General features: G+C 38.8%; 3 protein-coding genes, 1 long non-coding RNA gene and 1 pseudogene across 4 annotated transcripts in view; 4 read left to right on the top strand and 1 right to left on the bottom strand.

Moving 5' to 3' along the window:
- The first annotated feature begins 11,503 nt into the window (after positions 1–11,503).
- LOC131317273 (ethylene-responsive transcription factor ERF011-like) lies at positions 11,504–12,772 on the top strand. The gene is made up of 4 exons (XM_058346832.1): positions 11,504–11,662; positions 11,706–11,875; positions 12,442–12,499; positions 12,665–12,772. Exons 1-4 carry the CDS (start codon positions 11,504–11,506, stop codon positions 12,770–12,772), a joined length of 495 nt encoding a protein of 164 aa, XP_058202815.1.
- An 18,487-nt stretch (positions 12,773–31,259) lies between these two features.
- Positions 31,260–39,124, top strand: LOC131312109 (uncharacterized). Its single transcript, XM_058339856.1, has 8 exons — positions 31,260–31,438; positions 32,834–35,036; positions 35,124–35,420; positions 35,514–35,601; positions 35,696–37,099; positions 37,278–37,503; positions 38,918–39,010; positions 39,094–39,124. The coding sequence occupies exons 2-5, from the start codon at positions 32,836–32,838 to the stop codon at positions 36,437–36,439; spliced, it is 3,330 nt and encodes a 1,109-aa protein (XP_058195839.1). The 5' UTR covers positions 31,260–31,438; positions 32,834–32,835; the 3' UTR covers positions 36,440–37,099; positions 37,278–37,503; positions 38,918–39,010; positions 39,094–39,124.
- Positions 39,125–48,312: 9,188 nt separating this feature from the next.
- On the top strand, positions 48,313–62,015 carry LOC131317272 ((E,E)-geranyllinalool synthase-like; annotated as a pseudogene).
- LOC131312114 (uncharacterized) lies at positions 54,962–58,080 on the top strand. Its single transcript, XR_009195710.1, has 2 exons — positions 54,962–55,255; positions 57,807–58,080. It is a non-coding gene; the product is annotated as an uncharacterized LOC131312114 (long non-coding RNA).
- Positions 62,016–71,202: 9,187 nt separating the features above from the next.
- LOC131317269 (uncharacterized) overlaps positions 71,203–72,089 on the bottom strand; it is a 1,355-nt gene continuing 468 nt past the window's right edge. The window contains exons 1-3 of the mRNA XM_058346831.1: positions 71,783–72,089; positions 71,586–71,697; positions 71,203–71,502 (exon numbers count right to left, since the gene is read on the bottom strand). The exon at positions 71,783–72,089 is cut by the window's right edge and continues 468 nt beyond it. Of these exons, the coding sequence (XP_058202814.1) occupies positions 71,203–71,502; positions 71,586–71,697; positions 71,783–71,958 (588 nt within the window). The 5' untranslated portion in view covers positions 71,959–72,089. The remainder of the gene's footprint in view (positions 71,503–71,585; positions 71,698–71,782) is intronic.

Below are 72,089 nucleotides of genomic sequence, written 5' to 3'. Positions count from 1 at the left end.
CACCTCAATCAAACCTCAAAGCTCGAATTCGTTTCAAACTCAACCAAAGGTATAGCATACCTACTGTCTTTCTGTTCTGATCCCTGAGGGGGGCTGGCAGGGCCAAGGCTGGTAATCAATACTAGTCCTGGTCCTAAAGCTTGCAAGGTTTCAAAAACTGTCGTGGTAGGAACCAGCGCGCGATGGTCCCACTCTCACGCGTCACACTCTGTTGTTGCACGCGATGGACCGCGTGGGGATTGGTTTCCTACTATTTTATACTTTATTATGTTATAGATCACTGTTAAGTATGTTAAAAATCAGTTTACTGCTTTCCTTTGTTAGAAATTGCTAGTATGTAGTTCAATTTGCATGTCTGCGGTTTTGGAATACCCCTGGGATCATTCTGGACCTGTCCCAGAACCCAAAAATGTGTAAACCAAACACTGGTCCGCGCCAGGGCGCACCATCGCGCGCCAGACTAGCTCCATCGCGCGACAGTGCGCCAGGGCGCACCATCGCGGGCCAGACTGGCTCCATCGCGCGACACAGCACCTGGGCGCATCCTCAGGCACCAGACTGGCTCCGTCGCGCGATAGTATGTCTCTAACCAGTGAGTGGCCTTGCACGGGTAGCTTAGTTTTAGGTCATTATTTTGTCCCCACACTGTTTATGGGGTATTTTATTAATTTGTAGGGCTTTACAACCTTTAAACTGTATATTATATTGCTTATAACTGCGTGGTTTATCCTGGTTGTACACTGGTCCTTCCAGAGCCCAAAGGGTTTGAGAATAAGAGCTGTGGGTTTGAGCTCACCGGCATGCGCGTGTCTTGGGGTTGTGCGCGCAGGAGTAAACAGCATGCAATGACTCGTTCAGTGCATGCTGGTTTCTTCCTACGCACGTCATTCCAAAACAGGGGCCTCCCAGTTTGTTTAAACTCCCACAGCAGTCTGTTCTCATCCTATACTAACTGCTCATCCATGCTATCATTCACATCCTGCAAACATGTTACAGCTTTAATCCCTTAACCTGTTCCCCCGCCCTTAATGGCTAAAGAATTGATTAATCAAACAGAATCGCAAACAAATATTTTCGCAAATGCCTAAGTAGAGACTGATCTCCGGATTGGGCGAGAGGGGTGCCATAAAACCCTTCCCCTCTCGTAACCTGGCTCCCGAACCCAGATATGGTTATGACGGACTGGTTCCTTAACTTTTTCAAATCAAACAATGCTACAAGTGCTTCGAAATACGGTTCCTTGGGTGTCGGACCTTCAAAACCCGAGTGGCGACTCGGTATTTTGCGAGCGCTTGCTTCCCCGCTCGCGCTCCCTCGATCCGGGCCCTTGCATTTTGGAATCAGGAAATTCCAAGGGCACGCTGCCCACAGCCATATTGGAAACAGAAAGCCTTAAACCTTTTTTGAAATTGGGACTCATTATCCGTAATCAACGAATAAGGGACCCCAAATTGAGTAATAATGCTTTTCCACATGAACCTTTCTATCATAGGCTCAGTGATTTTCGCCAATGGCTCTGCCTCAATCCACTTAGTGAAAGAATCTGTTGCTAGCAACAGAAATTTCATATTCCCAGTTGCCTTGTGGAGTGGACCCACGATGTCCATCCCCATTGAGTGAATCACCAAGGACTTGTCAACAGCACCAGATCCTTGGCTGGTGTTCGGATCATTAGTGAGAATTTCTGACACTTTTCACAGATCTTCACATACACCTTTGCATCTTCTTGCATGTGTGGCCACCAATATCCTTGGGTGATTGCTCGGTGGGCAATAGACCTGCCCCCATCATGACTTCCACATGTTCCCTCATGGATCTCATGGAGAAACTTTTGCACCATTTCGGGGTGCATACAAAGTAAGTACGGACCCGTGAAGGAATTCTTATACAACTTCCCTTTAGGAGATAGCAAAAAACATGTAGACTTTGTTTTTATCTTGTGAGCCTCTTTTTTGTTTGTGGGGAGTGTCCTATCTCGTAAAACTCCATAATTGGATCCATCCAACTTAGTCCTTGGTTCACGTCCAAGACCAATTCCACACTTCTTTTAATATTTGGCTTAGTAAGATAATCCACTGCCACTCTTCTCTTGAACTCTGTTGGTACAGCTGCACCCAACCAAGCCAGTGAATTTGCATGGGCATTCTGCCCAAAACTTATCTGCTCAATGTACACTTTCTCAAAAGTGTCAAGCAGATCTTTGGCAGCTTCCACGTAGGCTGCCATCTTTTCCTTCTAGGCTTCATATTCCTCGGACAACTGGTTTACCACAAGCTGTGAGTCACAGTGCACCCTTATCTTTTTCACTTTTAGGGTCTTTGCACTTCTTAAGCTGGCTAAGAGTGTCTCGTACTCCGCCACATTGTTTGATGCACTGAAACCTAGCCGAACAGACAATTCCATAATTACTCCTTCGGGGGGAAAAGTACAATCCCAATCCCTGATCCAGTATTGCATGCGGAACCATCAACGAATAGTTTTCATTCAAAAAGATCTTGTTCGGCAGGTGCCTTACCCTTCCTGGTTGATGGCTCAACTGGTTGCTCCTTTCTTGTACGTAGGAGGCTGTGGAGCCACTGCAGGAGAAAACTCTGCTACAAAGTCTGCCAATACCTGCCCCTTTATTGCAGTGCGCGGCTGGTAGTCAATATCGTACTGACTCAACTCTACCGACTAGGTTGATATACGTCCCAAGAAATCTGCCTTTCGTAGTAAAGATTTCAACGGAAACTCAGTGTAAACCACAATTCTATGACTCTGAAAATAATGGGGCAACTTCCTACCTGCTGTCCTCAATGCCAGGACCAATTTTTCTAGAGGCAGATATCTGGTTTATGCATCCAACAACGTCTTGCTCATGTAGTAGACATGGATTTGCTCTGATCCTTTGTCTCTCAGTAATACTGCACTAATAGCATATTCAGAGACTGTTAAGTACAAAATTAAGGACTCAATCGGTTCAAGAGTAGACAAGAGCGGGGCCGCTGCCAAGTACTTCTTCAGGTCTTGGAACGCTTGTTCGCATTCTGCTCCCCATTCGTATCCTTATCTCTTTTTCAGCAACTAAAAGAAGAGCCTACACTTATCGCTGGATCGACTGATAAATCTGTTGAGGGCTGCTGCCGTTCCAATCAATCTTTGGACCTCCTTCGTGGTCCTAGGACTTTGAAGCCTCTGCAAAGCTATTATTTGGTCGAGATTTGCCTCTATCCCTCTTATGGTCACAAGGTGACCCAAGAATTTTCCTGAGCTTACTCCAAACGCACACTTCGAGGTGTTGAGTTTTAGCCTGTACTCTCTCAAAATTTCAAAGGCTTCCTTTAAGTCAGCTATGTAGTCTTGGTTCTCCTTGCTTTTGACCACGTTGTTATCTATGTACACCTCCATAGTTTTGCCGAGCAACTTCTTTAGCATAATCGTTGCCAACCTTTGGTATGTTGCACCGGCATTCCTCAAACTAAAAGGCATGACATTGTAATAGTGCAGCTCTCTTGGTGTGATAAAGGAAGTCTTCTCTTGATTGGGCCCATACATGGCAAATTGATGATACCCCCGATATGCGTCGAGGAAACTCATTTGCCCATACCAAGTTGTTGCATCCACCACTTGATCTATCCTTGGGAGGGGGAAACTGTTCAAACAAAGGGTTGAACTTGAAATATATAAACTACTATGTATGTGTGAAACAGTGTAGGATCTTCATTTGAATACTGTTTGCTCAAGGTAGAGCCGCCAGTAGGCTCATGGCCCCTCTCAGATGATTCGAACCATTCATTTCATTTTGTAGGTTCTTCTCCTATGTGTTAGAGAGTCCATGGAAAAAATCCGTTTCATCCGATAATCATGATTATGTGCTTTTATTATAACACTCTTCGAAAAATGGATGGTCAAATTTTAAAATCTTATTTGTCGTCCATCTTTCGAAGACAACTGTGCTATAATCTTGGGGGTCAAAACTATTGGAGTGATTTGTTTTTCCCCAAATGATATGAACACGAGATCTACAAAATGAACAAACTATATCGTTGGAGTGGGGCCCACAAGTGCAGACGACCCATGAGTCGGACGGCCCACGAGTCTGGGCAAGCACTCTCCGATCCACATAGTGGACTAGAGACAAGCTTGGTTGGAGTCGAAAAATGGAATTTGTTACCAGATATTAGTGGAGAGGCCTATGTGGAAAATTCTCTTTTTAATTTCGTCAACGACGGTTTAGAAGAAGAAGAAGAAAATTATCCTTTTCCTTGAAAGCTCATTTGGATTTATAAGAAGAAGAGACAATAACGTTTCCAATTCGTTCATTTGGATTTACATCACATCATATCAATTCTTTAGAAGAAGAAGAATTATCCTTTTCCTTGAAAGCTCCTCTTCAAACCTGTCTTCTCTGTTTACTACTGAATTAAAGTTTCTTCTCTTGTTTATTATTTACGAGGGTCTCTAAGAAAACGTAAAAGTGGAGTACTATTGATGAGCAAAACTTAATTGGTCTTCAGCACAAAAACTCTAAGCAATAAATAATGTAATTCAAGTCAAAAAGCAGCAGTAATCCATAACGAAATTGTTAGATGGCTCAAATATACAATTTCGAGCTTATTTTCTAACAGCTTAAACTTTCAGGACAATTGTTAACTTAATATAAATAAAGCAGTAGATTTATTAAATTGATTCTATTATGTAATCGTTGACTGTGTAAATAGTATCTTGTAATTATTAAATCGATTTTATTTCGTACTAAATTTTTTGTCTTTCAAATCTTTATATTGTCAAGGTATGGGATTGTACCAATTTTTTCCTTGGTTTCCCTATTTTGAATCGTTACGTGCAGACAATGATACCACATATTGAGGGGTGTAGACACTCTATTTTGGACTTTCCAGATTAGTTTACTTACGGTATTTGATTCCCCAATGATGATTAAGGTCAAGAACATCCCGATATTGTTAGTGTGTTTGAGCTTTGAGCGTTCCGAACCTCATTCAAACCCTTTCGAACTCCTTTTTCAAACCCTTCAAGCTAGAACCAAATGGCCTCAGCAAAACCCTATATGCATACGCTAGTACTACATTGGCGTGTGCTGGTCTGCTGCCACGTGTTAGTCATCGGTCAACTTTGACCGTTGACTAGGCTTGGACTGGCGTACGCCGATCAACTATTGGCGTATGCCGGTCAGCTAGTCAAATCACCTTTATTCAACCATGTGCACAAGACTTTTTGGGCCCTTCAAAATCCTGTACATTCGTCTGGTGGGTGGATACGTGCATGGGATGTTCCCTCCTTCCCCCACATACCTCCCATCACCTCTCATCTTCATTAAATGCATGGGAGACTCTCCCTCCAAAGCCAACCAGTCCTTCAACTAGTTACAACCCTTCCCTCTCCTCTATATATACCCCCCCATGTGCAAAGGGGTTACCAAAACTTGAAGCATTCAAGTCATCTCTCTCTCCATTAGTTCTTTGTTCTTCCTTTCCTCTCCTTGAGAAAGAAACAACAAGAAGCTCTCCCATACATTACAATATACATCTATCCACCCACATTCCCCTTTCAAAGCCAAGTTCAAGCTCAAACTCTCCAACAAACTCAAAAACATAAGGTATACCACTCGGGAATATTTCTCTGTTATGATCCCTGAGGGGGGCTGGCAGGCCCAAGGCTGGTCATCAATACCAGTCCTGGCTCTAAAGCTGGCAAGGTTTCAAAAATCGTTTCTGACCAGAGCCAGCGTGCGCCGGTCATAAGCACGCGTACTCCGGTCCGTGGCAATTCGGAACTGGCGTACTCCAGTTCGGAACCCTTCAGAATTTGCATACTCCAATTGTGAATTGGGGTCAGGATCTTTGTTTTATACTTTATTTCTTATCTATTCATCACTGTGAGCATGCCTAATAACCAGTTTACTGCTTTTCATAGTTAAAGTTGCTATAGTTAAAGTTGCTAGTTTTACTTTCTTAATATTATTTCTTTTGCTTTGGAATGCCTCTGGGATCCTTCTGGTCATATTCCAGAATCCAGAAGATGTAAAGCCAAGCACTAGACAAAAGATGTCACTGGCGTACGATACCCTGGTACTAGCATACGACAGTATTGTCCGGCCCAGTGGCTTGCCCTTGTATGGCAGCTAGGTCTTGGCATCTGTTCATTTTCTCGCATTGTTTATAGGGTGTTATCTCTGCTGCCTGTAACTGTATCTATTTTGCTATATTATCTGTGTGGTTTGTCCTGGGTGTGCACTGATCCTTTCCAGAGCCTAGAGGGTTGAAAACAAGAGCTGTGGGTTTAGGCTTACTGGTGTACGCCAGTCAGTGAGTGGCGTGCGCAGGTAATCTCCGCATGTAGTGGTTCAACCAGTGCATGCAGGTTTCTTTCTGCACACGGCGCCCCTAATTAGTGCTCTCCAGTCTGTCTGATTTACTCACAGAAGTGCTTGTTCTCAATCTATACTAATCGTTTCGATAGAGCATACGTACCATCTTGTCACATATTACAACTTGTTATAGTTTTAATCCCCCTTAATTGTTCCCTTGCCCTAATTGGCTAAAAATGATTAATGAGATAAATGCAAATATTTTATAAAATGCCCGAGTAGAGACCGATCTCTGGATTGGGCGAGAGGGGTGCCATAGAACCCTTCCGCTCTCATAACCTGGCTCCCGAACCTCAGATATCGAAGGTGACGACAAACCAGTCTACAAAGTCTTTTCAATCAAAACGTAGCAAACGTTTTAAGTTCGGTTCCTTGGGTGTTTCACCTCTAAAACCCGAGTGGCAACTCTGAATTGTAGCGTTTTGCCGTGCGCTTTTCCAAAAGGGCGCACCCGAATTTCTAGGGGAGTGTGCCGACAAGGGGTTTTGAGTTCAAAGTATGTGTAAATTTTTGAAGTGCGTCTGAACTTTTAGTTTCAAAGTGTAAATTGTAGTATTGCTTTTGTATTAGTGGTGTATCAACCTCACCTAATTATATGTTTTTGTTTGTCTTTATTCTTTCGGGATAAGTCTTGGGTTTTGCTTTTGGGGTTCCTAGACTTTCTGTTGAACAAAAGCTATAATATGCGTCTTTGTCAAAAGAGATCAATCGCACTGCAATATTTAAAATTGAGAAAAACTTCTTTACGGAGCAATCAGTAAATAAAATTTACGGCGCTCAATCGAGCGCGTCCAAAAGTAATGTTAGGATTTTAAAAAAATTATTCGGTAGAATAGTTTTTTAAAATTCGGACCATTGATTGCCAATACGAATAACTAAAATTGCGCGAAACCGTGAATAACTTATTTTTTTCTTTAAAATTTACTGCTGGTGTTTGTCAAAAGAGATCAATCGCATTGTGATTGACTTTGAAGGATTCAACGCCCAGATAGTCCACAATGTCAAAACTTTCTTACTCTTCTGGCCTTTTCTGTAAAAAAAAAAAAAAAAGTACCAAAGTTTCTTCTTCTGGCCAAACAATTTTTTTTTTTGTTTTGTTTTGGTCAATTGGGTCAAACATTCTTAGAGAGTGTCTGGGCGCCCACTTTTATACTTTTCACATTCTCATTTAGGTGTTCTGCCTGTTTGGACGCAAAGTTGAAAATCCATTCTAGCAAAATGTGCTTTTCATTTTTCACTTTCTACCACTTGAAATGAAGAATTCATTTCATTGAAAGTCGACGTCAACTTAATTATAAATAGCCCCCGTGCACTAATATTCCCAAAGTACAATAAAAATCGTTCTAAAGAAGGAAATTAGAAGAGGGAGAAAAGGCATGCAACGATCATCAACAGCCATGAGCTTGCGGGGACAGATTATCCAGCGCGGGAAAATGACCCATTCCAACTGCCATGTGTTTATCAATCATAGGCGGATCGATACGAATAAAAACATTGCAGAGCTTTTATATGATCACTTTTCTAGGGTAAATTGGAGACCATTCTTGGACAACAAGTCAATGAAGCCGGGGGACAAGTTATTCGAGAAAATAGATGCGGCCATACGTGATTGTAAGGTATGAATCGCTGTGTATGTCTTTCAAACTTTCCTGACCGAATACCACATTCAGCTGTTAGGAAAAAAATTCAAGTACGAAGTATGACAAGATTTAAGCTTTTGATTTAACATATCAGATGACGGTTCAAAATTCCAATGAAAGGGAGACATCTTCCTCGAAGTCGGCATCATCCAAACACATTCTCCAAATCATCAAGAGCGTCAATTCTTTCTGCTAATTTGCCCTCCTGTATTTCCACAAGAGTTTTAAGCATAAAGTTCCTCGCCCCTCTATATTGAATGCCCAATCTGCCACCAAGATTCATCATCTCTCGAGCATCCTTGAAAAGAAAGGAGTTTCAGTTCTTGATATCACTGAAAGATAAAAGAGGAAGAAGGGATCATCTTTTTTCTACGACTTACTTCGCCGGCCTTGACCCCAAGCTCGGCAAGAAGTTTCTTCTTCTTAATTTTTGTCTTTGATCTTCTCAACCTCCCTTCCATCTTATTAATAGCCTTAAAAGTTGATCTTTCCCCAAAAGAACTACCACCAGTCCCAATGATGAAAGATTGGGAGCTATCCTCAACAATTCCCAAAGAAGTCACTTTGTTGTCCTTATGATAATCATTAATTACCGGACTGATTATATTCCCTAAATTCACGGGATCCCCATTGGCCAGCATAGCTTGAGAGTGAACCTCCAACTCCCCTTCTACCATCAAGCTTCTTTTCTTTCCCCGTATATATCCAGATTGACAATTGATTGATTATCCGCCTTTTCCTCTCCCAACGAATCATAGACCTTTGTGCTTTCCTTGACCTCATCACCATCCTTCCCACTAGAATGGGTAGAGAGAGACACCTCCAATTCACCTGTTCGAGATCCTTCATTCTTAGGCAAAAGAATCAAAGAAAAAGGTTCTTCGCATTCCTCCTCCCAAACTTCGATTCTGTGGTTTCTCCCGTTAACCGAAACATTAATCCACTCATCGATCTAGTATATGAAATTCTTGGGCAGTGTTACTGGATGGTTTATTTACTTGTTACTAAAGCTACTATAGTCTCTTGAAGTTACTGGATGGTTTGTCCGGCTGTTATCTTTAAGATCTCGAAATTAGTCGAGGTGTGCTCAAGTAGATCCGAACATCCAGTCATAGAAAAAACAAAAATGCTACACACACAACTGTTGTGTCGATTGCGCAATTAATTCTGGCCGTCTAGATGTGCAATTAATTGTTACCGGTCAAAATTGAAAAACAGATCTCAACCAAAATGGATGGCCGAGATTGTGTAGAGCCCTGAATAAGTTATTTCTCTCTTCTAGGAAACCATCACTTAAAGGTGGGGATAACATAAGATTCCCAGAATCGGAATATAGGAAACCATCACTTACCTTAGACTAAGACTAAGGGGTGTTTTCAATAGTGAAAAATTTGCAGATTTTTTTTTGTGATTGAAAAGTTGTTAGGTGTTTCCGGTAGTGAATAAGTTGTTGAGAAATGTCAAGTTGTTTCCAACCGTAACAAATAAGTTTTTACTGGGCATGTGAGTGAAAAAATTGAGTTGGTAAAAACTTTTTTCTTAATGGAAACGAAATAGTAAAATGCGTTAAGTTTTTAGTGTTTTTTGTTAGCGGAAATGGGGCCTAAATTGTTGACAGGTGAATGGAGGTAACAACGATTAGATGCTTGTTTCATTTATTTGTTCCTTTTTCCTTTATTAATTGGCCCCTTTCAGCGTCTATATCCACATAATTTTTCCTTTTTTTCCGATATAAAGGTATATAGGGATCGCCATGTTATCGCCGAATTATTGCGACTCCTATTTTTGCCTGCACGTGCGAGTTGTACATGATGATCATAGAGTGCAGGAAGAAGGTTATTCCTATTTTTGTTGACGTGAAACCCTCAGAGCTTGGGGTTTTGGATAATGGAAGCTGTCTAGCAAAAGAACTATTTAGGTTTAGAGAGGCTATTGAGGAGGCCAAGAACACTGTTGTTTGACATTTGACTCATCAAATGGGTGAGCATCGTAATTCTCCATTTTATCTTTCTTTATTATTATATATATTTTCAGGACTTATATATATATATATAGACACACACACATACATAGTATACACTTTGTATTTTGTGTTATCATTTTAAAAATCCCGTAGTGATCAACTAGGTAAAAAACTTTAATATTACTAGCATATCCGGAGTATAATATAAAAGGCACAAAAAAAAAAAGAGGAAATTCCTGGCCGGTCCCAAATTTTACATGGGGTTTCATGCAAACCCTTTTTTAAAGTGTTATCCCATCTAGACCCTTTTTAAAGATGTTTTCACTATTTTGCCTCTATCACTTTTCATATCCCAGAATTCACACATCAAGAATTCACACCCCAAGAATTCATACCTCCCAAAATTCACACCCCCAAGAATTCATACCTCCCAGAATTCATACCTCAAGAATTCACACCTCCCAAAATTCACACCTCCAAGAATTCACACCCTAAGAATTGACACCGTCCAAAATTCACACCCCTTTGTAAAATTCACACCTTTGCGGAATTCACACCCCTAAAATTCACATCATTTTTTGCAGAATTCACCCCCCATTTGCACTATTCATACCCCTAGAATTCACATCTCTTTCAAGAATTCACACTCATTTTCCTGAATTCACCTCTAAATGCAGAATTCGCAACTCATTTGCACAATTCACACCCAGCTAATAACACAATTCACACCCCATCTGCAATGGAATTTCCCGAAGATTTTTATTATGACCATTCTAATAGATTGGTGTGAAGTCTTGGTGTGAATTATAGGTGAAGTTTTGGTGTGAATTTTGAATGAAGTCTTGTTGTGAATTCTTGATGTAAATTCTGGATGAAGTCTTGATGTGAATTCCGGGTGTGAATTCTTGGTGTGAATTCCGGGTGAAGCCTTGGTGTGAATTCACACCCCTTTTTCAGATTTCTGCAAAAAATTTTGAAGGTGTGAATTATGTATTTTGGGACATGTGAATTTTGCATTTTGGGATAGAATTCACATTTACAAATAAAGAATTCACACCCGTTATAAAGATAAATAGTAGTACCATGTTAAACAAAATAACACAACAGTGAAGAAAACGCCTCTCTCTCTCTCGACCCCAATTAAGCTTGAATTTCACAAATTGCAAACTGTTTTGACTCAACTATGGCTATGGTGGTGGATCAAACCATCGTGGAACATGAATTATAGCACCACTACCACCACCACCACAACGACAAAGGACGAACACGGCTACAACTGGAACGATTGTTCCCCATGGTCGACTAGGACACAATTTCCACAGAAATCAGAGGGGCGAGGACCACGATCGCCACATAAATCTTCCTTCTGTCACAGTTCTTCGGATATGTTCGTGTGTTTCGAACGTCTCTCCCTATCTTTGGCGGCGGGCCCATTGACTTGAGTTGTTGACGGATAAGCTACAGCCGAGTCCGGTGTGCGAACGGCGGGTCCGGGAACCGTGATGGCCGTTACAAAGGGGTGAGGATGAGGAAATGGGGAAATGGGTAGCAGAGGTGTGGCAGCCGAAAAGCTGCGACAGGATCTGGCTGGGGTCGTACCGGACGGCGGAGGAGGCCACCCGGGCCTACGACTCCACCGCCTTCTGCCTTCGCGGGCCGTCGGCGATGCTCAATTTCTCGGATTGTCCGCCGGTTTTTTCTGGACGCAGCCGAACTGTCGTGGTCGCAGATCCAGGTGGCGGCGTCGAGGCACACGCAAAGGGTGGCGGAAGAGGAAGGGGAGTCGGGTGGTGGTGGTGCGATGGGGGCGAGTTTTCCGACGGTGGCGGAGGTTTTTTATGTTGGAGAGTTTAGTGGTGGTTATTTTGGTGATGGCGAGTTGATGAAGACAAGAGATGAAGAAGGGTTTGTAGGAAGGACAAATGAGAGGAGAAGCGAGGATATTGGGGTATTTTGGGTACCTCATTTAAAACAGGATATATATGGGTAGGATTTGATATTGGGTGGGGTTGGACAGGAATAGGAAGACAAAACGGGGCCGGTCAGAGGTCTAGTTTAGTTGTCCGGACAGTTAACGCGTATCTCGACTTATCACGTACATTAATAAAATTATGTTTGAATCATTATGACATGATCGAGCTTCTTGATGAACTTGCAAATAAACTATTGCAAATAAAATATTGCAATCATAAAAGTGAGTCCAAGATGGATTCGTATTGCCAAATTAAAATGGAGTACGAGTCAATTTTTGATGAACTTGCAAATAAACTATTGCAAATAAAATATTGCAATCATAAAAGTGAGTCCAAGATGGATTCGTATTGCCAAATTAAAATGGAGTACGAGTCAATTTTTTTTTCTAAAACTAGAGAGGAGCTAAACCCATTATCCAAAGACAATCGATAAATATAAGCCCATTACTTAAAAGGACTGATTGAGTACTGATGTTTGGTTAATGTGTGTGTGCGCAGGGATTGGTCGAATCTGGCAAAGAAAGCTTCGGACGGCGTTATGAAAAACTTGCTGGAGGTTGAAGGAGAGACACTAGGTTAGAAGCAGTACCCGAAATATTATTGATGGATAGTTTAATTGCATGAACCTTGGGCCCATGTGCATTGTGCGATTTCAAACATGTTTTTAGTTAAATAAATATGTGCTTATAACTCTCCGTACACGTACTTTCTCTAAAAATAGGACTTTTGCTATCGAGTTTTTGGATATGGAGTTTTCTTATTTAGATGTGGGTATAAGATGGTTTTGGATATTTGGGAAAAGTTTCCCAATAAGGAATTAGTGACCTAGATCTACATGCGGGCATCCTATGGTTACGCGGATGCATTACATGACAAAGAAGGGTTTATTGGTGCCCAAGGTCTTGTTCCAGAACGGATTTTAAGTACTTATTTTTAAAAAAGGCAATTTCAAGTTAAAAATAATAGGTTTAATGAAATCTAAAAAATTCAGTGAATTGACCCTCAGTTTGACCTTCTATTTGCGTTACAACATTTAAACTGTAACAACTCGTAATTTTTAACAATAATAATAATATTTAAAAAGTATTATTCTTAATAATAAAATTCTCTATATTAATAAATATATACAATTATAATTAATTTATCCTAATCCTTATTTTTATTTTATTTCTTTCTTTACAAATTGCATGCATGCATAAATACGAATTCCTTCCATCTCTCCCTCTCCTACTCAGTCACTACTCCCTCTCTGACCTAAATTTGTCCCTATCTCGTTCCTACTCAAAGCCCAAGAGGTAGAGTTTTTATTAAATTCAATGTCATCACCCTCTTCAAAATTCGTCCATAAATACCCCATCACTCCGACCCTAGGGCATACCACAATATTCCCCACGCCCAACTAGTCCAGAAGAGAGAGAAAAATCGGAGAAAACCGAACTACAATCCATGGAGTTTTAGAGAGAGAAAGAAAGAGAGAGAAAATTGGGTTTTGTACCAAGACCCGACCGAAATCCAATTCGATCGTTCCAAACTCTTCCCACGACTCCTAGCATCACCAAACATCGTCCAATTCGATCCCACGGTCTCCCGATCAAGGAACCCAAAGTTTTCTTCCCTAAAATTCAAGATTCGTTTTTAAATCAATTTGATCCGATTCAAGGTATTATAATCCATTCCAAACACTCCTCTACGTTTATTAAGTGTTTTTATGCGTAACCCGATAGCCCTTATGGTCCCATGCATCGAAAACCGAGCCAAAACAAAAAAAAAGCGTTTTATGCCTTCAACCTTGCGGCCACAAGGTTCGGGCCGCAGGAACCATAGCCAAGGTTGCGGTGGACTGCTCCACCGCAAGGTTGACCGGTCCAACCTTGCGGGTTGGACAGTTTTGGTTCGAAACGACTTTTCGACATCCCGAACAACGTTTTTGACACCCGGATTATTTTTTCTAGACTTTTCACGTCTCAAAGATCATAACTTGTTAAGATCATATTTTTTTATTTAATTATCTATTTATTAAATTATTTATTAGTTATTTATCAAAGTTTATAAATGAAAAATCTTTGCGACCTTCCAAACAACGTTTTAACACCCAAATTATTTTTTTCTAGACTCCTTGCATCTCAAATATGATATCTTGTTAATTTAATATTTTTTTATTTAATTTGCTATTTATTGTTATTTTATTAGTCTTTCCAATCAAAATTACCATACGATCTTATAAACCATATTATTAATGCCCGAGTGATTTTATTTAGACTCCTTACCTTCCAAAGATGAAACTTTGTTAATCTCAATGTATTTTAATTTATAAATTATTTATTATCTATTTACTTCACTTTCGGCCACTTTATTTAATGTCTTTATTTAAAATAATTCCGCGACCCTCCGAACCTAACTTTTGACACTCAATTGGTTGCATAGGACCTCTAGGACCTTAATTAAGGTCATGTTAATTATTCTAATATTTTTACCTAATTAATGCATTTAATTAGTTTTTAATTAGTCTAATTACTTAGAAATAATTAATAAGAGCTTAGAAAAATATTTTTTAATTCTTTTAAAAAGTTCTTACTTATTTATCATCTTGGCCATACGAGATTAAAGGCAATGGCCCATTCCTAAAAAGTTGAGTGATTGCATTGCTTACTAATTATTTTAATTATTATTCTTTTTAATTGTATATTGTACCGATACTTGATTTGAATGCTAGATTGGACCCTAGAGACATGGGGTGGTATGCGAATAGAATTCATCTAGTCGATGTTAGGTAATGGATGAATTGGAAAGTTTTGTTTTTAGATTGCCTACAAGCGTGATTTTGAGATGTGATGAGATTTGTGATGTGATTGAAACTGGCGGGAGTCCAGTGATAAATTGATAGACTGGCGGGAGTCCAGTGGTGATTGTGAAGTAATTTGTGAAGTGGTATATAAGATAGGCGAACCCTAGTTGTGATTCAGGCATGATAAGCTTTCCTCTTGTTGTAGTTATCGGGGTGCACACTCGGTATATAACTTAGGTGTACCTGCGACAGCAAAGGGAAGTGACCTCATGGGACCGAGCATGGCTAGCGGTTGTGGGAGGAAAGATCTCGCGGAAAGATTTTAGATTTCACATTAGAATAATGGATAGTAATAAATTGGTATTTGTAAATCCTTATTCTGCTTTTCGCATTATTATTATCATGTTGCTTGCTATCTTTAAAGTAAGGGGGGTAGTTTGGTTGGATTATACTACGGGGTGAACTCTATCACTCAAGTACGGATTGCTTGGTTTCCGTGCCAGATTTTGCAGAAAATCAGGAAGAGACACAGAATCCCGAAGGTGAGCAGTTTTATGTAGAGGAGAATCCAGAGGTGGGAGTCGAGCCAGAATATGCTTGGGATCCGTATCAAACCTAGAAGACGGCTCGATTATTTTGTTTAGTTCATTACTACAAAGACTAATTTCAGTATTTCTACAATGGTTTGTAATAGATGAATCTTTAGGATGAATTATCCGTTTTGGATTTTGAATTTAATTTAAATAATTTTCAAAAATTAATATTTAATGCCTTCGATTTTATTCCCGAAAATCGGGGCGTTACAACTTGGTATCAGAGCCTAGGTTCAAACCTTTGGCCTTGGGTAGTTTGGGTAGATCACATCAGATTGAGTATTTCGCTACAAATTTAAAATGACACTGTTTGAAATATACCGAAACTGAATGATAAATATATTTTTCTTGCTTTTATAGATGAACCCCACGTTTGCAGACCAACTAGCCGATGAATGGAGCAGATTGCAGGACTTCTTGGAAAACACCGTAGGATCCGACTTCTCTTTCCGAGACCCTTACGTACCTACTAAGTTCCCAATTTTGTATGCTCAGTATCAGCAGCTGATGGCGAATCTGCCAAACCAGAGAGAAGTATACACGGCTCAGCATCCAAGCCCATGGAGAAGGGCTAACCTCGAGAAGGAAATCCGTGACATTCTAGAAAGCATACCAGGCTTTGATATCAGGAGCGAACCCTATTACTCACATTATAGGGATATGGATAACCAGCCCCCGATTCCTACCCCAGACCGAAACCATAACCCTCTCAATACTCAGGAAGAAGATGAGATGGCCCAGCTAGCTGCGGAAGTGGAAAACCTAAGGGCATTCATGACAGCCACCCCAGATTTTCCGATGGGAGATGACTACCTGGTAGAAATGCTTCCTACCCTCTATCGGATGAGACAGGCTCACCAAAGAATTTCAGCCCTCGCTGACGCTGTCACCCGCTCCACCGTTGAAGACCTCGAGATACGAGGCATACTAGCCTACATCCTCGGAGTAGAAGTGGGACCGCGAGGGAATCGCGAAGAACCCCCTGAGGAAGAGGGAGATCCCGAAGAACCCCCTGAGGAAGAAGGAGATCCCGAGGAACCCCCTAAGGAGGAAGAAGACCTAAAAGAGCCTCCATTTCCAGGATCAGACCATGACTACCGTTTGGGGACCTGGCAGCCAAAGCAGGAGGAACCAATAGTACCAGAGGAAGAACAGGTATAGAACCAGGATGATGGGATGGGCAATGCTGAGCCAGAACCGGAAGAAGACGCAGATAATAGCAGTGACAGTGACGATGGATTTTTGGCAGAACCAGAGATGGATGATTATGGCTGGCTCTTACCCATAGATGCACCAAGAGATATGGATGCCGAGCTGCAGTGGTGGCTGACAAGCCAACGGCTCGAAATGCAGGAACTTCTACCTTCTCTAGCTCCCGTACCAATGGAAGAATCAGACAGTGAATGTGAAGTCATAGATGCTGACCCTCCACCTCGTCCTAAGATGGCTCGACCCACAGGAATTCCATGGGTAGGACACCATTCTGACTATGGTCCAAACACTTGGGTCTGTATACAGCTGGAACCGCTATACCCTTGCCCATTTAAGATCAGGGCGCAATCAGCTTACCTAGGGCCAGTAAAGATCCAAGCCCCATGCTATAATGGATACTATCTTATCGCTTTACCTCAAGGATTTCAGGAACACTACACCGACCGCATCCATTATTCACGAGTCGCAAGGTCCCGCCCCGAGCAAGAACATCGTATCATTATAGAGAATGTCAATTTCACCGATCACATCACCTATGCAGAGATACCCATCCGCCTAGAACCTTATAACTACCCAAACCCCAACCAGCAGGAACCACTATGGCGAGTAACATGGCGTTGCTACTGGCTCACAGAGGACACCATCGAAAGGTAGAGTCTTCTAGAAGAGCATTTTCCAATACTTTTCAATTGATCGATTTCTTTAGCACCTACTAGTTATTCATGCGCAACACATTTTTTTATTTTTGTTTTATTTTATGTTTTATTTCTTTCTAGGAAAACAATTATGGTAGTGGGAATTATCTTGACTTTTAGTAGCTACACATCCAGTATGTTTTGACATCAATGATGTGTTTGATTCGTTTTGTTAATAAAAGAAAAGTCTTTTATGATGTTCTGCTTCCATGCATATAATAATATATACAAATATATATGTTCTCATAATAAACCCCCCCCCCCCTTACTAAATTATAACATAACGATATCTAGATGGAGGAAGCAAGAGACAACCAGAATAACGAACAAAACAATGGAAAAAATGGAGCCCCTCAACTCAACGGCCAAATTGGGACTACCGAGCTATTCCAACTGATGCAAGCATTTATTGCTGCTACGACTGCAAATAGCCAGACTCAGCGTGGAGCCCCGCATGCACCTCAAAGGCCAATGACCAAGAGTCAAGCACTGAATGAATTCTGCAAGCGTCGCCCGCCTTACTTTCAAGGAGAACCTAACCCCACAGCTGTGGAAGCTTGGCTAGAAGAAATCAAGAAAATTCTTGAAACCCTAGACATTCAAGAAGCCAGCAATCAAATTGCTCTAACTACCTACCAGATGCAAGGTGAAGCTCAGCATTGGTGGAACCTGATGAAGAAAACCCATGATGTGGCAACAATGACTTCGGAAAGGTTCAAGAAAATTTTTCTTGACAAGTAATTTCCAACACCTGTCAAACAAGCACTGGCCTTGGAATTCATGAACCTCGAGCTGGGCACAATGACCGTGACCCAGTACGCAGCACGATTTGAAGAACTGTCTCACTATGGCAGAATAATCATACCTACTGATGACGACAAGGCGAGAAAATTTGAGTGGGGACTCAATGAGACACACCGAGCAGTGATGGCACAAACACTTCCCACCTACTCACAAGTGGTGCAATGCGCACTTAAGATGGAGAGAGAAAACGTGGATATCAAGACAAGGCGTGAGCGAAAGAAGGCAATACCTGCAGTTGAAGGACCTATCCGCACCAACCCTAACAACAGGGTACCCCAACCTCTTAACCCTACCACCAAAACTACCCTCGCCCGCAACCGTTACAACCCAACCTAGCTTGGAGAAACCCCAACCTAGGGTTCAATCGAAACCCTAACCCTAATTCGAACCAAATCCAACCACCGAATCGAGGCCTAAACTCTAATCTTGGACCAAACCGCAACCCCCTTCCCCAGAATCAAAACCTAGACAACCGCTGTTATTACTGCCTAGAGGAGGGACATACCAAGGGGAATTATCCTAGGTTGAATGGCGCTGGGAACTATGGAGGACCGCCGCAAAATCAAGTCAGGACTGCTGTACTTGGAAATCAGAACCAGAATCAAGCTAGGCTGGTTTGGAATGGTAAGCAACCCGGAGGACAGAACTAGCGTCGTGGTGGGTGGAACCAACCACCAACTTGCCCTTTTCAGAACAGATGATCAAACGGGCCGATCCAGCCCAATGCTGGAAGGGTGTTTGCACTGCAAAGAACAGAAGAGGAGATGGACCCTGCAATAATCCAAGGTACTCTCACTCTTTATACTACATGCGTTCAAGCACTACTTGATTTTGGAGCTTCGCACTCATTCATATCTACCGCATGTGTATCTACACTTGGATTAGAAACTGAACCTCTAAAGATAACTATGCATGTGATCTCACCATTAGGGGGTAAGATTTCGGTAGTGCTATTTGTAAAGGGTGCGAACTAGAAGTATTGAACTTGCGGTTAACATGCGACTTACGAGTAATTGAAGTGACGGACTTTGACATCATACTCGGAATGGACTGGTTGATTGCGCACCGAGCTATCATAGACTGCCATCGAAAGATGGTGACAACCTATTCATCAGATGGAACGAGTTTCAAGTTTAAGGGGGATAGACAAGACCCTTCTGCACCCCACGCGTACAAAACGAAGTGGCATAGGAAGCTTGCTGGATGGTTAGCAAGTCTCACATTGGATGAAATAGACCGAATGGAGTTGGGCCTCCCTCACGTCGTCTGCGAGTACGAGGACGTATTTTCTGAGGAATTACCAGGATTACCGCCGCCAAGGGAATTGGATTTCACCATCGAGCTACAACCCGGCACGACCCCAATCTCAATGGCCCCGTATCGAATGGCTCCAGCATAACTACGAAAGTTGAAAACATAACTATAGGAACTCTTAGAGAAGGGTTTTATCCGCCCTAGTACCTCACCATGGGGAGCTCCAGCGCTATTCGTCAAAAAGAAAGAAGGAACGCTCCGACTTTGTATCGACTACCGCCAACTCAACAAAGTCACCATCAAGAACCGATATCCTCTACCGAGAATAGACGACTTGTTCGACCAACTGAGAGGGTCGACTTGTTTCTCAAAGATTGATCTGAGATCTGGATATCACCAATTACGAATTCGAGATTGTGACATACTCAAGATGGCGTTCCACACACGTTACGGACACTACAAGTTCATAGTCATGCCGTTCGGTCTAACCAATGCTTCTACTGTTTTCATGTGCCTGATGAACCAAATTTTCACACCATACTTGGACAAATTTGTGGTAGTGTTCATCGATGACATCCTTGTATACTCTCCAACGGAGAAAGAACACGAAGACCACTTGAGAATTGTCCTTCAAGTACTTCGAGACAACCATTTGTATGCGAAGGCCAGTAAGTGCGAATTTTGGATGAAAGAAATCAAATTCCTGGGACACGTGGTGTCAGAGAAAGGAATCTTAGTTGACGACAGCAAGGTAGAAGCAGTCATGGACTGGAAAAGACCTTCTACGGTATTCGAGATTAGAAGTTTCTTGGGATTAGTCGGCTACTACAAAAGATTCATTCAGGATTTCTCCATCTTGGGAAAACCATTGACGCAATTGACCCAAAAAGGGGTTAAGTTTGAATGGAATGAAGCATGTGAGAGATCCTTCTAAGAACTAAAGAAGAGGCTGACTAGCGCTCCTATATTGATCATACCTGAACGAGACGCAGGGTACACCGTGTACTGCAACGCATCCAGAGATGGATTGGGAGCTATACTCATGCAAAATGGAAAAGTAGTTGCTTACGGATCCCGACAGTTGAGGCCGCATGAAAGGAACTATCCAACTCACGATTTGGAACTGGCAATAGTTGTATTCGCCCTAAAGTCTTGGCGACACTATCTATACGGAGAGCAGTTCGAGGTATTTACCGACCACAAAAGTTTGAAATACTTGTTTACCTAGAAAGAGCTTAACATGAGACAAAGGAGATGGGTGGAATACTTGGAAGATTTCAACTTCACAATGTCCTATCATCCTAGAAAGGCAAACGTAGTCGCTGATGCGCTGAGTCGCAAGAACCGAGGACAAGTGGCTAGTTTAGCTATAAGAGAGTGGAAAATGATGGAGGACCTTAACAGCTTCAAACTGCAACCAACCGAAGAAGGCACTGACGCGTGTCTCTTCGCCGACCATAGTCGCAACTCCAGCCTTACACCGAGAAAGTCTTTTAGCCCAAACCTTTGAACAAGAATGCGACTTCATCCGACATCAACTCTCAATTGGAAAAGCAGCAGCAGGGTGAAGATCCACGCTGATAAGAGCCTTCGCTTCCAGGGAAGAATTTTTGTACCAGACATCGGTACCCTCCGAGAAGCAGTACTTAAGGAATTCCACCATTCCAATTTCGCCGACCACCCAGGGAGCACCAAGATGTACCAAGACCTTCGTCGATAGTACTGGTGGGTTGGAATCAAGAAGGATGTGGCCAAATACATTTCAACATGCCTTACCTGCCAACAAGTAAAAGCGGAACACCAGAAGCCCGGTGGAACCCTGCAACCCTTGCCTATACCCAAATGGAAATGGGAACATATCGCCATGGATTTTGTGACAGGACTACCTAGGTCTCCGCAATCAAACACCGCCATTCGGGTGATAGTCGACCATTTAACCAAATCCGCCTACTTTTTACCCATGAAGATGACGGACTCAATGGACTCTCTTAGCAGACTCTACATCCGAGAAATCGTGCGATTACACGGTATACCTGTATCCATTGTAAGTGATTGAGATTCACGATTCACGTCAACCTTTTGGAATAGCCTACAGAAAGCATTGGGAACCGACCTTCGTCTCAGCACCGCATTCCACCCACAGATGGACGGACAATCTGAAAGAACCATCCAAATCTTAGAAGACATGCTCCGTGCCTTTGCTTTGGAATTTAAGGGAAGTTGGGAATGACACCTACTCCTAGTCGAGTTCGCCTATAACAACAACTATCAATCTAGCATAGACATGGCACCATATGAAGCTCTGTATGGGCGACCTTGTCGATCGCCAGTTTGTTGGGCTGAATTGGAAGAAGCAAGCTTACTATGACCAGAGCTAGTCCAGGAGACAACAGAAAAGATCAAAACCATTCGCCAATAGCTCCTGGCGGCGCAGAACCGATAGAAGAGTTACGCCGACAAAAGGACCAGACCATTGACTTTTCAGGTTGGAGAACATGTGTTCTTAAAGATTAGACCACGAAAAGGAGTTATCCGATTTGGAAAGAAAGGAAAGCTGTCACCACGCTACATTGGACCTTTTGAGATCCTTGAGAAAATTGGAGAAGTGGCGTACCGCCTGGCACTACCACCACAACTGGACCGAGTTCACAACGTGTTTCACGTGTCAATGCTCCGAAAGTACATAACACATCCTTCCCACATCATCAATTAGGAAAACATCGAACTCAACGAGAACGTCACTCTCGAGGAACAGCCATTGGAGATCCAAGACTATAGTGAGAAGTGCATTCGAGGCAAAAACTATTCAACTCGTCCGAATCCTTTAGCGACATCGAGGAATTGAGGAATCAACCTGGGAACGAGCGCATGCGGATACTATGCGCGCCAACCATCCAAATCTGTTTCCTTCTAAAGGTATACTCTAATTTCGAGGACGAAATTTTATTAAGGGGGATAGGTTGTAACAACTCGTAATTTTTAACAATAATAATAATATTTAAAAAGCATTATTCTTAATAATAAAATTCTCTATATTAATAAATATATACAATTATAATTAATTTATCCAAATTACCTTATTTTTATTTTATTTTTTTCTTTAAAAATTGCATGCATGCATAAATACGAATTCTTTCCATCTCTCCCTCTCCTACTCAATCACTACTCCCTCCCTGACCTAAATTCATCCTTATCTCGTTCCTACTCAAAGCCCAAGAGGTAGAGTTTTTATTAAATTCAATTTCATCACCCTCTTCAAAATTCGTCCATAAATACCCCATCACTCCGATCCTAGGGCATACCACAATATTCCCCACACCCCATCAGTCCAGAAGAGAGAGAAAAAAATCGGAGAAAATCGAACTCCAATCCATGGAGTTTTAGAGAGAGAAAGAAAGAGAGAGAAAAGTAGGTTTTGTACCAAGACCCGACCGAAATCCAATTCGATTGTTCCAAACTCTTCCCACGACTACTAGCATTACTAAACATCGTCCAATTCGATCCCACGGTCTCCCGATCAAGGAACCCAAAGTTTTCTCCTCCAAAACTCAAGATTCGTTTTTAAATCAATTCGATCAGATTCAAGGTATTATAATCCATTCCAAACACTCATCTACGTTTATTAAGTGTTTTTATGCGTAACCAGCCCTTATGGTCCCATGCATCGAAAATCGAGCCAAAACAATAAAAAAACGTTTTCTGCCTTCAACTTTGTTGCCGCAAGGTTCGGGCCGCAAGAACCAGAGCCAAGGTTGCGGTGGACTGCTCCACCGCAAGGTTGACTGGTCCAACCTCGCAGTTTGGACAGTTTTGGTTTGAAACGACATTTTGACATCCCGAACAACGTTTTTGACACCCGGACTATTTTTTCTAGACTTTTCACATCTCAAAAATCATAACTTGTTAAGATCATATTTTTTTTATTTAATTATCTATTTATTAAATTATTTATTAGTTATCTATCAAAGTTTACAAACGAAAAATCTTTGCGACCTTCCAAACAACGTTTTAACACCCAAATTATTTTTTCCTAGACTCCTTGCATCTCAAAGATGATATCTTGTTAATTTATTATTATTTTATTTAATTTTCTATTTATTGTTATTTTATTAGTATTTCCAATAAAAATTACCGTACGATCTTATAAACCATATTATTAATACCCGAGTAATTTTATTTAGACTCCTTACCTTCCAAAGATGAAATTTTCTTAATCTCAATATATTTTAATTTATAAATTATTTATTATCTATTTACCTCACTTTCGGCCACTTTATTTAACGTCTTTATTTAAAATAATTCTGCGACCCTCCAAACCTAACTTTTGACACTCAATTGGTTGCATAGGACCTCTAGGACCCTGATTAAGGTCATGTTAATTATTCTAATATTTTTACCTAATTAATGTATTTAATTAATTTTTAATTAATCTAATTACTTAGAAATAATTAATAGGAGCTTAGAAAAATATTTTTTAATTCTTTTAAAAAGTTCTTACTTATTTATCATCTTGGCCATACGAGATTAAGGGCAACGGCCCATTCATAAAAGGTTGTGTGATTGCATTGTTTACTAATTATTTTAATTATTATTCATTTTAATTGTATATTGCACCGATGCTTGATTTGAATGCTAGATTGGACCCTAGAGACATGAGGTGGTATGCGAATAGAATTCATCTAGTCGATGTTAGGTAATGGATGAATTGGAAAGTTTTGTTTTTAGATTGCCTGCAGGCGTTGATTTTGAGATGTGATGAGATTTGTGATGTGATTGAAACTGGCGGGAGTTCAGTGATGAATTGATAGACTAGCGGGAGTCTAGTGATGATTGTGAAGGAATTTGTGAAGTGGTATGTAAGATAGGCGAACCCTAGCTGTGATTCAGGCATGACAAGCTTTCCCCTTGTTGTAGTTATTGGGGTGCACACTCGGTATATAACTTAGGTGTACCTACGACAGCAAAGGGAAGTGACCTCATGGGACCGAGCATGGCTAGCGGTTGGGGGAGGAAAGATCTCGCAGAGAGATCTTAGATTTCACATTAGAATAATGGATAGTAATAAATTGGTATTTGTAAATCCTTATTTTGCTTTTCGCATTATTATTATCATGTTGCTTGCTATCTTTAAAGTAAGGAGGGTAGTTGGGTTGGATTATACTACGGGGTGAACTCTATCACTCAGGTACGGATTGCCTGGCTTCCGTGCCAGATTTTGCAGAAAATCAGGAAGAGACACAGAATCCCAAAGGTGAGCAGTTTTATGCAGAGGAGAATCCAGAGGTGAGAGTCGAGCCAGAATATGCTTGGGATCCGTATCAAACCTAGAAGACGGCTCAATTATTTTGTTTAGTTCATTACTACAAAGACTAATTTCAGTATTTCTACAATGGTTTGTAATAGATGAATCTTTAGGATGAATTATCCGTTTTAGATTTTGAATTTAATTTAAATAATTTTCAAAAATTAATATTTAATGCCTTCAATTTTATTCCCGAAAATCGGGGCGTTACATAAACAATATCAATCCAAATATATGTAACGTCGAGATTATTACGCAATGACCATTTAATAGTAAGTTGGATTGCCCTGATCTCTGTTTGTAAGGGGCTGGAGCTATAGAATGATGTTGAAACACGTTGGATGATCCGTCCAATTTGGGAGGTTAGCTGTGAAACCAAGACCACTCTAACCAAGGCTAGCTTCGGGGTAAGCTCCACAAGCCCTCGGTCTTGGGCAAACCCCCGGGCTGGGGCAACCAAAAAAAAAAAACATTTAAGTAAGATATATATTTAAAAAGTTTTGGGTTATTTCCAAGGACACCACTTCAACTATCACATTTTGTAAACATGACCCCTTCACGTTTAAAACTCCTCAACCTCACCCCGTCAACTTTCATTTTCCATCAACTCCACCCCCTCTACTCATTTCCCTTAAAAATTTGGACGGAAATAAATGAAAAGACTAAGTTACCCCTAAACTTAAAAATTAAAAGGGGCTTATATACAAAAGAGAAAAAAGAGAGGCATATATTCAAACCTCACGACCACACCCACCTAAAACTGGAATGAAGAGAGAGGAGGAGGAACAAAGGACCACCACGGCACCACCACCATTGTCAACCACCACCGCCGGCTCCACCTTTGGCAACCAACCCTTTGCCGAAATCGACGCGCCCCGAAGCACTCCTCTGGTGAGATCAGTCCGGACTCCGGCCGCCAACGAAATTCTCCAACCCACTGAAATCCAACGCCATTAACCTTACCAAGTTCTCTCTCTCTCTCTGATCCTCTACGGAATGATTTCAAATCCAACGCCATTAACCTTACTGGCCGGGCCCTTTTCGTCACCCGCTTCCCGTCCGAGCCCACCTCTTGTCAACACTATTCCGCCTAACCCCTGTTCTAGGTAAACTACCAAAAATATCCCTCTCGCTGGGACTCTCGTCGTCATAATACGCATCCACCTCTCCCGTAATATGGCGACATAATCCGATCCAACCCTCCGAACAACTCCCCATCGGAAACTGCAACCACCGCCCCCCCTCTTCCCCGCCGCCGCCAATCGTCTCATTTCACTAACGACGCCGTTCTCGTCCCTCTCCTCGATTTCGAACACCACTGTTTACAGTGAGCTATTATTTCTGTGGAAACATCTTAATAATCAACTGAAAACTCGATCTGTGCATTAGGAACTGACCACGTGTTCGTAGATCTGGTTGATGAACTCGTAATGGAAAATCCGGCAACAGAAAACTTGTATTTGCCGGGATCGTCGGCGGCAAACACAAGCTCGAGCAAAAGATCGGTAGCGGATCATTCGGAGAAATCCACCTCGGTAAGTTCTTATTTGTAAATAGATATAAATATATACGTTTATTTGTTTCTTTTTCTTAATTAATCTGATTGTGATTAATGTTATGTTTTTTTAATTTTATTTTGCAGCTACGCTCGTCGATACGTTCGAGATCGTTGCAGTAATGATCATGAGTCACTCAATTGATTTCTCTAGTAATCGTTTCGTTCTTGTATTGTTATACAGTAGATTGTTGTACTTCACTTGGTGTGAATTGATTTGTTCAATTTTTGCATGATTGGGATTCAATTGATTTGTTCTGTAAAGATCACGAGTCTCTCAATTGATATCTCATTTTTCGAGGATGTGAAAAGTATAGATGAGATGCTAATTTTGTCTTTTTTAAGGTGTGAATTGTGTCTTTTACGAACATGTGAATTATTTATTTAAGTGTGAATTGTGTCTTTTTTTAAATAAGCGAATTCCGGGAGTGTGAATAGTGCGAATGGGTGTGAATTTTTGGGAGTGTGAATTCTGCAAAAGAATGCGAATTCTTGCGAATGGGTGTAAATTCTGAGAGGTATGAATTCTCGGGTGCGAATAATGCAGATGGGGCGTGAATTCTGCAAAAAAATATGTGAATTTTAGGGGTTTGAATTCCGTAAAGGTGTGAATTTTACAAAGATATGTGAATTCTGAAATGTGTGAATTTTTGGGGGTGTGAATTCTGGGATGTATGAATTCTTGAGGGTGTGAATTCTCGGAGGGGTGTGAATTCTGGGGGGTGTGAATTCTCGGAGGTGTGAATTATTGGGGGTGTGAATTCTGAGAGGTGTGAATTCTGGAGGGTATGAATTCTCGGATGTGTGAATTATTGGGGGTGTGAATTCTGAGAGGTGTAAATTCTCGGAGGGGTGTGAATTCTGGGGGTGTGAATTCTCGGAGTTGTGAATTCTGAGAGGTGTAAATTCTTGGAGGTGTGTGAATTCTCGGAGGTGTGAGTTCTTGAAGGTGTGAATTCTGGGAGGTGTGAATTCTTGGGGGTGTGAATTCTGAGGGGGTGTGAATTCTCGGAGGTGTGAATTCTTGAGATATGAAAAGTGATAGGGGCGAAATAGTAAAAGCATCTTTAAAAAGGGTGTAGATGGGATAGAATTTTAAAAAAGGGTTTGCATGGAACCCTATGTAAAATTTGGGACCGGCCAAGAATCACTACAAGAAAATGCACTTTTAGCAACTAAATTTGCCTACGCAAGGCATTAGTAGTTGGCAAAAGCATGCTTTTGGCTACGAAAAATCAAAAGCATCGGCAAACTTATTGAAAATTTTAATTACTTTTCGCGACGTAGATACTGTCGTAGGCAAAACAATTGGATTTGGATTGGATGCCCTTTAGATAGAATGAGGGAAATATTTGCCAACACTATCGTACTTTTGGCGACGCAATATGCGTAGCTATAAGTAAAACCTTATGGCAACAAGCATTTTACGTTGGGAAAAGGTAGTTTATTGGCACACATTTTCCAACATAGGTTAATTGTGGTTAATGTGTTTTTTTTTGTAAATTAACTATTAATAGAAGCCTTTGTTTCGAAATTTAGTGTTTCTAAATTTTCTCTCCCCCACCTCTAAAAATTTATCTTTTTCAAGTCAGCTATTGGAGTAGGGAAAACACTAGACCAATCTATCCTCCCATCGAGGGAAAGATTTATCTTTTCTTTTTTGGATATTTTACCAAAAGTTAACTCAATATTGAAAAACATTGGGGCTAGCTTAATTGGCTAGGACACTTTTATTTTACCAAAAGGTTAGGAGTTCGAGTCTTTTCATTGTGAGGGTATTCTTTTTTCATTTTCTTTTTTTGTATTTGCTGGGGTTATTTCTCCCCTTAGGACTTGTAGTTGAGTTGGGTTGTTGGACTTGATTATCTCGTAGACTTGATGTAGTGTCTCGTGGTTTGTACTTTATATTTTATTCATGATGTAATAATCTCTCCTACCGATTGGCAAAAAAAATTCAACATTGGGTATGTGTTATTTTTCCTTTTTTGTCTTGAAACAAATAAAACATTTATCTTAGTTACGTGACATTTTTTGTAGTTGTCCAATAAGTGGACGATATATCAATACGATTATAGTGGGCGTCCATTATTTTAAAGCAAATATTTTTACAATTGTTTGATGATACTGATTTTTCTCTCTAGGACGTCTTAAAACTATAATGAAATTGATATATCGTGCTGCTGGTATTGAATGTTCAAATGGATTGAAGTGCTGAATCTTGGGCCTCTTACTCCCAGGCTCATTCAATATCTATTGATTGCAATTTTTTCTCCTTTCCTTTTCTTTCTTTTGTAGGCCTATTTTGGTACCTCATCCTTTGTGGTCCGTAATTGGTCTCCTCTCGATGTACCTTTTGTCGAGTTCTAATAAAATTTTGTTGCCTATCAAAAAAAACCTTAAATAAAATTGAAATGCAATCGGAATTATTTAATTTTAGGGATATTTTCTTTAGCTTTTTATTAAAAAAAAAATTGGAACAAGTATTCGCCTCTGCGAGATCAATCAGAAAAGTATAAGAACATAAATCGAAGTTGAAAAAATTCAGAGAAGGCAACACTAAACACAAAAAAGACAATTGTTTCAAATTTTCTCCATCTTTAATATGTTTTTTTATTTACTTTTGGTTGTGAATTTTTATTTTTAGACTCCTCTAATCGAGATGAATAATTAAATCATAGAATAAATCCAATACCAATCTAACAAAAATTTTTGAAAAGTAATAAATATTCAAACAAAAATTTAGCCGGCCCAAATGGCTCCAATTAAACAGGTTGAATTCAGGTTGAATTGTTGGATTTTGATCCATTATGGCCCTACTAAGCAAATGAAATTGGAACTGACACAGAAAAGTATAAAATTCTGAACCCTGCTAACTACACATACATCTATGCACAGATTTTATTGTGGGACCCACCATGGGTCCCACACAAATGATCCAAGCCATTTATTAAATGTAAAATAGTTTTTCAAGGGTTCCTGTAAAAAATCAGCTTAATCTAATACCCATAAGTGCTCGATCCAATCATCTAAATTTTCATTCAGATTTTTGGGTAATGAAAAGTTAGATGATTAATCAAGCATCTGTAGGTATTGGATTGAGCTAATTTTTTACGGGAACCCTTGAAAAAATATTTTACATTTAATGAACGGCTCGGATCGTTTGTGTGGGACTCGTGGTGGGCCCCATAACAAAATCTGTGCACAGATTGTATGTGTGGATAGATTTATCGTAAAATTTTAGGCAGTTTAATTCCGCGCTCTAATTTATTTTCGTTTTATTCCCAGTTTTCCATGATTTCCTACTCTCTCGCCTCTTTGTTTATCTCTCCCACCTTGTTTTTTTTATTTTTTTTGATCCGCTATCTCTCCCACCTCGTTACTCCTCTATTCTTCCTCTTACATGTTAAGCAATATCTAATAATATTACTCCTATATGTTATGCATTTTTTAATAATGTTTGATATGATTATTTAGTGGATCTCAATAAGACGAAACTATTTTAACAATCGAGGCCATTGATTTTGTTGTGCTTATTGATTAAATTATTATTATAAAAATTTGGCTCAACCTGGTTCAGAAAGCTCTTTTATTGGGACGCAATTTGTTTTTTTGGATGATAGTTACCATCCGATCAAATGTGTAGCGATACCCGATCAACTTCATTCTTGGTACAAATGATGAACTTCATAATATGTATAAGATAAACGGTTCGGATCGAAAAATAAAGACTTTGGAGGGGGTTAGGTCTTGCAATTTAATACTTTAATGCCTCGGAATGAATCAAATGTTGTCCGATCAGGCGGTCCTCGATATCCGATGATCTTCGATTTTGGTGACAACTATGGAATTAGTGAGACATGAAATCTTAACTGTTAAGATTGACCACTGAAAAATTTAAGTTGGAAATGACTTTTTAACTTCAATACGTTCAATGTAATTCTTAACAAACTAAGTCTTATGTTGTATTTGAACATACAGTAGCTATTCGACTGCGACACAAATACGATGATCCAGACCGTTGCTTTTATTTTCCTTGTTGATTATATCATTCTCGTAAAAATTTGTCTTGATTGGGTTTAGAAAACTTCTTTATCAAGACACAATTTTATTAACAAAATGAGTTTTCTGTCCGATCAAGTGTATAGCGATACCTGATTAACTTCGTTTTTGGTATGACTGATGTACTCCCTAATATATAAAAGATGAACGGTTCCGATGGGGGGGGGGGGGGGGGGGGGTGTGTGTGGGAAACACTTAGATGGGATCGGATATTGCAATCCAATACTTTAATGTATCAGGATGCATCAAATGTGGTATAATCAGGCGGTCGCCGATATCCAATGATATTCGATTATTGTGATAATGACGAAATAAGTGAGACGTGAAATTCTTATAGTTCAGATCGACCATTACTAAAATATAGTAACTAGCTGATTAAGAGGCCACAAGTTCGAATTTCATGAAGGTCAAATATTCCCAACCTTCGCCCTCTAGAGGTTGCCGGGTCGTTTACTTCAGCACTCTGAAATTAATTGTGTTGGGAGTAAACTGGTCCAAACTTTTAATATTCAAAAAAATAAAATAAAATATGCAACCAAAGGGCATAGAAATTGTATATGTGATACGTTTATATATACGAGATACGAGACGGCATGGGTTTGGTAAAGTTTTTTATTTTGTCTTTTTTTCTAAGTAGTATAGTTTTTTTATTTTGTTAGGGTTAAATATCTCCTTGCCCCTACAACTATTCAATTTTTAGTTACTTTCCCCTCCAACTATCAATTGAACCTACTTCCCCCTCCAACTACTAAACTGTTAGCCACTCCGGCCATCTAATTGCTCACTCCCGTAAAATCCATGGATGGAAAAACATAACACCTAACCCCAAATGTGGTTTTGACACCAAAGGAAGGGTAATGTGGACATTCTAGCTCAAACCCAATCCTAAAACCTGATTTCACCAAAATCTAAACCCAAAACCCAACCAAACCCACACTTACCCACGTCCAAGATCCGAACAGTACCTCCCCTTTTTTCTCTCGACAACAGTACCTCCGATCCCCTTCCTTGCACCGATTTTCTGTGAAGAGGGAAAAATAAAAACACTACAGAAAAGAAAAGGCGCTAAACTTGGGCGCTCATATTTTTCCATTGGTTCCCTACTCAACCCACGATGTCCTCTTCTCTCGGCTCATACTTCCCTCGTTATCATCGATTCTTTTTCTTTCCTACGCCTTCTATCTTTTTCTGTCCAGAGGTTTCTTCTAGGACTCTTGAGAGAAGCAGTCAATCAAGGTAAAATTTTCTCCTCTTCTCTCGGCTCTTACTTCCCTCGTTATCATCGATTCTTTTTCTTTCCCACGTCTTTTATCTTTTTTCTGTCAATTTTCAGAGGTTTCTTCTAGGGCTCTTGCGAGAAGCAGTCAATCAAGGTAAAATTTTCTCCTATTTTTCTGTGTTTGAATATCGACCTGTGGATATATACATGTTTATTTGCATAGAAATTCTCTCTCCCTAGTTCAATTGGAGATTGATTCCGCCCAATCAATCATAACTACAGAAGTATATACGTGTATATGTGTGTGTGTAATGTGTTATTTTTGTGTTGTGTTAAAGGCAGAATATATACGTGTGTGTTCAAGGCAGAATATCTGCTCCCCAAGGCAATAGGATAACTGATTATTGTATTATCTTCATCGTGTGTAAATATTTCATCCTGACTTGTGGATTCCAACCGTTGTGTTTGGACTATAAGCTGCTTCTCAGCAAAACTTCGCAAACTTCAGATGTATCCCCAACAAATATCCTGAATCAACATCATACAAGACATTAATCTTTTACACTATTAAAGGAATGAAAAAAATAGTAGAAAATGCATATGCATCTCTCCAACTAAATCGATGTTGCACTGCTAGAAATAACAATCAAAACAAGGCCTGTGAACTCGGGCGGATACAACTTAAATTCAGAAGGGAAAAGAAAAACAGAGCCAAATATTGTTGTTCGCATGATCCCCAGAAGACATTCATAAGAAACATTATCATGCTTTAGTCTGCTCTCCGGTCGTAATGAATGAAGAGGACATACATCCATGTATTAATAAGAAAATAGTCGTACCAGATGGGTATACAAGATTTAAATTAGTCATAAATGAGTTCTGCTTGAAACCTACCAATTTCCAAAATTTTAGAACATTCATACCGGGGGGCATACCAGATTTAAATTAGTCCTAATTGAGTTCCACTTGAAACCTACCAATTTCCAAATTTCAGAAGATTCACACCAGATGGAGCATACAAGATTTATTAGATTAGTCCTAATTGAATTCCTCTTGAAACTTACCGATTTCCAAAATTTTCGAAAGATACATACCTGAGAGTAAATGCCGCCTTAGTAATTTTTTGTATTAGTTGGGTTTTCCTAGAAACACTGGCAGACATTTTGTTTCCGAGTTTGTCGCAAAATGAACAAACTCAGAAACAATATGCATAAAGAGAAAAAAAGAAGCCCAAAAGCCAAAAGCCAAAAGCTTCTTAGTGTTACTTAGCCCAAGAACTCATGACAAGCATGAGAAGTGTCATAAGTATTTGTGGTTATAACCTTTGAAAATTCCCAAAATTAAGTATCTCAGAAAATATCATGGTTATATATTACACTTGATATGTTGATATTAAAACTGCATGTAAATAGATATGGATAGAAGTTGGATGTCACTTCCTGATAGATTCAGTCAGCCATATATAGACGGGGTGAGCTCGTTTATTGAATTTGCAAAGACACATTCGGGTGAGGCAACAAAAATCAAGTGCCCATGTATCAAGTGCTGCAACTTCTACAAGCAAGAGTATAGCAATGTAGAAACTCATCTGCTCGTAAACGGGATTAAGCAATCTTACACCACTTGGTTACAACATGGGGAACTTCCACAACCTGATGAGCTGGATGAGGATGGCGATGAATCCGAAGAGTATCGGGATGAATTTGATGCATTGCTAGAGGACCATCAGAAGGGGACTTATATGGGTGATACCCTAGAGAGTGAGGATATTTGTAGCTTTGAGAAACTGTTGGAGTCTTCCCAGCGCCCCTTGTATCCAGGATGCGAAAAATCAGAAACTCTACTATCGTTTGTCATTGAGTTGTTCAAGTTGAAGGTAGATAATAGGTTGACCAATAAGACTGTTGAAGGTATTCTGAAGATACAACGGCGGATCTTGCCAAAGGGGAATGTGGTTCCGGGGTCAATTTATGAGTGCAAAAAGTTATTGCATGACTTGGGCTTGGGGTATGAGCTCATTGACACTTGCAAAAATGATTGTGCTCTATTTTGGAAGGAGAATGCTCACTTGGAGAAATGTCCGAGTTGTGAAGAGCCAAGATACAAGGTCAATGATGGAAAGGGTAAGAAGATCCCTCACAAAATATTGCGTTATTTTCCGTTGGCGCCTAGGTTGCGAAGATTGTATATGTCAAGGAAGACGGCCGAATACATGCGCTGGTATAGTGATAAGCGCGTCGATGATGGACAAATGAGACATCCGGCTGATTCTGAAGAATGGAAGAACTTTGATCAGCAGTATCCAGAGTTTGCCAAGGAGATCCGTAATGTTAGATTGGGCTTGGCTACTGATGGTTTCAACCCTTTTGGGAATATGAGTACTTCCTATAGTATGTGGCCTGTCATACTAATACCCTACAACTTGCCTCCGTGGAAATGCATGAAAGAGCCATTTTTCATGATGTCCTTACTAATTCCTGGACCCAATCAACCAGGTACTAATATTGATGTGTACTTAAGGCCCTTGGTTGACGAGTTAAAGGAGTTATGGGAGAATGGCGTTATGACTTACGATGCCTTTACTGAACAGACCTTTCAAATGCATGCTGCTGTAATGTGGACCATACATGACTTTCCTGCTTATGGTGACATGTCCGGGTGGAGAACAAAAGGTTATTTGGCTTGTCCCACTTGCAATGATAGTCCGATATCGCGGTGTTTGATAGATAAGCTCGGTTGGGTGGGTCATCGAGCGTACTTGCCAAAGAACCATCGATGGAGGAAGGACAAGAAATTTAATGGGTTGCCTGAGCATGACTTGAAATCCTTAGACTTGCCAGTGTATAAGGTATTGGCTCAGTTGGATAAGGTTCGACAAGTCAAGTTTGGGAAGGATTCTACAACAAAGAAAAGACCGCGTAACTCTGAAGAATTGAATTGGACAAAGAAAAGCATTTTGTGGGAGCTGCTTTACTGGAAGAACTTGAAGCTCCGACACAACCTTGACGTCATGCACATTGAGAAAAATATATGCGAAAGTTTATATGGGACGATGTTGGCCATAGAGGGTAAGAACAAGGACACATACAAAGCGCGTGATGATCTGAAAAAAATGGGTATAAGGTCTGAATTGGATCTCCAGATGAATGAAAATGGATCCTTTTTGAAGCCTCGTGCTATTTACACATTGGGTCCACAACAAATTGATGCTTTTTGTGAATTCTTGAAGTCAATTAGTTACCCTGATGGTTATGCAGCGAACATTTCGAGGTGTGTGACATCAAAGAAAGGTAACAAGTTATCGGGTATGAAAAGCCATGACTGCCATGTGCTTCTTCAGCGTATTCTTCCAATTGGGATGCGTGGTTTTGTGAATGGAGAGATTAGCACGACATTGTTTGAGTTGGGTAGTTTCTTTCAAGAAATTTGTTCCACGACATTAAGGCGAAGTGATCTGGAAAGAATGGAGGAAAAAATAGTACTAATACTTTGCAAGTTGGAGAGGATCTTTCCTCCAGCTTTCTTCGATGTAATGGTCCATCTTGCTATTCATTTGCCGCGTGAGGCCATGCTTGGTGGACCGGTGCAATATCGATGGATGTATCCTATAGAAAGGTAACCATTAACATCATTTTATAAATTATTTGGCCACCAGTGCAAGTAACATACGTAATCTTAGACATTGTTGTTGCTTTGTTGAAGGTTTCTTGGGACTCTAAAAGGATATGTCAGTAACAATGCACGTCCAGAGGGTTCAATCGCAGAAACTTACATTGTTCAAGAGTGTCTCACATTTTGCTCAATGTACTTAAAAAAAGGGGTTGATAAACCTGAACGTAATGACGATGGTGGCGAACATGGTTCAGGGATGGAGATTTTCAAGAAAAATTCTCGTCTTTTCTCACCAATTTCTAGGGCTCCCAGCCCATCCAAGAAAGAACGAGAGTTGGCTCACTGGTTTGTGTTGTACAACAGCCCCGAGGTGGACCCATATTTAGAGTATGTGGTTAGGTTTGATTATGTGTCTCTAACTGTGTACAAAATTATTTTCTACTCATTTAAGTCATTTATACTTCACATTCCTTTGAGTAGGGAGTACAAGAATATTGTTCAAATTCAACAAGGAAGAGACCCAAGTGAGATACAACGGCAGGAATTTGCAAAATGGTTCAAAAGACGGGTAAGATATATTAAACAATTATGAATTCTTAAACGCTTCATAAAAAGATGAACTTCAATTGAGAGTTTCTTGACACACTTTTGTTTTCATGTAGATGAATGATTTGCGATCTGAAGGGTCATCGGAAGCTACTGATGAACTATGGTCTTTAGCAAATGGTCCAGGTTCCATAATTGATCTTTATTCTGGATGTATTTCCAATGGTGTCCGGTTCCACACTAGGGATCGTGAAAGTCGTCGAAGGTGCCAGAATAGTGGATTGGTCGTAGAAGGAAACCATAAGGGGATGAATATTAACTTTTATGGTTACTTGTGCAAAATATGGGAATTGAGATACCTACACGGGGGAACAATTGTTCTGTTTGAATGTGAGTGGTATAATACTGGTCAGAGGAGTAGAATATACAATGATGACTGTGTTACTAGCATCGATGTTAGTAGACTTTGGTACAAAGATGATCCATTTGTTCTACCCAGTCAAGTGAGGCAAGTATTTTACGTCAATGATACTAGCAAAGGAAAAAATTGGAGAGTTGTTGAACGGGTGAGTAATCGGGGAGTATGGGATGTGCCTGAGCAAGATGATGTGTCTAATAATGCATTTCAGCAGGATGAACCCACTAATGGTATCCCAATCCGTGCGGGAGATACCAATATTTCTTACAACAAAGACGATGTGGATCCTGAGATTGTTGGTGATGATGAACTGATGGAGGATCATATAGATGACAACAATGACGGGGATGATACGTTGGCTGAGTATGTAGATGACGAAGAGGATGAACTTAACAAACAGCCCGATTTTGATAATGATCTTGACATAGACTGTGATATATAGGATTTGTTTTGTCCTTTAACTTTTTATATTTGGTAGAATAGAAATGCTATTAACTCAGAGTTTTTCTAAAATACATGGCTTATAGTTGGGTTTTTTTCTAGCTAAGTATTTATTTGATTAATTGGACTGCATTCAGTATATATGCTGGTTTTCAAGATTTACGGGAAAAAGTAATGACTTGTAGTTCACTTTTACTTGTATGTTCTTCTGCAAATTATAAGTGCAGTTCAAAGGTTGCATTTTATTCCAGTCCCTCAATAAAAAAAACTGAGTTGTAGTACTTCAATAAAATCTTGGCTTATTTGTGGTGTTATATAATATAAGGTTTGTGCTACCAGGTACTCTTAGTTGCAAAAGATGACCAAACGCAGTAGGAAGTATGTCCAGCCAAGGTGTTTGTCCCAAAAGAAGACAGCCTATGAGAAGATCAGAGATAAAAATATGGAGCAGAACGCAGCAATTTTTGAATCTTTAGGATTAAAGAGCTTGGCAAATGGACTATTTGGCTCGAATTCATCGACCAAGAAGAAAAGTAGCAAGCTGGTAAAGAGCAAGACGGGTCGCGGAAATGATGATGGGGATTATGAACAAGACGACGGTGAGGAAGGAATGAGTTCTTCTAAAGAAGGAGGTGTATCTTCTAGGTTGCAGGGGAATAAGGTTACAAATTTCTGTAGAATAGTTGGTTTTATTCTTTAAGAAAGAGTCACTTCAAAAAATTTAATTTATATTGCATGTTTTATCGCAAGTTAATTTTGTTTATTTTTATCCCTATACTATCCACATCAGTTGTTGCTTACTTGTACTAACTAACAATTCATTGTTTGGATTATGTTAGGTTTGTAGGGCTCCAAGAAAGAAGAAGGGTTGCTACGGTGCTCACATTTCAAGAGATTCAGAGCCATGTTGGACAGATACGAGTATTCCGATAGGAGAAACTCATGTTGTACAAGGACAGGCTTTAACGCCATTGGTTGATCATGTGCAAAGTATGCCTGGGGTGACGACCCAGCCAACCCAGCTCCCCACCTCGTCTACCCAGCCTCACCTGCTTCCTAACGCAGGTATAACAATCACTGGAGTGAGTGAGAAATATTTGCAAATTTTTATGACTTTTCGGTAATGAATCTTATAAATTCTAGCTTATATTTTGCCAGATCTTTCTTGTTAGAAACTTAGAAGGTAAATCACCTGAGTCACTTTTTCATTCCAACCATTTTGTCATTATGATATTGCATTTTCATTTAGTTACTACTTCTTACTCTTCATGTTGTTGTTTCCTTGCTCCTATAGTCTTGTAACAATTTCAAAATTAATGAAATTTTTTTGCCTTCAAAAAAAAAAAATAGTGAAATAACATTATGGTCTTAATAGCACCAACCTCAGTTGTGGTCAAGAAGCGTGCGTGAGGCCCAACTCGAGGGAAGAATATGGACAAGGTTAGGAAAGAACTTGGTCATCCTATACCTGTTGAAATTGACCGTGTGGCTCGGAAACTAGTAGGGGATCATTCCACTGCAGTGGCGGCTGCCCTTGGGGAACAAATAATAGATCATGCACCTGTTCGAGACATTCGTTGCAAAGCGATTGATTTTGGGATCAGAGAATCCATCGTTGTTAGAGTTGGGGTAATTTAATTTAATGTTTAGTCAAATATTTATCACATTATTCATTTGAATCATATATGTCGCAGAAATATTGTAATTATTTTTTTCTAATTGCAGCAAACTTTTGACATTGGAGACTACAAGAATGATATGGAGGCTAGGGAAACCATAGACCTAAAGTGTCAGGATTTATACAAGGAATGGAAGAGCAATTTGTGCAAACGCTATTTTGCCATGAAAAATAAGGTAGCTGACCCCAAAAATCATGCACCATATCCCTGTAAACTAGAGGATTGGGTGTTCATGATTGATAATGTGTGGGAGACCAAGGACTGGAAGGTAACGACGTCTCACGCAACCCATCTTTTTTTTACACCGCTCATAATTGCCCATGTTAAACATCTTACCCATATATCGTATGGCATGATGATTCACAATAAACATGTGATACTTTTTAAAGAATTTCGGAGTTACAATGTCACCAAAAAAAAAAAATTTAAACTTCTCTTTGAGCAACTAGAATTTGAAGTGCGTTGTTTTCTTTTTTTTAAGGAAGACAAGTTTAAGGAAAATATCTAGTTTTATGTGTTCTTTTGTGTCTTGTTTTCTACACTATAATAGTTGTACAAGATTCAATACAATAATTAAAACAAATCGCTAGGTGCTATGGATGTTGTTTCCATCAGTAAAATGATTAAAGGCTATACACTTCATGCCATACCTAAATCCTATCTGAACATGTATGAGTCCACACATAGTTTTCTTTCTTTAATATGTTGTTTGCATGAAAAAGAAACCTGTTCAACTTGGCATTTTGGTGGATTGAGCAACTTGATTAGCATTACAATTGGATTTGTTTATTTCCTTGTAGACGAAGTCCGACAGAGGAAAGCATGCCCGATCCAAGGTGAAATTCAATCATACAAGTGGCTCCAGATCGTTTATATCGCGAGCTTCTATGATTGTACGTGTTGGCTTAGAATTGTGAACTTCCTACTTTTTTAATTATTGAATTCATACTTACTGGAAAATTAGATGGACTTACAGCTAAAAGAGAAGCGTAAAAAACAGAACATTGCGGAGAAGTTCGAGATGACCCATAGACGTCATCGACATGGGGGAGAGTGGATAAACGACAAGGCTCGAGAGCATCATGTATGTATATTATACATTCTTAGATGTACAGCTATTCTGTTTTTGTTTTATCTTTGCAGTTTTCTTATCACGAACTAACAGATTTAAATTTGACAGGCTAAATTAAAAGCAAAGCTAAAAGAACAATCATAACCCAATGTCACTAATCCTTCATCCGAGCGACAAATTTCCGTTGATGTGCTTGGAAAAAGGTCAGTTTATGTGAAGGAATACAGGAGCCGCATGAGTACTATTTCATCGTTCAATCAACCTCAAGAACCTGATCCCGAGGCGTCTCTTCTACAGAAGAAGGTTGACGATCAAGCTAAGACCTTGACTAAGCATTCTCGGACAAGGACAGTAGTTCAAGGCCTTCTTCAGGTGTTGGCTGTAAAAGCAGGGGTTGATCCAGCCCAAGTTCAAGAGGTAATCGATGGGTGCAATAGTGAGGCAAGCACATCAGATGAAGAGGCTGATGCGGTGGGCAACTCAGACGAATTAAACACATTAGATGAAGAGGATGATGAGGCGAGCATATCAAGTGAAGAGGATGATGCAACTTCTACTGGATAAGTTAATGGTAAAACGATAATTTTCTCCTACATCCTCATTTGTACCCATCAAGATAGGAGTTACCAAATTAAGTAATTAGATATTATTTAATACATGTATGTAGCATCTCATACGTCTATCATTAGTTGTTGAATCAAGGGCACTCGGCCATGATTAGGACCACACTCAAGAACTAGTCCCAACTCATGGTTCTGTGCACTCCAGAAAGAGTTAAGAGCAGTTCTTGTGGTTCAATCAATTCCTTAACCCAAATTGGGCAGTCTAGTTCTAGGAGAGTGGGAGATTTGAAAATTCTCTCCTAGAATGTTAGAGGCGTGGGCATGAATGAGAAAAGAGGCATTGTGAATGAATAGAAATTGAAATGTTGTTACTACATGACAACACTAAACAAAAATTTTGGGTGGTGGCTAGTGGCACTAAATCAAATTTGCAGATCAATCATGAAGTAAAGGGCTTTAGGTCTCAAATGAAATGGGTAATCTTGGGCATATGCTATTGAATCTGTTGGTGTACATGCTGAATCTATTGGTGCACCTGGTGCCATTTTCTCTTGTGTCTAAGGATTTTTGGATACTGTTTTTTTGTTGCAACTGTTTTCTGCTGCTATCAAGTGATGCTGGTGCAGTGTGGCTAGTGGCATTAAATCAAATTTGCAGATCAATCATGAAGTAAAGGGCTTTAGGTCTCAAATGAAATTGGTAATCTTGGGCATATGCTATTGAATCTGTTGGTGTACATGCTGAATCTAGTGGTGCACCTGGTGCCATTTTCTCTTGTGTCTAAGGATTTTTGGATACTATTTTTTTGTTGCAACTGTTTTCTGCTGCTGTTTTTTTGTTGCAACTGTTTTCTGTTGCTATCTAGTGATGCGGTGCAGTGTGGCTAGTGGCATTAAATCAAATTTGCAGATCAATCATGTAGTAAAGGGCTTTAGGTCTCAAATGAAATTGGTAATCTTAGGCATATGCTATTGAATCTGTTGGTGTACATGTTGAATCTAGTGGTGCACCTGGTGCCATTTTCTCTTGTGTCTAAGGATTTTTGGATACTGTTTTTTTTGTTGCTATCAAGTGATGCTGGTGCTTTATTTGGCTATGGGTGTGAGGCTTTTCAGGTTAGCCTGCTGCCAAGTAGTTCAGGCAGTGGTGTCATCCCAATTATTGGAAGGGTCAAACATGTGGGAAGTTATACCCCGTACACTTTGTGGGTTACTTAGTCTAGGTTTACTTTAAACCTTTGGGGTGTTCTGTTCCCCTTCTCCTTTTGGGGTGTTTTGTTTCAATAAAAGTAGGTACTATTATTTTCACAATTATGATAGTAATCATAGTTCTCATTGATGTTTTTTTTTTATTTATTAACAGGTTGATGATGCATTGGTTTGGCAAGGCAATGCGATGGAATCACTTAATATTTTTTGGATCATTTTTTTTTATAATAGATTTGTTGGTAGGATACTTGGATATGGTAGACTTGGTAAATTACTCTTGGATATTGAAATGTATTGACAAAGTTCCTTTTTGGATATTTTAGAATGTTAGTTACTTTTGGGATGTACTTGGATACATATGGGATTGATTTTGTTGAAATTTGATAACAGATTCTATGTTTGTGTGTTTTTAAGGAATTTTGATGGAATATGGGCCTCAAATGTTATGAAAATTGAGCTCTAAATTTAAATTTATGGATATATTTAAGAACTTTGCCTATGGGCAAAGGTATGGAACATACAATACAAATTATTTTTTCCACGCATTTTAGGTGTCGGCAAAAGTAGTACAGGAAAAAAATAAAATTATAATTTAGTGCAAATGGTGCTCTTGCCAACGAGCAATTTGCGTTGGTAAAGCTTGTCCTTTGCCTACAAAGATAGCCATCACTAAAGTTTCTCTTTTGCGTTGGCAAAAGTAAAATATTGTCCATATTTTTCTTGACTTTTGCCAACACACAACAATTACCAACACAGCTTAGACATTTTGCCAACGCTATAAGTAGTTGCTAAAACTCATTCATTTACCCACGCATAGACTTCTCGTTGGCAAAAACTATTGTCGACGCACCTTTAGCCACGCCTTAGCGACGCAACAAATTTTGTAGGTAAAATCCTATGCCAACGAGATTGAACTTTTAGCCACTTTTTTAAAAGCGAAGGCAATAGTGCTTTTTCTTGTAGTGAATTTCCCCAAATAAAATTGTGCAGATCTGGGTTGGTGAGTTTGAAAAAAAAGTCGTATTTTTTACATTGTGCTGACGCTGATCTCAGCATCGGGGTGCGTCGATTTCGGCCAAGGGTTGGTTGCTGGAGGTGGGCCAATGGTGGTGGTCGTGGTCCTTTGTAGAGGGAGTAGTAGAGATGAGAGAGAAGGAGGGATGTTTGATGTGGTGTTTCAGAGTTTTAACTTTTAAGGGGTATTTTAGGATTAAAATTTCTTTTCCCGTCCAAATTAACTATTTTTCGTCCAAAATGTTAACTTTTCTTAACAGATTTAGATGGAGGGGGTGGAGTTGATGGAAAATGAAAATTGTGGGGGTGAGGTTGATGAGTTTTGAACGTGAGAAGGTCACGTTGACAAAACGTGATAATTGAAGGGGTGTTCTTGAAAATAATCCAAAAGTTTCCCATAGTAGGCTAAACGATTGACTTGGTGCTGTTGTCGCTGTGAGTTGCTAAAGTTCCAGGAGGGGTGAGTTCAATTCCAAGCACCATCCGCATGAAGGATAATCAAATCTCTGATGGCTAGGAGGGGAAGAAGGGTATGGCTTGAAATAATGGAGGGAGATTTAGCTTCGGATCTCAGCCAGGGCCGGCCCCGGAATAAGTCCTTGGAAAAAAAATTTAGATGTGATATAAAATAGTCCAAAAAATTGTAAATCTCCTTGTTTGTATTCATGGTAGTATTGGATGGTTCCACACTTGCTATTGAGTTCTAGTCCTTGTGGCTAAAAGAAAACTCATTCACGAGTTTTACCCCTATTGAGATTTGAACCCCACATAAGTTTAGTTCATTGGCACCACAAAGATATCACATATGCACCATTGATAAAAAATAAATAAATAATAGTACTGCTAATCTTTCCACATTTAAAGATAGAAATACTCGTTACTGTTTTTTTTTTAAATATATTATACTCTTTCATTTAAGTTTTTGTACATTATCAAATTACCTTAAACTAATAAGAAAATATATGTTTTAAGTAAACTTGAATTTATTTTCTATTTTTTTGGTTTTTGACTTGTATTTCTTTATTTTTTGGGTAACCAAACTTGGAGTCGGGCTAGGACAACCCAAGCATCGAGACCGGCACTGATCTCAACTCGTGATTTACCTAACTAGAACAAGAATACAAGGTGGAAGCCTTTTTGAACCACGAGTAACTTATTCACGGCAGAGCCGAGAAGAATAAGTTATTCACGGCTCCACTCAATCTATTACCATTAATAGATTATTTTTAATCTGGATCGTCCAAAACACTTTTGGATGGCCAAGATTAAGTGCCATAAACCTTATTCACAGCTCCTACGTGAATAAGATTTTCTCTTTTGAACCATGCAAGAATAGTGTTTGGCATGCAGTTGGCACAAATTGGGTGTTGGAAAAGACTTTCTGATTTAAACTAAGCTAAATGTTTTCTTGTTTTTTTAAAATTTTATTTGATTCGCATCAATTGTATAGAATTAACCATTGATCACTTGACGGGAAGAATCTAAAACTAAATAATTATTACCAAAAGAAAGAGAAGACAAAAATGCCTTGTATTTTTTGCTCTTCTGGCTAATACGATTTTTTATCAATTTCAGACTATATTTTTATGTTTTTTCAATTCATTTTGTCAACGAATAGTTAACCTAAAATGTTATGAGAATATTAAAAAATATTTCTCAAAACATACATAAAACCAAGTTTCATTGAGATGTATGAATTCTGTCTTAAATGGAGAGGGACATGTCATTCGTGGTACAATCTCCGGCCAAAACTAAGGAAAGGAATGGTGGAGGGAGGGAGGAATGAGCTTGGATGTCATCCCTACCCGAGTTTCAAATTTTTTAGTGTTCACATGCCATAATGCTCCTGTTGAGATTGCGCCTGCATTCAAAGTCCGATCCGTTTAGGTTAATTGAGTTGTGATTTGTAATATATACCATATATTTTTTGGTTCAACGATTAGTGGTGTCGACAGGGCCTGCAGCTTATGCTCACCTCAACTATTTTCCTTCCCAGTCCGGTATAAGACGGGTCATTCACGCCGAAACTAAGAGATTCACAAGAGATCGTCTCTCTTGCGGCATGAGCCCCAAGAGTTTGCAAAGTTATGGTTTGTAACATAAGTATCCCGCGGTGGGATAAACAAAGCTTCAGTATTGGCCATTAAAAAATTATTATTGGTAATTTAGAGATAAATGATTTTCGGACCCTGTTCCAGTAAGCGTTCTTAAAAAAAATAAATACTTAATTGCAATTTTCATACTTAAATAATCTTTTTTTGCATCGTTCAAAAGATCTCATTACGATCTATCAAACAAGATTCATATTGCACAAAAAGTTATTCCCGTAAGTCTATTTATTATTTTTAAACTTCAAAATTGCAAATAAATACTTATTTTGTTAAGAAGGCTCAGTGAAACACTCCAATGATACCCTTATAATTCTCGTATTCTTTCTGAGAATATTCGACATGCTGGAAATCAAAGCTGGTATTCCTTTGGCCTAAGCATATATTATGTCTGTCTGGCCTTTCTGTTTATTTTCCTCGTGATAATTATTAATTAATAGTATTAGTATTAGGATTAAGAGCTTATCATCTTACCAAAACTCTTAAATAGTGGTAAATATGTAATTCTATTTCCTTAGATTAAAACGTAACAGGCTCCAAGCATCACGGTTTGACCCGCGTGAGCAAGTTGTTGGCCCGCAACCAACAAGTAGTAGGCTTTGATGGGTATAAGGTTTTTTCTAATTATGATTCCAAGGAACCTTACACTCCAGAAGCCTAATCCAAAAGTTAGCTTGACTAGAACTAGTATCTTAACTGGAAGCACCATGCTCACCATATTCCTTCATTAATTCATTCCCGGCCATACGAGTATTATATATATATATATATATATATATATATATATATATATATATATATATAGTGCCGATTTGACTGTAGAAATTCCCTTGCTAGATCCTTTGGAGATTAATGCATCGATCATTAACACTGGATTTGGCAAATCCTGCGGCACGGGGCCGGGATTTAGCTAGCATATATATATATAGTGCCGCTTTGACTGTCGAAATTCCCTTGCTAGATCCTTTGGAGATTAATGCATCGATCATTAACACTGGATTTGGCAAATCTTGCGGCACGGGGCCGGGATTTAGCTAGCATATTATCTCAGCGTCACGAGGATATATGAACAAATCTCGAATGATAATGTCGATAATATCGGAGACAACAGAATCATAACATAGAACTTGAGGAGGAGATCCAATAATGCACGTGTCTTTCCATATCCTTAATCCCGTTCAATATGCTTTCCTTTAGTTTATTGACTCAACTTTTGTTGCTGGTAATTGAAATTTGTTGGATGTTAGGTTTATCAGTACCCTTAAGTGGGAAGCCGTGATAGTACTTGTGGCCGCGCTAGCTCCTTCGGAGATTTAAATTGCGTAGTCGGGTGTATTTAGTGGCCTGAAAAAAAAAAAAACTACAAGCTGAAAGCATCCATCCAACCCCTACACCAGAAATTGGACACAAAGCACCGCGAAAACATCAACAAACAACAACAACAACATCAAATTAACTCTGACCAACAACACCAAGCAAAATCCCGGCAAGGCAAAACCAACTAAAAAAACAAACAAAAACAAAATCCCAACAACCGCAGCAAAATACACACAACAAGCAAACAACATAAAAAGCAGTAAAAATAGCAGACGATAAATACCTAAAAACTGAGTGTTTTTTGTTTGTTGTGAGTCTGAGCGCGCGGCTCCTATTTCCCAACACTAGTCTGCTGGCTCGAGTTCAGGTTAGTATCGAGGTGTTCGAGCTCGGTTCGTTTACTAAAAAAGTCTAGCTTAATTTCATAAACGAGTCGAGTTATTTACCAACTCGAGCTCGAGTTGTTTGCTAACCAGTAGAACCTAGCGCAAGCTACTCGTGTACAACTCGACTGGTTTGATCAAGTGGTCTTGATCTGCGACTTATGTGTTTGCTCCATTCTAAGGTCTTATGTTCAATTTTCTTTACCAACAACTCTTGAAATCACCTCACTCCCACGTGTAAGCATGTGAAACGGCTGCGGGATGGACTATAAGATTTAGTATGAGGTGCGCACAGCTGGCCCTGGACACTCTCTGCATTATCAAAAAAAAAACTCATCATTTTATCGGAAGTAATAGTACTAATTATATGCATATAGTATGTGAACTCAAGACCGATCAATATCATATGAGCGGCCGCCGCATTTGGCATTTGGAATTTGGCACTCCAATTAATTAATTTGACGGCCAGTCAGGCGGAAAAACATAGACAGTACCGTGCGTAGGAAATGGCCGGTCACAAGGACGTGCATGTCATTGAACACGTTATGCGCTACGTACACGTGACGTGGGTCCTTAGTGTCTAGTCACTAGTGTGTACTGTCTGGTTTGGTTCTTCGTAGAGAAATGATTTGCTATGAACATAAAAAACAAAAATGCTACACGCACAACCAATTTGTGTGTCTAATTTTGTCCGTCAAGATATTTTTGAACGGTTTAGATTTTAAAAAAAAAAACTCTACCAGAGAAAAGTTTAACTTTTATGGGAAAAAATTTGAGCAAATCATGACCATTTATTACAACAATAGAGGGATAGAGATTGGTTGTGTATTGTATTTTACACATCGGTTGTGTGTGTAGCACTTACGCAAAAATGGTATTCGTACAACAATTCAAACACAACACCAAATACAACATTTCACTGTCTTACATACATGTGGGCCCACATGTATATGAAAGGTTGTATGTGTGGATCTCACATGTATATGAGATATTGTGTTTGAATTATTATATGTGTAGCATTGTTGATCAACATATTTATAAGGAGCTACTGATCAATTTGGTATGAATAGTTTTGTAAAGCTGTCTCATTAAAGTAATTACTATTACTTTAATTCAAAATTAATCTTGCAAGTCTCACATCGATTATAATAGGAGACTGGCCCGTTTTCGTGAGATACACACCTGATTTTCGAATTCTAAATGTATATTACGAGCGTCATTAATCATTGCGTCAGAGAGAAGTATACATATGATTAATTTGTTCATTAAGATAGCTTACGGTAATGTTTCGTGGGCTGTGGTTCTAGTCGAATTATCTTGGGAGATAGGCAACGATGCAACTTCAAACACCCTTGGTAGGCGGCAAATCTATTTTAAGAAACTTGCGTGAAATACGGTTCGATTCGCTTATCAGTTTATCCCAATTTGTTGTAGCTGGTAATTCAGTTTGTATAATCCATGAAATTGTAATATGGCTTTTGTTGATTGCATTTCTTCGTAACAGGTACTACGATTCTATTCATTGTGGACGAGCCGAACTGAGCCAAGTAGTAGAATATTCAGGTTTGTAGACATGTGCAATGAATAATAAGAAATATACATATCTTGGGAAAGTAAAAATAGTGAATAAATTAAATATTAGCTACGTACAGACGGTTTGGTATTTGAATATGAAACCAAAGGTTTCGTACTTGAATTTTCATTTTTGAAGAAGGGACTAATTGTACAAGGAAGCCTACATATTTCGAAACATGGGAATCAAAAATCAAACCTATGCCTCTTCAAAAGAAAAAAAATTCAAGCGTACATATTAAGGAAGCCTACATATTAAGGAAGCCTTGAGCCGTCACTTTCTGTTATTGACTGACTAGTGATCATAGTGATATATACTCCATCGTACCAATTAAGGAAGCCTACATATTTAGACGGCTAGACCACGTCTACACATGTCTAAATGCATGGGGCCGGTTGAACTCCAGCTAAATATACAGTACGTTTTTCCTTTTTTTGGAACGGAAGTAGATTACCTTTTTTTGGAACGGAAGTAGATTACAAAAGAGCCGCTGTTTGAGCTCGGCTTATTTGAAATTCAATGAACTTGAACTCTGCTCAAGCTCAAATTAAACCCTCGTATTAATCTACTTCAAATTTCTGCTTGATTAGTATTTTGACAGCTTAATTGAGCTCTGTTCAAGTATATCAAATGATCTAAGGAACCAAGCTTATTTACATGCAAGGATAGAGTCAGAGGGAAGCTAATAGGGTTGTCGCATTCCCTATAATTTTTAATAACCCTACTTTTACATTTAAAATAAGAGTGCTGCTATATACACCGACCAGCCGGGGAGGAAAATCGTACCGACGGCTGCGCCGGGCTGTCTCCGACAACCGGACGGCCGATCCGAGCCGTCCAAAAATTTTAAAAAAAAAACCGAGTGACCCAACTCGGGAATCAACGGCATTCGAGGTGTGTAGAGTGTTTGAACCAAGCACCTATTTTTCATGTATATATATACACACGAAAAAAGGGATGTATATACACGAAAAATGGGTACTCGGATTAAGCACCTTACTGTCGTTCCTAGAAGCTTTACCATCCACAAGCAACATCGATAGAGAAATCATACTAAAGAGCTTGAACAAGGATGGCTCTTTGTTTCACTCGCCCTCTGCAACAGCTTATGCTTTCATGGCTACAGGAGAGAGAAAGTGCAAAGAATACCTCGAGAGACTTGTTCGAAGATGTCCTCGCGGAGGTTGGTTTTTTATAATTTGAAGAAGAAAATGATAAAATTAAAGGAGTATAAATGTTCAAAGAGAACAGGGGTGGAGTCAGAATTTCTGTCAACCAGTGTCATTTTTTTTTATTAAACGGCAAATAAATTCAAACTCGACAATGGATACATCGAACAAAAAGAAAGAGAAAGAGGAAAACCCAAGCTCCATGAAATAACACAAGAGCAAAAGGAATCCCAGAAAAGAGAAAATCCAATGAATAATTGGAAAACGAAACAAAAACTTGGATTGGTTTTTTTTTCTCTCAATGATGCTTTCCCTCTCCTTCTCGATGTACCCGTTATCGAGTTTTTAATAAAAAAATTTGCCTATCAAAAAAAAATCTGGATAAACCTATGAGTGACAAAAACCGGTGTAGGGTTTGGGTTGTAGTTTTGGTGCTGATATAGGATTGTTTTTTTTTTTTTTGTTTGAACTGGAATATATATTGGGTGGTTGGGTTGAAAGTCCTTTAATTTTGCATACATATATGTGGCCTTAAAATGACACATACACGTATATATATATACATATATATATACACATATATATATATACATATATATATATACATATATATATATACATATGTATGTATATATATATATATATATATATATATATATGACGGTGTAAATAATTTAATCTCATATATATATTTTGGGTGCAGTTACACCCATGTATCCAGTTGATGAAGAGCTCATGAAGCTTAGTTTGGAAAATCAAGTTACGAGGTTAGGATTGGCTGAGCATTTTAGTGGAGAGATTGAAGTGATTTTGTCAGAGGCTTACAGGTAGTTAAAAAATTATACTTACTTTTTACTGTCTGGGGTGAAAATTCCTATTAAGAATCTTCCAAATTAATTATTTTCATGGACTGACATTGCTAGCTCTCTCTTCTTCTTTTTTTCAAAAAATTGTGGTTGAAATATTTTAGGAGTTACAAGAGGCCACAAACAAGAGTTGGAAATTTGAAACCAGCAAAGTTATACAAAGACTCTTTAGCCTTCCGGCTCTTGCGGATGCATGACTACGATATAACTCCATGTACTCTCTCTCTCTTTCTCTCTCAATTTTTTTTTATCAGTAAAAGAAAATTTTATTAAGATCAATCAAGGAGCAAAATATAAGCTGATCAAAAAAAAAAGGAGCAAAATATAAGCAATAAACTGCTGTATAAATCCCTCAAAGATCCAACCAAAAAACAAGAGGGATCCAAAAATAATTAATATATATGTATATATATATATAGAGGAATTTTCAAGTGAGGGATCCCTCATGTTTTTAAAATGAGGGATTTTCATTTCCCGATCAAATTTTGAAAATCCGAACCGTTCAATGTGTGCAGAACGTAATTTTAAGGGTCCCAGCGAGAAATCACCAAAAAAAATGACCGGGAAGGGCATCATCCGAGCAGTTTTTTTTGAACCGTTCAATGAAAACTGCTCGGATGAAGCCCTTCCCGGTCATTTTTTTTGCTGATTTCTCACGGGGACCCTTAAAATCACGTTCTGATAACTTTGAGCGGCTCGGATCGTCGAATTTCAATCAGGAAGGGGAGTCCCGCATTTTAATAAAAAGAGGGATCCCTCACCGGAACCTAACTGTATATATATATATATATATACAGTCCGTCTCCCGTAAAGACCACCTCATTTTAATAAAATGTGGACCTCCCTTTCCTGATTGAATTTCGATGATCCGAGCCGCTCAATGTGTTCAGAACGTGATTTTAAGAGTACTCGCGAAAAATCAGCAAAAAAAATGACCGGGAAGGGCTTCATCTGAACAGTTTTTGTTTGTTTTTTATCGAACGGTTCAAACAAAAACTGCTCGGATGAAGCCCTTCCCGGTCATTTTTTTTGCCGATTTCTCGCTGGTACCCTTAAAATCACGTTCTAAACACATTGAGCGGCTCGGATTATCGAAATTCGATTGGAAAATGGGAGAAATGAGGAGGTCTGCATTTTAACTAAAATAAGAACTCGCTCATTTGAGACTGACTATATATATATATATAGTCACCTTCTCCTAAGGACCACCTTAACTTAATAAAATAAGGACCTCCATTTCCTGATAGAATTTTGATGATCCAAGCCACTCAATGTGTTCAGAACGTGATTTTAAGGGTACCCGCGAGAAATTAGCAAAAAAAAATGACCGGAAAGACTTCATCCGAGCAGTTTTTGTTTATATTTTATCGAACGGTTCAAATAAAAACTGCTCGGATGAAGCCCTTCCCGGTCATTTTTTTTGCTAATTCCTCGCGGGTACTCTTAAAATCACGTTCTGAACATATTGAGCAGCTCGGATCATTGAAATTCGAACGGAAAATGAGAGAAATGGAGAGATCCTTATTTTAACTAAAATAAGGACCTCCTCATTTGAAAATGACTGTATATATATATATATATATATATATATATATATATATATATATATATCATGGTGAGTGGCATATAACGTGACTATTATAAAGTTAGTACTTGCATAAATATGGTCACGACGGTATTGCTTTATTTTCTCTATGATATAGGAATACGATATTTCTATACGTATTTATGTAGTAAGGGTAATGCTTTTGCTGGGAGCTTCTGTTGGTTTGTGCATGATGAAGACATCTTGGCTCATATAGAAAGAAACAGTGGATATTTCATCTTATATGAACTTTTTTTTAATTTTTATCCAAATTTTATATGCTTGAATTTTAATACTTCTTGTTGAAACGACTGATTAATCCAAAAAATTTAGAGAAAAGACAGATAATTTTTTGACACGCTAATCACATCCCCTGGTGTTTGCCTTATTGACATAACATGTGATAGTATTATCCAAAAGTGTCCTATATTAACAAATTCACCTTTTTATTAACGAATAAATAATAAAAAGCTTTCAATTCTGACCCAAAAAAAATGTTCTTTTGAGTAGTAAAAATAAAAATATATTTATAAATTTTACAATATTTTTTTTTATCAAAACAGCTCCTACAATGGGTTAAAAAAAAGTCATTTTGATTCACACTATATAAGACTTGACAATTTTTTTTTTTTTAACTTTCAAAAAAAAGTCATTTGGGTAAAAAGTTTTTTTTTTTTTTTTAGACATAAGTTACTTTTGGCTGATTGCATGACGTATTTGGACAAATAATTGTTTCTTGGGATGTAGTCAGTGAAACGCACATAGAAACCAGTGAGGGTTATTTCTCATATGTGAGTAGGGTATCTGTCATTAAGGCAAATTGTCGGTGAAATTTAACCCCAATCAAAACATCAAATTACTGCTCTTGTCTGTACATAAATTAAATTCTATTTAGGTAAATACTGTAGAATGCCCTAGCAAATATTCCACTGAGACAAGCAAATCTCTGTGGTCCAGGACTTGAAAATTAAAAATTCCAAAGTCAATGAATTTCAAAAAAAAAATAAAACAATTCATGTAAGAAAGACTGCGCCTATCCAAGTCAATGAATCCCAACAAAAAAAAATGGGCGATATAAGAAAGACTGTGCCCATCGGAAGGAATGACGATGCAAAAAGGCCTTTTGCACCTTTGTGTGAAGTGATCCGAAAACGAGTTTCGGCTCTATTCTCCTTTTCTTTTTCTTTTTTTTTTTTATTTCTCTCCTTATGACACTCACTTTCGTCCCCATCCCTATCATTATTAATGATCCGAAAATGAAACCGAAGCGGATGACGCAACGAAATTGAAGCGTATAATCGGCCGTCAATAATGACTCGTACGTTCAAGTTTATTACGTACACGGTACATCAATAAAAAATTTCTTTATTTCGTCGGGAAAAAAACAACATTACGAACACTTACATGCACATATATACACAAACACTTACGTGCACACACTTAATCCTGACTCAAGTATATTGTCTCCTCTGATACCAATTATATTGAGCCAATGAAACCGTGTGTGGCCATTGAACAGGTTGAGCATGAGTCAAGTCTTCCATGGATTGCTCGATTGGATCATCTTGACCATAGATTTTGGATTGAAGCAAATGATCATGTCGATGCTCTTTGGATTGCAAAGGCCTCCTTCTATAGGAATATTTTTCAATTGAAAATTCACTCAAGCTCATTATTAGGAGAGATTATTCAATGCTCCGAGAGGCATGCTCCAAGAATACTTGATAATCATATTATTGTGTGGGGTCCATTCAAGAGTTCCACACAAGTTTGTCACTATCAAGTATTTTTTTGGGCACTAGAAAACTTGATCGCTGATATTTGCCCTTTAAATAGCCCTTTATCCCTAAATAAGTGTTTGACTTGTAAACCTAAGCCTTTAAAATGATGCATTTGTTTTCTTAAAAAAATCAAAATGATTTCATAAATCAATGGATAGTAATGAGTTCGTTTAAGTTGCGAAAAAGATTGATGATGTGTTTGAATGAGTTTTTGAGAAAGTTTTTATAAGAATAATGATTGGAAGTAGGGAGATAGAGAGAGAAATAAGAATAATGATTGAAAGTAGGTTTTTTTGAGGGAGGGCAAGAGGATAATTTCACCTACCAAACTCAGTAATGAGTGCTTTTTGAGTTTGGAATTTTTTTTTCCAAATCTTGATCCAAACAAGGCATGAATCTTTTAACGGAAAAAATACATATTTTGTAAGGTCTAGGTTTGCAGGCTGGACAATTATTAGGGATGGAGAGAATATTAAGGAAAATATGCTTTATAGCCGAAGCTAACTGTTGTGCCTGTTTTTGAGTCATGGTTCAAGATCAGTTAGTAATTAATAATTTTTCTTGTTGTTATGGTAAAATGTCATATAAAATACACTTCTAACATCCAATGAAAACATATAAAAAAATACTAGGTTATCATGTCTTCATAATGACAAGCTAATGAAATTAGCTGTGGAGAACTACAAGCTTTGGCAATCGATCTATCAAAGAGAACTCGAAGAAGTGACAAGGTATGCATGTTTTCTAAACATTAATTCCCGCTGACTATAAAATATGCACCCCTAAAAAAAAATTCAATTTTCCCTTGGTAATCTCATTCTAATATTCTAATTTCCATGGGTCATGGGTATGTACGCATACGTGGTCCAAGGAGTGGGGGCTCAGTGAGATGGGATTTGGTAGGGAAAAAACGACATATTGTTACTTTGCTGTAGCTGCCAGCAGTTCTCCGCCACGTGGTTCAGCTGTTCGATTGATTGTTGCAAAAAGTGCCATACTTATTACGGTTGCAGATGATTTTTTTGACATGAAAGGTTCACTTGACGACTTGCAAAGCTTGAACGAGGCAGTACAAAGCATAGTTATTGATACCGTTCCGTACTGGCCGGTACGTACCGTTTTGACGAAAAATCGGTACCCTAACCCTCCAATTTCGTTCCGGTCTTTTAGCAAAACACGGGCTTAACTATAGTACGTGCGCGAGGCTTAGATCCCGGATTTGCACCCCCCCTGCGCACGAATGACCCGTGACGCGCACCCGGTTAATTGGTTTCCGAATCAATTTTTTCAAATTGCTTTTGGCCACGGCACATTTTCCCGAGCGCGCGAGACCTCTTATGGGGTTCTCATTCACAAGTTCACTAGTATGCAAAGTCATTTAAAGTGGAAAAGAGTTTTGTAACTAAGCAATGTGGGACTAAAGAATCTCTAGTAGAAATATTTTATGATGAATTGTATGATATGGGGGATTTTTTTGAATTATAATTATATATAATTATTATATATATTGTAGTTGCGGTAAATTCGAAACGGTACCCGGTACCTAACCGGTACCGGTACGTACCGTACCAGTAGGAAAACCGGTACCCTGTCCGAAACGGTATTCAGAACTATGGTACAAAGGTACAATACAATCACTTTCCAAAAAATATAAGAAAAAGACTTCCTCTTGTTGAGTTTTGAGATTGAGCCTCGTTCTGCTAAAAATATTATTCCATCCGTCCCTTTTTTTGTGTCCAGTATTTCATTATGGGCTGTCCCTTTATAAGTGTCCATTTTGTAAAGTTAGGGGGGTAAAAATTGGTGCATTGTCTATTTTGTCCCTAAAAGTATATTTCATTTTGAAAAGTTAGTGAGTAAAAGTGTAATGATGATGGGCAAGTAGAGAAAGTAGAGGAAAAAATTGATGTGAAAGGTGTAATGATGATGTCTTTTTAATAAGTTGGAGTTACGAAGCAGGACACTTAAAAAGAGACGGAGGAAGTATTTTTTAAGTATTTATTTTTTATTTCATGAGATAGATTATTCTTTTATAATAGATCATTATTATTAATTTAAAAAATAAGTACTTATTTCTTATTGTAGAGACCCGTAATTTCATCATTTAATTTTTGGTATTTATAATGCAATTGGTCTGTTGTTAGTGTGTGAGGGTGTATGAGTTGGGGGTTATAATGTGATGTTTGTTGAATAGAGGGGTGTTAGTGCATTAGGGCTATATGTATCAACACAAACCAAGAGAACACTTCACTTTCCCCTTTTTCTTTTTTTTTAACGGAAGCTCTCTCTCCCTCCTCTCCCTTTCTCTCGGTCTCCTCTCTCTCACTCCCTCAACCAAATTCTTGCTACTCCACCATCAATCCTTGAAAACCCACGCACAGGTCTTCATCCTCGGCCCTCTCGGCCCTCGGATCGCGTGGGAAGAGCTCGGTGGAGGCATATTTCGGATTTGGAGGCTAGGGTTTGGTTTGAGCTCAAAGCTTGGTCTTGATACTTGAGGTAGGGATCTCTTACCTTTCTTTACATGTTTAAGTGTTAGTTGGATGTGCAAGAATCAAGTTTGATCATCTATTTTGAGTCTTGAATAAATCTTGAGCATGCTGAAAATTTCGTGGGTTTTGGTAATCTGTCTTTTGGGAGCCCTTCTGCTAGGAATCAATTTTTGGTGTCTTCATAACTGTTAAAATTCGTTTCAATACGAAGATTTCGGTACCAAGATCATGCAAAACCGATAATCACACAATTAGTTATGAATTTTTGAATACTGGCTGTTTGCTGAATGTGCGAATCTGTGCGTGGCTGTTTTCTTTTAACTTCTGGGCATGATGAATACTTTGGGTGGCTTTGGGTCTTTTACAGGAGTTGCGTATTTAAGTTAAGAAGAGATTGGCATTGGAATCAAGTAATTTGGTCAAGTATACAATTTTTGGTGAATTTCTAAAGCAGGGTGGTTGACTGGTGCAAAAATGGTTGCGAATCAGTTTTTCTTTTGATTGTTGGGTTAACCCCTCTTTCGTTTCTGAACCCGCAGATTTTATTGAGTGTAGTGCTTGTAGTGGTGCAACGTTTGGCGTTGGTTTCAATATTTTTGGGTTTAAGATGGAAGGGTTATGATTTTTCTAAGAGAGTATGGTAAATTTACTCAAGGAAATTGATGCTGCCTTGTGTGTCGAGACCTTTGGGGTTTTGGAGGAACTTAGTTTTAATCTAGGGAGTTCTAACTTTCCATATATGTTTGTGGCTTGTTTCTATTGCATTGGTTTGTGCCATTGATTGTTGTTGTGATTGTTGATGCTGCTGTTGTTAAAAACCCCATGAAAATTTGCTGAGAATCTGCTCGAACAATGATGTGATCGATACCCTCTGCCTCTGTTATCGCTACCATTGCGTCTAGAATGACATTGAACCCAATGTTATCGATACCTTCTCTCATGGTATCGATAACATCGCGTTTTGACTGATCTCGACCCATTGTTATCGATACCATTCTTCATGGATATCGATAACACCATGTATTTGGACAATTTTGCTGATTTTGGTCCCTCCTCCACCATCTTGGGTTCTGGTTACTTCTAATCTATTCCGAACACTTCTCAAATGATTCCTTACATGGTCCTCCGCACTTAGCGACACCATTGAACGTATCCATGGTTTTTAATGCTTAATTCGATATGATTTCATAAGAATTATTTTGTGAGTCGTCGTTGGAATTGAATGGTACGAACTTGTTGGAAAAAGAATTTTGAAACTTTACGATCAAAACGAGAATACTTCAGGACATCCCGAAAGGGTAAAGAGCCTGGCAGAGGACATTGGGGTCCTTTAATTGGCCCAGGATGAGCTATAAGCTCATATTTGATACTTCAGGACATCCCGAAAGGGTAAAGAGCCTGGCAGAGGACATTGGGGTCCTTTAATTGGCCCAGGATGAGCTATAAGCTCATATTTGATACTTCAGGACATCCCGAATGGGTAAAGAGCCTGGCAAATGACATTGGGGTCCTTTAATTGGCCCAGTAAGAGCTTCGGCTCTGACACATGATATGAAATTGGTTTATGAAGTTGATGAAAGAGATTATGGATTTTGTTAAAGGATTTTGATAATAATAATCATAATAATATTAAAAAGAATCTTTGGCATTCTTGAGCGGTCTCCGGTGTTGGGCACAAATCAACAGACTCTGATATTCAAGCTCGAAACGACAAAGTTTTACCTGTGCTAGCTTGGGTGTTCATCCACATTACCTTACAATCAAAATGAAAGCTTGTATGAAATCGGTTTGAAATTCGATGAGGTGGATTTGAGATAGAATGCAATATTCATGAGAAACAAAGAACTTGACCTCGAGTTGCAACCTTGGATCGTCCAATATGTCAATAAATGTCTTATATTCCTTCTTTTAGACCTCCAAATCATTGTGGCTTGTTCTCCTGATATGTAGTGGGCAACTTGTTCTGTGTGAACGCATATTTGGTACTTTGTGCTGCTATGCATTGCGAGGGTTTCATATAGAGTATTTGCTTGTTAGACTTATACAAGAAATCTTATTGTGAAAGGATTTTGCTAGATGTTAACTTGAGAATTGAAACTTGATTTGGGGTTGACGGGTGAGTTTCCTTGTTGTAGAGGTGCGGTATTGTTCGACTTGTCATTGATTTCTTTATGTTCTAACTTTACATGTGTAGTGCGTATATTTTTGGTGAGAGGTTAGCTAGTTGTATGGGAAAAGAAAGTGAAAACATTTCGTTAAAGAACTAAGATTAATCTTTAGGTCATTGAAATGGAAAAGAAAAAGCAAGGATTGATTTGGATAACGCCGTACGGTAAGCTGAGATTTTTAAGAATATTGGTGTGTGTGGGTGAGAGTGTTGGTGTTGGAGAAATGGAGTCAAATATTTTCCAGCGTGAGTATGACATTTTGAGCTTCACTTTTGACAAAACAAGTATGCCTTTGGAAAATGTTTTTCCCTTGTGATCTGTCTTCACTTCTGCATGTAATTTAGGTATGGATATCTCTACGAGCTAGTGTAGCTCACCCTATCCTTTCAGGTACTCGCCATGGCTCTTATCTTGGATTGCATGGAGTGCACGTTGAGACGTCTCTTAAGGACTTCATTGGAACCTTTAAGGAGTGGTTTATCATCAAGTTTAATTCATGTCATGTACTTTGCTTGCAATTGAAGGTTGTATCTTTTGATTAGATCATATGTAAAGCTATGTACAAACTCCTCTCCTTGATTATTATGAAACTCATTTAATTGTAAACGTTTGGGGAGACTTTATAATAAATAAATAAATAAATTTTAGAGAGAAGAAGAAGAGACTTTGATTCTTTATTTGGATTGGCATGACAGTTAAGGGTAAATAGAGTTTGAGAGGAAGACTTTTGTTGTGGAAAGTATATTATTATTTTAGTTGAAAATCGAGGGTGTGACACTTATTTTAGTTAGTGGGGCCACGTTTAAAAAAAATGATTTTTTAAGAGCCGTTCAGATTCTTTCTTGTCAAAGTTTTGAACTAGTCGAGACCATTTATATTTAAATTAAACATTGGTATAATTAATGATTCTGATTTTCTCAGACATTTTTAAGTGGGGTTCGGATTCTTTTTTGGTCCAAGTTTTGACCTCTAAATTTGGACTATGCATTCATATAATCAATGATTCAGATTTTCTCTGACACTTTCGTTGGTAAGAATTGAGACTCTTCTAAAAAAAAATCAAATCATTAATTGCAATAATGGACAATTTAGACTGTCCTTTTCAGTCCAAATTAAAGACAGAGATGATCCAATTTCTTTTAAGATAAAAAATCCAGCCTTTTCCTCTATTAATTGCAATAGTACATTCATCTCTCTGAATAATTGTAATCCTCTTTCTAAAATATTTCAAAGAAAAGTTAAGTTTTTACAACCCTCTCAATCAAGCAAGTTTAAGGCCTCATTCGGCTAAATAAGCTAAATGACGAGAGGAATCTAAAAAGTAAAAAATTACGACCGAAATTCAATTTTAAAAGTAACTTACGGAATTTTCATTTTGAAAACTTTGACAAAACAGAGTCGAAACCTTAATTAGCTAATTTTGACTACTTCATTCTGGTGGCCATCAACTAAACTTTTGTCGGGGTAAAATTAAAAGTAGCACATTTCACCCCAAACTTTTTATGAACAGATGGGACGGAAAAGGTTTGTGTGGGCATGGTAAGATTATCTTTGAAGCTCTTGATGGCCTTGTCTGTGATATTACTAAGAAACACCTCCGTCAACAAGGAATCAACATTACTGACAATCTTCGAGATATTGTAAGTATTTGTGCATACGATTTTACTTTACAATAAGTTGATCGGTAGTATCAGTCTTAAAATTTATAATGAAACGATCACTTAAAAGTTACGATTTTCATAGCAATGTTACGTACTTTTGTTTTTTTTTGCGTACAAAGTAACTTTCCGAAAATCATTTCGTGTTTGGCATTGGCGGGAAACGTTTGGCTCATGGCTGGTGGAAACTACATGGAGCAACAACGGATACATACCATCCATGGAGGAATACCTTGAGACGGGCATGATTTCTATTGCCAGCCACACAATGGTTCTTCCAGCTTCGTGTTTTTTCAACCCGAATTTACCAAACCACAAACTCAAACCTTCGCAGTACGAACCCATCACCAAATTGCTAATGGCTTCATCGCGATTATTGAACGACATTCAAAGCTACCAGGTATCCAAACGAGTCGGTCTCCCGAGTAATTGTTCAGTACTCCTGGAGAAATTCTTCTCCTCTATTCACAAAACTAGTGGATTTCACGAATGAAACGCATTCGGGCTCCATTACTTATGAGACATAGGAGCACTACTCCCGGAGTGTTTAATGTAGAAGTAGTACTTTTCTATATAAATTCGAGTTTAATAGCTAAAGTTTGAAAATAATACTAAATCCCTTGCATGGCCTAAATTGAGTGTCTGCTTTGGGGGGAGTGATTATTTAGTGCTCTTAGAGCACTGCCGGATTGGGAGATATTGCTAAGTGAGGGTGCTTGACAGTGGTGCGGAGCGGCCAATCTGGTTGTTCATCTTGGCATGGACAGCTCGGATCTAATCCGAGTGCATAAAAATTTAAATAATCCGTTGCTCGGATATTAAGATCTAAGTCATCGATTGCCTAGATGAACGACCAGATCGGTCGCTTGGCAGCATCCCAGGTAAGGGTGGGCATGGGTCAGACGGGTCGGGTTCGGCCCCGAACCCGACTGGTCGGGTATTGAATATTTGGGCCCCGAACCCGAACCGAAGGAGTGGGGGTAACCATCCGTGTGCCCGATTTTTTTTGATCGGGTCGGGTAAGAAAAAACAGCACCCCGAGCCCCGAACCGAAAACTGATTTTTTTGGAAAATTGTACCCGTACCCGACCGAACCACATGTTCGGCCCCGCCCCGAAATCCTTCAGTTCGGGTCGGGTTCGTCGGGTCTCGGTTTTTTTGCACACCCCTAATCCCGGGTCCAGCACCGCCACGTGGTTCAGTAACAATAACTTTGAATCTACACCATATATTTGTTTTGTCTAAAAAGCTCACACCATTTGTGCATTGGCAGAAGGAGCAACCAGATGGGAAAACAAACCTTGTTTTGCTGCACCTAAAAGGCAATCCAAAGGCAGAGATTGAAGACTCAATTTCCTATGCAAAGGGATGCTAGATTAGAAGAAAACAGAGTTATTGGAGCATGCTTTGATGGATTATGGCTCCAATGATTTGCCCAAACCATGCAAGCTTCTCCACTTATCATGCCTGAAAGTCTTTCGGATGTTTTACAACTCTTCCAATCAATTCGATTCGGATACAGAACTATTTCACGACATTAAAAGAGGGATTTACATTCCTCCGGAGAATCCAGTCCCTAGACGAATTCTATCTCCTTCCAAAACGGAAACGAAATGTTCAAAAGTTAAGGCTCGTTTGATTAGCGAATCCAGATATCAACGCGGCAAGAATTTCAATACTGGACAGAACTTTGCACGGAGTGCTACTCCAATACCAGTTGGGCGTGACAAAGTCATTATCCCACCAACGTTCGGGTTGTGCTTTCCGACGACAAAGGATTTCCAATGGACTGCAGGGGTTAGACATAACTTCGGCAGAGCGTTTCTCTTGGGAAGGGGCTATTAGTCTCTAACTCTCTGGGGAGGACTTGGGTACATCTGAGCAGCGATTTATGTTTCGGTTATTTTGTTGGCATCTTATATCGTTTAAATAAGCCTTTGCAAGTAACAGCAGTAAAAGAGTTGTTGTACTCTTTGAAGCTCTCTCAATACACTTCTATGATCTTTATAATTAACGAGATTTTTCTTTGCGGTTCAAAAACATGAATCAACCCACCATTGAACTGTCCCACGCTATGCATATACTTATCTGTTGCTGCTTGAATGTTCCGAGCTAGCTTATTGTTTGTACTTGTATTGCTGTTGTGTAATTTTGAATGAGTTGGTTGTATAATGTATAAGCTACAAAACTTTTGAGAAACCCTGTTATTCAATTTGCAACCCGCTCAACCAGATTCTTCTTCTTTTTTTTTTTTTTTTGATAACCGGGTTTCGAGACCAATTTATACGTACCTCGCTTAATCCCAAGATCCTAAAGCTAACGACTGGTCAAAGCTCCAACAACCCAAGAGTTTTTTTCCGAACAGTGGAAGCCGAACCTGCGGGTTTGGGGTGGCTGCTCAACCCATTCAGTAATGGACAATCTTTTATCATTCTGAAGTCTCTCTCTTCTGTCTTCCCTCTCTCTCGAAAACAAATAGTCAAGCCTCAACTAGGGTTTCTGCCGCAGCCTGGGGGAGGCTCCTCCTCTCCCCTCCTCCCCCTGGCGTCTGTTTCTTTCTTTTTACAAAAATGATAGGCGAGTAACAAGGTTGGTGGCGGTGGTGCAGGAAGTTGCAGCCAGAGTTGTGGGTTTCGACATCCGTGCTTCTCCAGATCGTTTATGTGGGTCGAATTGCGGCGATCATCAGTGGGGCGGTTCGGACGGCGACGAGATTAGCCTCGGTAATATTTCTCGGTTCTTCTGTCTCTTCCCTCCCCCTCTTTTTTCCGACCCCTCTTCCTCTATACACGGTTTGTTTTCCGATCTGTCGTCCTCTCGTCGTTTCCTTCTCTCAGCCGTGTTCTGGTCTGTTTGGATCTTCCAGCCAAACTGTTCTTGGGCTCCTGTGCTTTTGCTTAATGGCGAGGCAGATCTGGTGGACTGGAGCTTGGCCAGTTAGCCTCCCGCCGGTATCTTCTGTTGGGTTGGTCCAGTAATCGCTTAACGGCAATGGTTCAGTGCTTGCGGCTGTCTGCTTGGGGTTCCCACTGTCCGGCCATTTTTGTTTAGAGGTGTTGGCATGTGGTGATCGGTGGTGGATGGGTTGGTCGACGGTGTGGTGGTGGATAGTCTGAGGTGGTGGCGGCGTGGTGAAAGGCTTGTTGCGAAAATTTACTGTGTCTAGGTTAAGGGTTTTGGGTATTTTTTGGGCTGGGCTCCAATGTATTATCTGGGCTTTTTGGCCTCTTTTGTGTGGTGCTTGGGGTGGTCGATGGTGTGGTGGTGGACAATCATCAGAGGTGCTGGCAGCGTGGCGGAAGGCTTGTTGCGAAAATTTACAGTGTTTAGGGTTAGGGTTTTGGGTATTCTTTGGGCTGGGCTTCAAAGTATTATCTGGGCTTTTTGGCCTCATTTTTAGGGTTTTGTCTCTTTTGGGGTGTTGTTTGGGCTTCATTGTTGAATTTGGGCTTTTTGGCCTTTGGGTGTTATGGGATTTGTTCCCATTTGGTTGTATTCCAACTTTTGGTTAGTTTTCCCACCCCATTTTCCTTAATAAAATGTTACTCTTGTCTGCAAAAATAAAAATAAAAAACGTTCAGTAATGGACTCACATGAAACATAACTTGAATTTAGGAGGATTAATCTAATCAGTAATCCATCTTTTCCTCCATATATTTTGATTTTTTTTTTTGAAACTATCATTTCGTATTAAAGCTCAAAGGCATTACAGACTTTATCAAAAAATATAAGAATGAACCAAAACTACCAAGACGTTGACACAGGCATCCCCTGTTGAAGCAAGACCAACGAATGCCAGATGAGAACCAATCTAGGTCTAGATAGTAAAGAATCCCAAATGGACCCCCAGCACAAATCGAGAAAGCACTTATGAAATCTGGCCGGTAGGGTATTGCTTCGTCCGTCAATATAGCAATATATGTTCACCCCAAGCGCAGGGTCACTACGTCTGTTGAAGCATAATAATTTAGAAGTCCGGAATCGTACACAAGAGAATATCGTCATGGCTTGATTGGATTTGTAGGAATAAGAATTGTGGCCTTGAGACGGTTAACTTTTAGGCGTAGTGTGAAACGAAGAAAGTGTGATTTGAAAACGATTTAAACTAAGCAGCCTGGTCTAGGGGATTTCAAAATCCATGAATCGAATCAATCGGCTTTCCTCTCGAATTACTTGGGTTGAGATATGCGTCAACGATCTCCCAACCCAGAAGATTTATCATTAAACCCATTTACTAGAAAAGGAGTCGAAACAGGAAGAGAGTTCTAGTATTCATCTAGCAAACGCAATGAGTGACATAACTCTAAACATTTATGCGTGGCAAGTAGGCTTGCTCTTACCTACACTTGATCAAAGAAGTTAACACTGCCGAGATTTGATAGACAAACACGAACTACCTTGATTTTTCAACTAAACATGAAGATTTATTGAGAAAAACATGATTAATCACTACAAGAAAAATGAAAATTGGTGACAAAAAGTGGCGAAGAAAATTAATTTCGTCAATAAATGAGTGTATTTGGCGACAAAAAAATAAATTCGTCACTGTTTTGACAACTTCCATAACGAAATAATTTCATCACCAATTATACCTATTTAGCGACGAAAAAAATATTTTCATCACCAAAGGTACCTATTTGGAGATGAAATACATTTTTCGTCCCCTAAAACTTAAAAAAGGTGACGAAATTATTTTCCGTCACCAAAGATAATCATTTGGTGACAAAAAATATATTTCGTCACCAAATTCTTAACTTTGGTGACGAAAAATAATTTTGTCACCATTTTAATGCTTTCAATGACGAAAAATATATCTTGTCGTCAAATGTGTATCTTTCGTGACAAAATTTCTAAATTGCGCTTTGTCACTAAATGTATTTCGGACATAACTCTTTACTAAAAACTCCGATTGAGATAATTTAAATTGGGTTTGAACAATAACTCAATTGCCTACAATTTTCATGTTTATCAAAATTGTTAATTTTAATGTTTGAAGGTTCAAAATTACATTCGAAATATATTTTCATGTTAAACATATATGTTATATATTAGATATTTCAAATATTTACTGAAAAGTGTGTGTAGTGTAGTTGGTCGGAGCTTGCGTGAAAAACTCAAGGGGCTCGGGTTCGAAACCCAATAGGAGCAAGAAAGAATGATTTTTTTTCCATATGAAAACGTCTTTCGCAACGAAAAATTTCATCACCGAATTCTTATATTGGTGATGTGACCCATCGGTGACAAATTTTTTCGTCATCAAAAAGCACAATAAGCGAGGAAAAAAATTTCATCACCAATTATTCTCTTTTTGGTGACGAAATATTTCGTCATCAAAAGGCACTATAGGTGACGAAAAATAGATTTCGTCACCAGGTAGGAATCCTCGACAACCTTTAGTTGACAATTTTTTTTTCGTCACCTATATTATTTGTGACAAAAAACATGCAATTTGTGACGATTTTCATTCGTCACCCAATGTAATTTTTCTTGTAGTGAATCCAAGTCATGGAGTGCTAATCACCCTAAGACCAAGCCTAATTAACTACTCACTCATGCTAGGAATTGAATCAACAAAGCTAATTATTGAAAACATAATGGAATTCAATTAAACTAGAGATTAAGATAGATTAAGAGTGTGGCTACAACTTTAATGAAGAGCAAAATAACAAACTACAACTAATTAAAGAAGGAAAGTGTAGAATTAACTAGGAAAATGAAGAACAATAGCAAGAGTAAGCAACAAGAAATGAAATCCTAATCTAGATCTGAAAAGTGCAATGTAATCTATTGTGTACTTGGATTTGTGACATAATGAGACTCATATACTAGCCCTCATTCATGCACGAAATATCCCAAAAATGCCCTAGAAATCCGCTATGAAGGCACTCGGTGAGCTCTAATATGATCAGATTTATAAGTAAGCATTGCTTGTACAATATGAGCAACACTTAATCCCTCTAGAGCCTAAACCTCCGTTTCTCCTACCCGTTGTCCCCCTAGCTGTCCGCTCTCAAGTTGGACAGTAAAGGACAGACAAGGGCAATCACTCATTCTTAAAACTAGCATTACTATGCCATAAAACAACCTTTGCACACAAAACCCATGATTCATTCAGCAATCTGCATACATAATAGCAACTAGTTAAATCCATTCAACCAGAATGACACAATAACTATGATATCACAGAAACACATCTCTAACTTCATAATGGCATTTAGACAGCTCTGACCTGTAATTCGAGAAACGAAAGAGAACTCTCATCCCCCAAAACAAAGCAAAAGAAACTTTGAACTGCTAAATTTTCCCAATTCTCAATCAAACCAACAGCTCTAACATTTCTGCCAACAATCGACACAAAAAGAAAAACGTAAAACAAACACCGTCCATGCTCCAAACACAAGCTACCAATTCCCAAACAAAACCCAAGAGAAATCGAAACCAACGTCAAACACGCTACGTACGTGACTCAAATCGAGCAACAAATTATAGCAATCTAACGCAAACAAATATCTGATGATCAACTTCAACAGGAAAAATTAAGGAGAAAGAAAGCTAGACCAACCTTGCCGCACGGATTTGCGTACTCTTTTAGGGTTTCAATTCTCACTATAGAGTTCGGTTTGGCATCGTACTTTTTTCCCATGTGTTTGTATGTATATATTGTTCCTTCTCTCTCTTCTGTGAAATGTATGTACATTCTAACCAATCCGATTACTACGGTAGAGTGAATTGTCTGTGGTCCAAACTGTTAGAAACTCGGTGAGTGAATCATACACAACTGCTTGTACGAAATCCTACCCGTAGCTTTCCTCAGCATTGTTAGTAATTTATTTTAATCAACGGGTATCTGTAATTTTAACGTAGAGAGATTAATAAGTATTTAATATCATGGAGCTCGTAATATAATTGAGATAAGAACGGGAGTGCAATTATAATTCTATAGTGGGGTGAATTATAATTAGTGAAATAAGAAATAGAATCCTGATGGATTAGGTTTTCTTATTTACATTGGGAGCCCAGACTTATTACTCCTTAGGTCCCTATCGTAGCCCTATATATACATGTTATGCTCTCTAGGTCAGATGGATGTTTTTCTGTTATTCAGTAAATAGAGGCAGATTTAGAGAGAGCAAACAGATCACGAAAGAGTCCACACTTGGTTCGTGTTCTAGACGTGGAAGGAATACGATAGAAGATCGTAAGGTACGGTCGAGCAATATTCGTGGTTTATAGCAAGGCGTGCTATTACAAGTTTAACCAGCGTTCGTGTCGCAGGGAGTTGAGGAAGAACCCTAATTCCGCCTTGTAGGGTTTTACAATTTTTGTTGTCTAATCTGTATGCGTCATTACTAGGTCTTGGGGATTGGGTTTCTCAACAGTGGTATCAAAGCCGGCTGTAATCACGTGTATGGATTAAACAGGCCATGTTGTCCGTAGGTTATAGATGATAAAACGTAGAACTGTGCTAACCCTTGTTTTGCAGCGTTCTTACCCAGCTATTATGGTCACATGATTTTTATTGGTTTTGTGTGATTGGATCCCACGATAATTTTTTCGTGGTTATTGTTATTTATTGGGTACCACGATTATTTTTCGTGGTTGTAATAATTAACGTAGCATGTGTTATTTATTGGGTGCCACGATTTTTTTTCGTGGTTGTAATAATTAACGTAGCATGTGAACTCCAATGGGGGCATAAGATCGATGTTTGTATGTTTCTTCGATTGTAATAGCATTCGACGGTTATTCGGAGATCGAAGATGGTAGATACAAAAGATACAAGTTGTTTGGCTCGCAACAGATCTTTTCCAGATTCGTAGGGTCTGATTGCAGGGCTATTTCGACCCAGTAAACGTTGGAATTAGAAAATCTGTTCTTCACAAAAGTGGTAGATAATTCAATTTCAAATCCAACCCAATTTGAATCACTTCAATTGGAGGTTGGATGAGGAAGATATGACCAAAATACTGAAGGCTGTGCAGTTTACGCGGGAATACATCAAATCCGAATTTTCTTGCCTAAGCACGGTTGGATTTTGATTTCCTTGATTGATTCAAACTATCTAAGTCTTCTACACAAGTATAGCCGAAGGATTTCAAGTTTGGAAGGACTCCTTATTGCTAAAGGATTTCAAGTTTGGAAGGATTCCTTGGTGCTCAAGGATTGCATCTTTGACCATAATGGTTGAGATGCATATTTTATTATGTTTCCTTATTTATGTTTATGCATGTTTCTATGAGCATTTGCATATGTGATAGTTTACCATATTGGGACAACATGGTAATATATGGCCTTTGACCTAGATCACGTTTTTTGCAAACTCAAAAATTTTGATAACCCTCACAAATTTTTTTTTTAAATAACTAAGTGGGAAAGGGAGTTTATTTTTATAAATCCCACGGTCTCCATTACTAGAATGTAGAGACTCCGCGGTAGGACAAAAGTAATCATGAATCATTCATTGTAATCTAACAAGATCATCCAACTCCATAATATACCACAAGTAATACAATCAATTCATGTATACCATTTCAAACTCCTCGAAATATTAAAATACAAATACTTCGATGCAAATAGTAAAGTTTTAACTTTCGAAAAACCGTTCTTTCTTGGAGATCAAAACAACATACGTATACTTGAGATGGAAAGTAAATAAAGATAACCTACTTCCTACTTGGGATGGAAGATAAGGAGATCCTACCTTACTTCTTGGTGGTAGTAACGGCTTACGGACGGCAATCGGTGGTCGGACGAAGTAACTTCCTATGGTGGTCTTCCGGTAGCTTCGAAAGAGAAGGTTTCTCTCGAAACTTGATTTTGACTAAACTACTTAAACTTTTTGGATCGAAGGGTGGTCGAGTGGCGGTCTAGTGGCGGCTTTGGATGAGTTTCTTGAAGAACACAAGAAAAACTCAAGAATAAGGAAGAACTAAGCAAGAACAAAGAAAGAACAAGATTTTTCTAGAGAGAGAAGTTGTTAGGTGAAGGTGTGAGTTGAATGAGAAACATGGGGTGCTATTTATAGCCAAAATCTTGGGCACTCCCTCCCCTCTCATGGCCGGCCCTCTCTCTCTCCAAATCCTCCATGGATTTGCTCCATTAAATTGTCAAATCAAACCTTTCAATCAAGTCATAGCTTTCTCTCCAATCTTAGGCAAAATCTTAGGTGTAAGGCTATGAAATCAAATAAGATCTTTAGCCTTTCTAGGTGAATCTAGATAATTATAACCTAGCTAGGCAAGGCTAGGATGTACTTTGGAAGGTAGGAAGAGACTAGAATGGGTTGGCATTAGGCAAAATAGACTTAGGCCTATTTAGGTAGCTTGTACAACTACACAACACATCACACATCACACATCACACATCACTCTCTCTCTCTCTCTCTCTCTCTCTCTTGCTAGTACACTTATGCACATATATGTATACATATGTACTTATGGTACTATATATAAGCTAATAAATCCTAAGGACAAAGATTAATCAATAGGCACATGTCTAGTTTAAAGAATAATATAAAGTACTAAAGAATCTTAAAGTACAAGTCAAATCTTCAAGTCTTTCAAGTACAAATCAATCAAAGGAATGACTAATGGCATTAACCAAAGGATAAAAGAAGTACAAGTACTTTTTATCTTTAAAATAAGATTTTGAAAAGACTACATGTACTTTTAGTCAAATATTATAATGAAAAGCTTATTGTCCAATGGACAAAAATTACCCTAACCATTATGGACCAATGGATAAAGAATAAAGTAAGTTTGATTAGAAAGTTTGAAGTGACAAGGTTGGCTTCTAGGAAACAAGGTACAAGATTCCTTTATTATGACTAGTCAAATCAACTTTATTGGAAGATTCTCTAGTCACATCGGTACTTTATTGGTCATAAGACTCTATTACCCAAGGGTCACTAACTTTCCTAACGGTTATTACCCAATGGGTAAAGAATCCAAGGAACTAGATAGTTGGTTTCTAACTAATCGGTTTAGAATCTAGTTCTATGTGCTCGGGAAACTACTTAGCCAATGGTTGAAATTTAGGGACGAAAATTTAATTATCACGAAATATCGAAAATATAGAAGGAATATAAAAAGATAAAATAAAATTCATATATTTAACGAAATTTTTATTGACAAAAATTCAGGGGCGATACACGTGGTATTGATACTTATTATGGGTTGTATCAATACCATGAAGCTAAGCTTGCTTGACCATTCTCCGTAGCGCTCTGGTATCGATACGCCCTTAATAAATATCAACACCACAAGCTATCGGCCAGAATTTCAAAATTCCAATTATATCAAAATGTCAACCCCCCACTTTTAGTGTAAAATGGAAAACTGCACATTTTTCTCTGGAGGAAATGGCTCAAAAGATGACTTTACTCCTCTAATAAAACCTTGTAATTTTGTAGTTACTCTTAAAAAAATTCAAGGATCATTTATCGCCATTTTTTATCTCAAAAATCGATACTTTTTCGGAAAGTCATTTTTTTCATACTTAGACAGATTTTATGGGGCCGACAGGATCTTCAGGTACTAGGAAGCACTTGGGCCATCCATGGCGTCAAAACACGCCTTATTTGCAAGGTTTACCTGAAAACACTAAAAACACACCTTACGTGCAATATCGAATAAAAGCTAAATAAATGCAGGTTAAAACAACATAAAACGAGACTAGTCGCACTAAATATATACAATATTGGGTGCTCATCATGGATCACTGTTGCTACCATAACCGATGTAAGGCGAGCTACATAATCTTGTTATTCTATGTAAATGATATGCTTGTAGCGGGGTCCTGTTTACGCGAGATAAACAGTTTGAAGCAATAGTTGGTTGTAGAGTTTGCTAGGAAAGATCTAGGTAGAGCGAAGCAGATACTTGGGATGAGGATGAACAAGGATAGAACTCAAGGGGTCTTGAAGTTGAGTCAAGTTGAGTATATTGAACGGGTTCTTGAAAGGTTCAATATGCAGAACGCCAAGGCTGTTGGCGTGCCTCTGGGAAGTCAGTTTATGTAGAGACCCTTTTTTTATGAAAATGATTTATAGGTTTTATAAATGCTAGAATATCGAATAAAAGAGAAATTTGTGAGTTTATGTGAATTGGGGCTTGAATGATAGAATTGTTAGTAGAGGGGTGTATGTGCAATTTATGTTTGTGCTAGTATTTATATGTGTGGGTGTGTGCAGGGAATAAAATATCATCTCTTCTCCTTCTCTCTCTCTCTACTCTCCTGACTTCTTCTCTCTTTATTGGCTCTTTTTCTCTCTCTCACTCCTTCACTCAAATTTCACCAAAACAACTCATGGCCCATACAAACTGACCCTAAATCCTTTTTCTATACGCATTTTGGAGCATGGGTTGTGCTGGATTGAGCTCAAAGGAGGTGTACTCCTCTCAGTGTTGACTTTGGAGCTGGGGCTTGATCAATCTCTTTGGGTTTCAATCTTTAACGTGAGGTAGGGATTTCTTACTCTTTTTATGAGTTTATGTGATGTTTATGTACCTAGATCGTGCTCTAGTTGGTTGGATTTCAAAGTCATGCTCATTCTTGATTTTCTGCAAATCGCGCACTGTAATACATTGGTACCGGTACCTACTCTTTGAGGTACCGATACCTACTTTTTGAGGTACCGGTACCTTGATCTCTAATTCCTTTCTGGATTGGTTTGATACTGATACCTATATTTTGTGGTATCGATACCCAGTGCTCAAAAAATAGTTTTGAGAATGTTGAATCCCCTTTGTTGTATTAATTTCCGATCACTTCTAACACACTCTAAACATTGTTAAAACATCCCTAAATTTGATTACTTAGGTTCAATGATTCATTGATTGTTCCTATCCCTCCGATACTTTGTTAAGCGTAATCTTAGCATCGTTATAAATGGAAAATGTACCGGAATGATGTTTAGGTGTACAGTAGGTTATACGAGGCGTTGTGATGAGTATGATGGGTAGTCGTAAGTCTAGCTAGTGATCTAATAAGCACCCGTTATTGCCAAATAGGGTGCGATAAGTCTTTAGCTTAGTTTAATTTCATAGTTAATTCAGTTGTTTTCTTTTACTTTTGCGCGTAAGGGTGTTTTCAAGTCATGACAGGATTATCATGCTAATAAGCTGCCCTTAGCATCGTGGATAACCCTTAAGGGTAATCAAGTCCCAAACGCCAAAGCTATGAAGACCCGGAGGTGACCCGACGGCTCGTGAAAGGCCAAAGCAAGGATCAATAAGCAAGTGTTGGACACTAAAAGTTGTCGCGTCAATGGAAACACCACTATTTTGGGTTGATTTCTCAGCTTCCTTTGTGTGGAACCGCTGCCCATTGATGATATAACCCGTATAACCCATGGCATGCTTTCTAGGACCATTAGCAAGCCATTGTAGTATCTCCAATTCATTATTTGTGCATGCTTTTACCTGAATCTGTTCAAATATATGCAACCCAATTAATACGATACTAATTACAATATTAAACTTGATAAACCTCAAGCAAAATAAGTGGTAACCTTTTCCCTCAACCATTTTGAAAAGTTGTCAGTGTGCCTTTTCAAAAGTAAACTTTTATTTTTTTGAAGACCAAGACTAGTATCTGAGTTCTTTAACTCCTCTATATGCATCCTAAAAGAAAAAGAAAGAATGAGTAAGTGATTCACATGTGTATAAGAATTTATGAATTCTGCAAGTAGAATTGCATCAAACTTACTCCAAATAAGGTTCCACTATGGCTGCATTGAATAACACGTAACGATGTGCACTTTCTAAAACTTCATCGGTCAATGTGATGGAAGTGGCAGCTGAAATTGGACGACCTTCGAGAATTACATCGTTCTCAAAATCTTGATTGCGAGGTCCCCTATTGGTTGTTTCCACAGATTTCATGTGTCGGCTGCAAAATGTTATACACTCTTGTACGAGGTAGCGTTCTGCTATACAACCTTCAGGTCGTGCATGATTCCTAACACTTCATTTGTATATCTTCATATGTCTAATCATGAAGAAAAGTACATTCA

Source organism: Rhododendron vialii, chromosome 2a (assembly GCF_030253575.1).
Source record: "Rhododendron vialii isolate Sample 1 chromosome 2a, ASM3025357v1".
Taxonomy (NCBI): domain Eukaryota; kingdom Viridiplantae; phylum Streptophyta; class Magnoliopsida; order Ericales; family Ericaceae; genus Rhododendron; species Rhododendron vialii.
This window is presented reverse-complemented; position numbering and strand designations above follow the sequence as displayed.

What these genes read in the sequence shown, in the direction of transcription:
- LOC131317273 (XM_058346832.1), top strand. Translation starts at nt 11,504, where the DNA reads ATGGGGAAATGGGTAGCAGAGGTGTGGCAGCCGAAAAGCTGCGACAGG. An exon ending in ATTTCTCGGATTGTCCGCCG is followed by an intron (nt 11,663 to 11,705) that starts GTTTTTTCTGGA and finishes TCGCAGATCCAG; the next exon opens with GTGGCGGCGTCGAGGCACAC. An exon ending in TTATGAAAAACTTGCTGGAG is followed by an intron (nt 12,500 to 12,664) that starts GTTGAAGGAGAG and finishes CTCTAAAAATAG; the next exon opens with GACTTTTGCTATCGAGTTTT.
- LOC131312109 (XM_058339856.1), top strand. Translation starts at nt 32,836, where the DNA reads ATGGATAGAAGTTGGATGTCACTTCCTGATAGATTCAGTCAGCCATAT. An exon ending in TGGATGTATCCTATAGAAAG is followed by an intron (nt 35,037 to 35,123) that starts GTAACCATTAAC and finishes GCTTTGTTGAAG; the next exon opens with GTTTCTTGGGACTCTAAAAG. An exon ending in GAGGTGGACCCATATTTAGA is followed by an intron (nt 35,421 to 35,513) that starts GTATGTGGTTAG and finishes TCCTTTGAGTAG; the next exon opens with GGAGTACAAGAATATTGTTC.